Consider the following 54,053-nt stretch of genomic DNA (forward strand, 5'->3'; position numbering starts at 1 on the left):
ATTTTACAGAAACAGCAGTCCTGAGAAGGAAATAAACTGGGCCTCGTGATACCCAGTCCCAGCCCTGGCCTGCCCCTGACTCAAGCAGCAAGAATGGGCAGGGTCCTCATCTTTGGTGAATGTGGCCATCAGTGCAGAACAGATCAGCTCTGGCACCGAGGGTCTCCCAGTCTGGTAGAGGCCACAGGCATTTAAAGGGGGTGGTCAGTGGGAAAGGCAGGAAGCGGAGGCACCTAACAAGAGATGTGGAGCTAGGGATGCTTTTCTAGAGTCGAGTGATGCCATCAATGACTTGAAAGGCCAAGAAGACTTGGGCAGAAAATGTATCTTAGGCAGAGCGGGCAGCTTGTGCAAGGTGCTGGGGAAGCAAGGTAACCCCAAAAAGACGTCCATCCTGGCTGAAGGGGAGGGGGCTGGCAGAGAAGACAGGAAGCAGTGAGGAGCGTGGACAGCCAAGGCCCTGGGAATCCAGAGGGCACGTGCAGGAAGTTTCCTGCAGGGGATTGATGAGGCCAAATGTCACCGGAATGCTGTTTCTGGTTGTGTCGTGGAAGGAGGACCTGGGATGGCTTAGGACAAGTTGGATAAAGGGAAGATAGGGGCTAGTGGAGGATTTTCAGGGCAAACAGTGGCAGTGGGAGTGTCATGTGAGTAGAAGAGAGGACTATGTTCCCACTAAACATGTGACTGCTGGAACTCGAAGCAAATAACAGTATGATTTTTTTGTATTAGCAGTCTACAAATAAGAATGGAATTCTCCAGTTATGTTATTACATGTATGTGTGTGACAGAGATGATATGTGCATACATGTACACACAAGCATGTGAGTGGATATCAAAGAACGTCTTTCAGGAGTTTGTTCTCGTTTCACTGTGGGTTCAGAGGCTCAAACTCGGCTCATCGAGCCTGCACTGCAAGCTCTTCTACCTGCTGAGCCATCTCATCAGCCCTGGAGTTCTCCGTTAAAGAATGACATTTCGTTTAACTTGGGCTCAAAGTCCAATTTCCTGTCATCAGACTGACTGCAAGTATGCAAGCACTCATCAATAATTCCCTTTAGCTCACAGTCATTCCAGAGCAAGTTGTAGTTTACCAGCCCTGCTCTAGACTCACGGGAGCTTGGGGACATGAGTCTCCAAACAGAGGCTCTTCCTTCCCCTCATCAGCCTTGACACCGCCTTGCCTGCGCTTCTGTCATTGCTACCATTACTAAGCATTACTCAGTTCCTGGGTGGCACTGAGCTCCGATAGTGAAAGACACTGGACATATGAACATCCTGTAACTGTGACCTCTCAGGGCAAGATAAATTTCTTGAATTGCTTCATATGTGATGATGTGGACAATGCTGTCCTTGAGATCACACTGAAAGCTGCGGACAGAGCTAAGATCTGAAGCCAGGCACAGTGGATCACACCTTTAATCCCAGCACTCTGAGAGGCAGGGGTAGGTAGATTGCTGTGAGTTTGAGGCCAGGTTGATCTACAAAGCCAGTCTAGGACAGTTACACAAAGAAACCCTGTCTTGAAAAAACAAAACCAAAAGAAAAAAAATATTTGAATCCGGCACTCAGAACTCTGTTCCCAGTTCCTTGATCAACTACCATGGATCTCACTTTTGTGTAGCGGTGGAGTATGCCAAGGGAAGTGCCAGGTCTCATTGTCCAAGTCAGTGTGTTCTCAGGTCCCCATCTTCTCCTTTAACTTCCCAGTGGCTGGTCAATTTGTCTAATTTGAGTATCTAGCTTCCTGATGAGGAGTCTAAGGCTCATACAGAATGAATAATTTGCTTGGTATCTTAGGAAGCTAAAACACGATACCCCAAAATGTCTGTCCCAAACCCTGCAACTTGTGAATGCTTATTCTATGTACCAAGAAAGAAAAGTTTGCAGATATGATTCTGTTAAGGACTTGGAGACGAGATTATCCTGAATTTTGTGGATGGACTCCCAATGCTATCGTTTGTGTCCTTACAAAGAGATTTTTCTAGCTGAGCTGCATTGGTGGCGCATGACTTTAATCCCAGTACTCAGGAGGCAGAGGCAGGCAAATCTCTGAGTTCAAGGCCAGCCTGGCCTACAGACTGCGTTCCAGGATAGCCAGAGCAACCCTCTCTCTCAAAACATAAAAGCAAACAAAATAGAAACAGGAGGCAAGAAGTGACACACTAACAAACTAACAGAGGTGGAGAGAGCTGAAGACATTGCTGCTTTGGAAGATGGGGAAAGGCCAGGCCATGGAATATAGCTTTAAAGATGACGAAGGAAAAATTGTCAATCCCCTAAGGCCTCTGAGAGAAGGTAGCTTTGCTGACATCTTGTACAAGTGACACTACTGCCACCAACTTCAGACTTCCAGCCCACAGACCTGCTTTGTTTTGTCATGCGATGGTGCTGGGAATTGAACGCAGAGCCTTTCGAGTGCGAGACAAGTGCTCTAACAGACGGTAGGTTTGGGTTATATTCTACTTGCTTGTTTTGTGTATGTAGAGCTGTCCTCTGTGCAGATCAGAGGACAGCTCTCTGGAGTTGGTTCCTCCCTTCCACCATGCAGGTCCCGGGAGTCAAACTCAGGTCAGCAAACTTGTCGGCAAGTGCTTTCACCCACTGAGCCATCTCACTAGCTCCACTGTCTGGTGTTCCAAATGACCAAGTTTATGGTAACTCACTGCAACATCCCCAGAAAACAAATAGAGCATCCTATAACAACTTTTAAGAACATAAGCAGATTAATAGTTTTAGAATAGTTTTAGATTTACAGAAAAGTAGCAAATACTGAACAGAAGATATCTTAATTTGTCCCTGATATGGTCGCTAGATCTTTCCACGTGGCTCCTGTGTAAGATGACTGTCATTGTGTGGGGGGGGGGGGGTGTTGGGGGAGGGGTTACCTTGTTATTTGTGTGTATGTATGTTTGTGTGAGCTGGTCTTGATTTTTCTGGCACTCCAAGATTCCTCAGGCTTCTGTATATTTCTCCACTCAGCCCTGAAATCTGCCATTTTTCCAAGTACCTCAAGAATCTCCTTTTTAGCTAATTAGTTTATTCATTTATCGATGTGCACATGCGTTTGAGAACCCATATTCGAGAATACACACGTGGAGGGAAGGAGGAAACTTGTGGGAATGGGTTTTCTCCTTTCCTCGCGTGGGGCTCAGGTCTTCAGGCTTGACAGCAAGCACTTTCCCCCACTGTGCCATCACACCGGCCTAGGAAAGCCCTTCCTTAGAGAACAGTATCAGGAACTGAAATCTGGGCTCAGGGCATGCTAGGCGACGTCGTTGCTTCTAGGCGACCTCAGAAGCCAGAGCTAGGCAGCCCACACGTGTGTACCAGCCTGCGCACACACCGGTAGTTTATTATGATTTCTGTAGCTATCCGCCGTCTCTGTGAAATACACATTGACTTGACCCCGCGTGGGTCGTTCTAGTCTCCCTTCTCCAGCACTGAGAAAACTGGCTCCCAGTGAGCACTTAGATGTTTGTTCTCATCTAGAGGTGAAGCTGGTTCAGATCTGGGAACTTCCATCTCTGGAAGCATCCCCAGACACGGCGGATGCCTGTGTCTTCCCCACTCTGACACTGGTCCTGCAGCTTCTCCTCGGTGTCCTATGTTCTGGAGTTACCTAAGTCTGTCCACTATCTTCCCACTCTGTTTGGTGGCACTTTTACCTCCTTTTCTAAAGCAACTCTGTTATCACAGTCTACACTACCTCTTGGGACCCCCAAGTTTAAAGTATATTTTTGTTTGATTGCTTTTAAGACACTGCCTCTTGTCCCGGGCTGGCCTTGGACTCATGATAGCTGAAAACGACACCGAATTTCTGATCCTCCTGCCTCTACTTCCCAACTGCAGGAATTACAGACTCAAGCCACTAGCCTGACTTTAGTTGCTATGATAAACACTGTGACCAAAAGCCAGTTGGGGAGGAAAGGCTTTCTTTCACGGGGTGCACTCACCATCAATCACTGAGGGAAGTCAGGGCAAGACCACAAGCAGGAGCAGGGTCAGGAACCGTGGAGGAATGCCAATGCCCGGCTTGCTCTCCACGGCTTACTCAGCCCCATTTCTTTTACAAGTCAGGACCACCTGCTTGGGGATGCCATTGTCCATAGTAGGCTAGTCCCTCCCACATCAATCATTAATCAAAAGACTGGCCACAGACTTGTTCACAGGACAACCTAATGGAGGCAGGTAGTCAGCTGGGATTCCCTCTTCCCAGATGACTCTGTTTTTTTTTTTTTTTAAAGCTGACGAAAAAAAGAAAACCAAACAAACCGCAACAATTTAAACTGTTACATTTTCATTTATGTTTGTCCTGTGTGTATCCATGTTTGTGCATTCATGTGTATGCCCATGTTTGCATGTGCCTCTGCGTGTGAAGACCATAGGTTAATGTTAGGTATCTTCCTTCATCGCTCTCCACCTTAGCTTTAGCCAGGGTGTCTCACAGAACCTGGAGGTCAGCATGACTGACCAGTGAGCCCCAAGTTTCTATCTGCCCCCTCCTAGTTCTGGGATTCCAGGTAGTTATTATCCCAGCTTTTATAAGGATGCTAGGGATTCAAGCTCTAGTTCTCACGTTTCCCTGTCTATCCGAATTGTATTTCTTTTTTCAATTTAAGATTTAAATTCAGACATCAGTGGTGAACATCTTTAATCCTGGCACTTAGGAGGAAGAGGCAGGCAGATCTCTGAGTTCGAGACCAGCCTGGTTTACAAAGCGAGTTCCAGGACAACCAGGGCTACACAAAGAAACGCTGTCTTGAAAAATCAAAATACATACATAAGCAAAAATAAAAATAAATAAAAATTTAAATTCCACATACCAAATGTTACTTTGTGGGTTTTTAAGCAACACAAAGTTGTCTTGCAGACACTACTATGATACCATATGAATTTTTTTCTGTACTCTAAAAATGTCCCTGTGCTTCCCAAAAGACTGCGTAGATCCCTGGCAACTGCCAGTCTGCTTTTCATCTTTGTATTTTCTCCTTTCCTGGAACTCAAAGTGAATGGATTCCTACAGTGTGTAGCCTGTGCGGGCTGGCTTCCTTCACTTAGCAAAAGCCACCAAGCTGCTGTGTGAGTGAGGAGCTTGCTTCTCTGTGACTGTGGCGTATTCCTCTGTGTGAGTGCACACTTGAGCTTGGGTAACAGCTGCCTACTCTCGGTCTGCTGATGAACTAAGAGCCTCGTGCAGGTTTATGTGAGGCTTGTTTTCTGTTCTGTTGGGGAGTGACTGGGTGACTTTTGGTAAGCTGGTCATTAGCTTTATGAGAAACTGCCAAACTGTCTTCCAAAGTGGCTGTGCCATTTTCAGTTACTTAACCTCAATTCAACCTCTCTGATGTTTGTTTTCTAAGTCAGGATATCATATATCACATGGTCAAAGAGCATAGGCCCTGTCCCATCTATGTTGAAATAGTGTAAAAAGTACTTGTGCTTTATGTCAGCTTCACACAACCTACAGTCACCTGAGGGGGAGGGGACCTCAACTGAGAAAATGACTAATAAGATCAGACTGTAGGCAAGCCTGTAGGGCATTGCATTTTCTTTCTTTCTTTCTTTCTTTCTTTCTTTCTTTCTTTCTTTCTTTCTTTCTTCCTTCCTTCCTTCCTTCCTTCCTTCCTTCCTTCCTTCCTTCCTCTCTTTTTTTTTTTCAGAGACAGGGTTTCTCTGATCAAGGACACCGCAAGAACACAGCCCACAGAATCAACTGGCGGGAGCTCAAGTGGGCTCGCAGAGATCAGGGAGTCTACATGTCTCTGACCTAGGTCCCCTGCATACATGATATGGTTCTAGTTTGGTGTTCTGGTAGGATTTTTAACAGTGGGGAAGGGGTTGTCTCTGACTCTTTTGCCTGCCTTTGGGACCCTTTTCCTCTTGCTGGGTTGCCTCTTCCAGCCTTGATGCAAGCATATGTATCTGTCTTATTGTAGCTTGATATACGGTGTTTGGTTCATGTCCCTGGAAGGCTTGCTCTTTTCTGAGGGGAGCTGAAGGGGAGGGGTGTATCCTCAGAAAGGGGAGGTAGAAGGGAGAGATTTGGGGGAAGGGGGGAGGATAAACTGTAGTCAGGATGTAATATACGAGAGAAGAATAAATAAAAAGGAGAAAGAAACATAAATAAAAGCTACAGGGATCCCATCTCACCCCTTTGAGAATGGCAACTAAGAAGAAAACAAGTAACAGCAAAGAGTAGAGAAAATAAGGGCAAAAGGGAACCATTATACACAGCTGACAGGGATGGAAACAAGTGCAGCCACTGTGGTAGTCAGGATGGTGATTCCTCAAAGAGCCAAATTAGAAGTATCATGTGGCCCAGCTGTACCCTTCCCTGAATATTTGTCCAAGAAATGTCAAGTCAGTATGTTCCAGAGACACTTGAACATCAGCACTTTCCACAGTACCATACAAAATAGCCAAGATGCCCATCAACAGAGGAGAGGATAAAGGAAGTGTGCCATGTGCACAGTGGAACTTCTTCAATCATGAAGAATGGCGCTATGTCATTGCAGAAAATTTGATGTAACTAGAGATCATCATATTAAGAGAATTATATAAGTCTTATATAATTATATAAGTCTTATAAAGAAAAAAAGTTTCTTTAGAAGACTGGCATGCCTACAGCATTCTAGAGATGGGGACAGGAGATCAGAAATTCAAAGTCATTCTTTTTTCATTGTTTTGTTTTTCAAGACAGGGTTTCTCTGTGTAGCCTGGCTGTCCTGGACTCACTTTGTAGACCAGGCTGGTCTCAAACTCACAGAGAGCCACCTGCCTCTGCCTCCTGAGTGCTGACATTAAAGGTGTGCACCACCATGCCCAGCTCAAAGTCATTCTTGACAACATAGTATCTTTGAATCTAGCCTGGCCTACAAGAGAGCCTACATCAAAACAAAACAGAAACAAAAAACAATAAAAACATAACCAACCCCCTTGAAGAAAGTTTCCCTAGCTAGCCATGGAGGCATGGCCTGTGATCTCAGCACTCCAGAAGCTAAAGTAGAAGGATCAAGAGTTTGAGGCCAACCAGGGTTACATAAGCAAGCTCCTCTATCAGCAAAAGGGGGTGGGAGCTGCCAGCAAGGGGATGCCTTCTATTTCATGGGTTCAAGTCTATTCATTCTCTGCTGAGGATGAGCCTGCATGTACCTGGCACCAGCTCACCCTGAAAAGGAAGCCTTCTAGTGGGCTCTTAGCAGTGAAGGAACGGAAGACACAGAAGCTAAGAAATAACCAGACCTGGTCTGTGAGAAGTACAAACTCACACATCTGTCAAAAGCTCTTCAAGAGGGGTGAGTATTCACTGAATACCCACTATGGACAGCCATGGCAGTTGAAGACAACAAGACTTGAGGGAAATCATTCACAGGGGCACCAGCTAAGCATGAGGAGGATGGCACCTTCAATAAACCTACGTGTGGGGACACACTCCTTTAAATCCCAGCACTCCAGAGGCAGTTGGATTTCTGTGAGTTTAAGGTCAGCCTGATTTACCTAAGTGTGTTCCAAGCCAGCCAGGGCTACATAGTGAGACCCTGTCTTAAAACAATCATTAAAAACAAGAGCAAAACTATAGATGTCCCGTTCTGCCCATTCTATTTGCCCATGCGGCCTGGCCCAGGCCCCACACCAGCTCCAAGGTTTTCCAGGCCATCTTCAGACTTGGGAACGAGATCCTGTCTCCCTGATGTTGGGGTTCTGTAGGACAGTCAGCAAGGAAAAGCCAAGGACTGGTTCTCCTGGGGTCACCGTTCAACTCCAGCCTCTGGTCCATCACAAGGGGTTGATAAAAGTTTGCTGAACACAAGACCTACCCCTTAAAGTCTCACCCTTGTACTCTGATCACATCATCGGCCATTATCTCCACAGTGTCCTCCTGTCTGCCTTTGCTCACTCAGCAGCTTGCCTCATTCTGTGTCCTCAGAAAGCTTAGCTCCCGTGGGAGGTTGAGCCTTGGCCCTTGCCACATGGCCACAGGCTCTACTGTGCTGACTGACCCCTGTCTTATTTGCCACCCCTACTCAAGCCACCATAAAGCAGTATCAGACTGGCTGGGCCTCAGCGAGCCCTTTGTCCCCTTGGGTGATGATGTCTGAGAACTTCCCCCAGATCAAAGGGCAGCCTGATTCTGGAGGAGACTCCCGCCATCCCCATCACTTGAGAACCTCTGAGCTGCTGTATCGCACGGAAAAATCTTGTGTGTATTTGCATGTGTGTTGAGGTGGAGGACATTGCCTTCCCTACATAATGGGGTGTCTCAAAGGAGGCCCTAACAGGGCCAGAGGGTGTGAGACCGTGAACATTAGAGTCTGAGCTTGTTATATGTGTAGAGTTAGGGAACCCAACTGCTGTAGCCATTATTCTCCGTCTTGGGCTGAAAAGCACCCTTTAAGCTGAACACACAAAGCCTTCCCCTGGCTTATGCAGCTGGTGTCTATAACCTGGGGAATCCAAGGTCATGTGAAAGGGGGCGGATCCTTTTCCTCAAGTCTTTCTCCTTCTCCTGTTTTTCCATCCTGGCAGCTTCGGTCTAAAAAGCCACGCTGTCCTCTCTGCCAGCCAGGCCGGCAGTCACAATTATTGCTCCTGCTGCAACCTTTGCCCAGAGCTGCCCTGCCCACTTTCACGCTTTCTCCTTGGTTAGCCGAGTGTCTGTCCTCTAGCGTTTTCTGGGCAGGTTGCTTCACACTACAGCACAGGGGTCAGCAAATCCCAGCTGAGTGTCTGAGGGCCCATTCTATTACAGTGGCAGCTACTGCCACCTCCTTGTCCTCCCTAGAGGGAGTGTGAACTGAACAGAATGACTCACACTTAGCCAACAGACTGAGGAAGAATAGCCTTGTGTGACTCAGAGATCATAAAAGGCAGTTGCCCGCCACCCCCACTCCCACCTACTTGGTTAGGAGAAGCCCTGTCACTGCTGGTGCATGGAGAGGCCCAGGCCCCCAAGGCAAGAGACAGAGGCTCTTGCTTATCAGTCATGTGAGTGAGCGCGGAGGTGAGCCCGGCAGCCCCTGTGCAACCTTGCCAAGGTGTAGCCTAGTCAGCAGCCCAGCCACTCCCTAGCACCCTGAGCCAGAGCCACCAGCTAAGCCACTCCCAAGTGCCCACCTCAGGAACTTGGAGTCAGTAAGTGTTGCTTAAAGCAGGTAACTTTTAGAATACTGTGCTACGGGCGGCGATCGCTAACAGTCTTGACCACCTCCAAATAAAAAGACCCAGAATGCCGGATAGGTTAATTTGCCAGTTTCACTTAGAGGATTGCTGAGGTACTCTAGATGGTGTGTGTGTCTGCATTTGTGTGTGTCTGTCTACCTGCCTGTCTGTCTGTCTGTCTCTGTCTGTAGACATTAAGCATAGGTTTTAGCTCTCAGAGGTTCCCAGCCCCCTGAGAGACAGAAAAGTCCCATCATGCCCTCATGTATTTGTGACTATGACCCTTTCAGCTTAAGAACTAAATGTCCACCCTGACTCAGGGAAGAGGGCAGGCTAGAGTAGACTGAGGTTATGATACAAGGGGTCACTTGGGTAAGTGACACTGAATGGGTCAAAGAGAAGGAGTATTCTGCAGGGAGAGAAGGTGCCTAAGCTGGAGCAAGCACAAGAATGGTGCAGGGCAGGATGCAGAGGCTGAGGGGAGGCTAGGTGGCCTAAGGGCAGATGGAGAGGGGCCTTGAAGGTCAGAAGGAAGCAAGATGTCACCCCAGGCACTGACCAGAACCTCAGAAGCTCTGGGTTTTATTTGAGAGTGGATCAGATCCTGTCCGTGGTACCTAGTGGTACCTAGTGGTACCTAGTGGCCGAGGAAGAGAAGCCCAGGAAAATCAAAGAACAATTCTCACCCCCAGGCACTGGAAAAGCAACCTGGGTTGGATGACTCATGCTGGGATAAGGAGGAGGTATTAGGCAACAGGACGGTGGTGGGAGGAAAGCATTCTAGTCTGAGACACAGCTCAGGCAAGATCACAGAGGTGACGGTGAGTGTGGTCATGGTGTCCTTATGACAGAAACTTAGGGCTAAGCTTAACAAGATCCAGAGCAGGACAACAGGGTGTGGTGAGCAGCAAGCTGACCCCGGGCTGCAAGGAAGACACCATCTGTTTTCTACTGATCCCTCTGAGCCCTACCCTCCAGGCTCTGCCTTGCACCCAGGGCTGCAACCCTCCTGCCTGGGTGCAGCCACAGGCCCAGCTTCCTCTAGACTTGGGCACGAGGATTCAGCGGCAGTTAAAGGAAGCAGTTGAAGGAACCATGGAGTGAGAGCACGTTCCTGCTCTTGCCTGACAAGTCTCTCAAAGCTGCCCATGTCCTTGCCAGAGTGTGGGTCCTGGGCATGACTGGCTAGGCTGGGGAACGTGATGCCTCCGTCTGTTCTACTGGGCTTCTGGGTGGTGACAGTGTCCGGTGCGACAGCTGTGGCTTACAGCACTCCTCTCTGTGGTTTCCAACACCTGTGGACCTCGAGAACTTGCTTCTTTTAGTTTGTTTGTTGTTTGTTTTTACAATACGGGGTTTCTCTGTCTAGCCTTGGCTGCCCTGACTTGATTTGTATACAGACCATGCTGGCCTCGAACTCAACAGATATCCACCTGCCTCTGTCTCTGCTGGGATTAAAGGCACGTGCCACCACGCCCAGCTTGGAAAGTTGTTCCTTTAGCACAATTAAAGATCCTCTGGTTCCCACTGAGACCAAGACTGGCATGGACCCTAGCCTGGCACCATTGAGGGCCATGGAAAGATTTTGAGCAGGAAGAGTGGTGTCAGATGGAGGGGGAGGGGGAGACAGGCCAGAGATGCCAGGCTGACTGGGCCTCTTGGGATGCAATGTCTTTATTATGGCCATGAGATGCAGAGTATGGGGGTGGAGGTGGGGGATTCTGCCATAGGCTTTTACTTTTCACTTTTGGTAGACGGTTTGCAAAGATGGCCACCAGCACTGTCCGGCACCTTTTGTGATGTGGCGGCCCTCCTCTTCACACTCAGAGGTGGATCTCTTCCTGATTCCTGGCCTTGTGACCGTTTAGAGGCATAGTGTGTGGTTGAATTGACACTGCGTGCTGTGTAGCCTGGGACTCTCATTCCTCTGGACTCTAGTCATCACAGGCTGCTAAAAGGCAGCCAGGATAAAGCTGGGCTCTGTGCCCTGCTGTGACAGCACACACAGCCATGCACATGAGCCACGTGTCCCACTGCAGCTGCGCCAGCTGAAGCAAGGCAGAACTCGGATAAGTAATGGCTCCTAGATGCCCTCAGCCACCTGGTGGCTCTAATCCAGTGACAGCTAGCTGCTACAGCCTCTAATTAGCATCTGCTTTGCCATCTTGCCCTTTCTTTAAGACCCAGCCCATGACCACTTGCTCCAAATCTTCCCTGGGCCAGAAGACAGCACTGCTCTGCCTTCTCCTCCCCATGTGATAGACTATTTGATTTTGGGACAGGATCTCTCTGCAAGGCCCTGGGCTCTCCTGGAACTATGTAGACCGGGGCAGCCTTGAACTCATAGAGATCATCCTGCCTCTGCCTGGGTCTTGTCAAACACCATCCAATCTCAATCCCATGTGCCTGTACAAGGTGCTGAGCACCCATGATACCCAACCCCTAATTCCTGTGTACCCTGCAGTGTTCCACGGAGGGCATGGCGGTGTGACTCCACATGGGAATCACTCAGTACACGAGAGCGCGAAATTGTGATCTTTCTGTCAGACGCTAAAACTGAAGCAGTCACTGAGAACAGGTGGGGGGGGGACTAGGATCCCAGTGCACACTTCTCCAGTGACTGTAGAAACTGCTCCTACGTGGGAGGGATCTGTGCCCCATCAGAGAGCAGGGGCAGTCGGGCACTCTTTCAAGCCAGCCACGCCTTCTGCTCGGACGGCAGGCAGGTGTAGTTTCTCCAACCCTGTCCAACCACAGCTCCTGGCTAGAGTATGGCCCATCCGGAGACACTCAGTCATCTGTGCCTCGTCTCTGGCTTTTAGTGTCATGGTCTGCCCATAGGCATCTTCCCACTCTAAGATGGAAGGTTCTGGATGGCCAGTCAGGAAAAAGAGATTGACACAGCCTTTTTGTTTGTTTGTTTGTTTTTTTCTTCAATAAACGGTTTCTCTGTGTAGCCCTGGCTGTCCTGGAACTTGCTTTGTAGACTAGGCTGGTCTCAAACTCATAGATCCTCCTGCCTCTTCCTCCCAGGTAGTGGGATTAAAGGTGTGTGCCACCACAGCCTGGCTTTCTAAGACCCAGTCTGACCAAGCTTCTGTGGAGGTTGGTCGGAGCCACAGGACAAGGCTCAAGCTGAGGCTTCAGTCAGCCCCACTGGTTGTAAGAAAGAAAGAGAAGGAAGTTAAAACAGAATCCTTTCCTTTATTGAAGTAACATGTACGGAGTTGCCCTTTTGTGTCAAGACAGGGGCTGGAGTTCTCTAAAAAGCATGAGTAAGCGGCTTCCTGATAGAAGTCAGTGAGTGACTGAGCGCTCTGTCCTTAACTGCCTTCTGGGCTCCTTTGGTATCTATGTCACAGCTCAGAGGTTACAGAATCTAGAAAAACCACGGGGCGCTAGGGCATACTTAGCTGCCCCTCTCCAGCTCAGAAGGGAATAAGGGCATCCAGGGAGCAGGTGGGGGGGCTCATACAGTGGGAGTCTGGGGTGCTGGCTTCTCTTGTACTGTCCCTCCAGGGTAGGCGTTGAACAATTTTGTTCCTTTCCCCTGGTTGTCCTGTGGTCATGTTTGAGTGACATACCAACCATGACAAGAGGCTCAGAAATTATTCTCTGCCTGCTTCTCCCTCCCTCCCCCAATTCTACAGTTGAACAGACAGGCCCAGGACAGGGAGACAAGGACGGCAGGGCTCTGGCTGCAGATGCAAATCCAGGGCAAGGAGCTGCCTCGTCCCTCTTGCCAGCTGGGGCTGGGTTTGTAGACGCCCAGTCCCCTCTAATGGCGGCACTGCTGCCTGCTCTCAGATGCAGCTGTCCTCTAAGTGTCTGCTAAGAGGCACTTAGCAGAACTCCAGGTGCTGGTCGGCGGGGACATTGAACTTGTGTTTGTGTCCCTCAAAGAGCTTGCACAGCTCCTGGATGTAGAGCTGGTGAAGCCGGTCCACCTCCTCCTCTGAGGGCTGTGGTGTCATCTGCACCTCAATGGGCTTCCCCACTGCAAGGGACAGAGGAGGATGGTCACCCAGTGGGAGCACCATTGCAGCCCTGGGAAGGGCTTCCCCAGAAGGGTCCCACCACCCTCCCCTCCTCCCCTGATTTCAGATACTCCGCACTTTCTCTGTCTCCCACTCCTTCCCCCACCCCCCACCCTTTCCCTCACCCCACGTGTGTGTATGTGTGTGTGTGTGTGTGTATGTGTGTGTGTGTGTGTGTGTGTGTGTGTGTGTGTGTCAGTTCATGTGCGCATATATACATGTGGAGGCCAGGGATTAATGCCTGGTATTGTCCTCAGATGCCATCAGCTATATTTATGGACACACAAGTCTTTTGTTGGGACTGATTAGGCTGGGCTGGCCATCCAGCAAGCCCCAGGGAGCCTTCTGTGGCTACTTCCCCAGCGCTGAGATTCACAGCGTGTGGCACCACAGCCAGCTTTTCTCATAGGTACTTACTTGGCCTTCAAACTAAGGTCCTCTTGCTTGCACTTCGCCAACAGAGCTGTCTCCTCAGCCCTTGGGTACTGAATTTTAAGGTTTCAGAACAACTCACTCCTTTCAATATGCTGGGCAATATGCCTGCACTTAACATGTGTTCTCTCCCTTAATCCCAGGCAAAGACATGATTTATCCAAGTAACCGGGTGGAAGCACCACTCATTCACATGCACCTCCAGGGCACGTGAATCAGAGTTCAGAGTGCCAGAACTGGAGGTGCCCCGCACTTCTAGAAGGAGAGTGGGCGGTGTCATGCCCTCTATGTGCAGTGGCCCCTGGTCATTGGGAGGAATGAGAAAGACTCTTGTAAAGCTTCTAAGTCTGCCTGGCTGGGAAAACGGTGCCCTCTCCTCTTTGGAAATCAGTCTGGAGGTGGCAGCAGCAGCAGTGACATTCAAATCCATGAGGGCATTGCCATACAACCCAGTAAGGCCATGATGCAAGGATTACCCAATCTGTGCTCAACTGACAAATGGGTGGGTGGGTGGGTGGAGTTGAAATGAATGGAGTTCTCTCTACAAATGTCATCGGAATGAGAATCCAAGAAGAAAACAAAAGAGATGTACAGACAGTTGAAAAATTATGTTAAGTGTATACACCGAAGCTCATGCTAATTTCTTATAGAAATCCCCCAGAGTCTACTGACTGTTAGTTGGCACACACATTACACATTTTTCCCCCCTGAGACAGGGTTTCTCTGTTGAGCCTTGACCATCCTGGAACTCACTCTGTAGATCAGGCTGGCTTTGAACCCAGAGATCCGCCTGCCTCTGCCTCCCGAATGCTAGGATTAAAGGCATGTGCCACCACCGCCCGGCCTCGGCACACATTTTTTAAACTTTCCTTTTTGTACATGTATCTATGTGTTTTGTGGATGTGTGAGCATAAGTGAAGCCCAGAAAATGTCTAACATTTTCCTCAATCGTGCTTTATCCTTTTTTTTTTTTTTAAACAAGGCCTCTCACTAATCCTGGAGCTTGTCAACTGGTAGGCTGCTAGCCACCATGCCCGAGAGATCCTGGTATTTCTATGCCCCCATCCTGAGACTAGAGGTGCCCACCACCGTGCCTTGTGTCTGGCTTTTATATGGGCACTGTGGCATCGAACTTACAGTTGGTCAGTAAACTATCGGGCCATCGCCCCAGCCCTGCACTGAATTACAACATCTCTCTTCTCTGCTTTCTCTTCACAGTCCTCCTAGGTCACCTGGATCACAATTAAACTTTCCTTCCCTGGCCTAGGAAAATGTCAGCTGGAGTCCAGTTGCAGCCTCAGCTCTGTTCCTCTAAGGCGACGGGAGCTTTCGGAAGTTGTTTAACTTCTTAGAGCCTCGCTTTACACCAGTGAGATGGAGATGATAATCCCCTCCTCAAAGCTTGCTAGGACAAACCAAGCTTCCAGATGGCAAATGATGAGTGCATGTCTGACCTGTGGCGGGTCCCCTGTCCTGTCTTCTTGAGCATGAGTACTCAGCCGTCAGTACCTCTCTTTGAGGATAAGTATTCCACTAGCAGTACCTTTGTCCCAGCTCTTATCCCAGACTGCTTGCCAGTAGGATTATCTGCGTGTGGGTGTGCATCCCTGTCTAAAATAGGAGCCCACAAGGACGGGAGAATATCTTGCCCATCCCCAAGTGCCCTCGAAGCATCGGGCCCAGCCTTGCTCTCAAAGCCTGCCCTGCCCAGTCTGGGTCGCAGCTCACCGATGGTGGTGATGGGCTGGCGGAAGGGCATGAGGCCGAAGCTGTACTGGAAGACGCCTCGGCCATGGAAGACAGGGAGAGAGACGCCCATGATCTTCTGCAGCCGGTTCTGGACACGGCGCAGCCAGGTGCCAGCGGTGTTCTCAACTTGGTTAAACAGGTTGTTCTCCCCAAAGGAGAAGACCGGCACAAGTGCTGCCCTGGGGGACACAGGAGAGGAAGTATGAAAGAACCCAGGGAGGCACGGATGGAAAAGTCACCTGGCAGGGACTCAGTAGCCAGGAACTGAAGCAGGCCTGCCTTGACCCCTCTCTGACCTTCAGAGGTCCTTTTCAGGCTCCTAAGCTCTCATGCAGCAACCATGACAGCTAGACCAGAATGTTCAAGAGCATCCTCCGGGATGTAAAACATCTTTACTTTTCACCTAGAAACATTTCCTTTTTATGCCAGCTGGCTCAACTTCCTCAAAGATGCCTCTCCCCATGGTGGCGACGCAGCTCTGCAGTAAGTTCTCATCCCATTCTTCCAGAGTCCCGGAGCTCACACCAGCGATAGCAAACACCCCTTCTCACCTATGACCCCGCCCCCCGCCCCCCAGTCTTCTTTCTGGAAACATATCTAGAAACTTGGCTGTGAGACACCAACTTACAATTTTCATCACATGGCCTGAGAGTCTCCTTGCCAAAACAGAAGCTACAATCATCCTTGCTGCCTCCCCAGCAAACACAAACCTCCAGCCCACCCAGAGCGCTGTCCCCAGAGCTCCATACCCATGTATCAGGGCCAGCCTGACGAAGCCCTTGCGATTCCGCAGCAGCAGCCTGTAGGCTCCAGGCCTGGCGTCCAGGGCCTCCTGAGCACCACCAACGATGATGGCTAGCAAGTTCCCGCCGCCCTTCCTGTTCAGAATGTGATCAGCACTCACCTTTTCTGATGTGACCAGCCCTGGGGAGAGAGCAAGGTGGGTCAGACACCGGGTGAAGGGGCGGGACTGTGAAGACGGGCACAACCCAAGACAGAGAGCCAGCTGGGAGTCTCCGAGTCCTCTTCCTTCCTCCCACCCCACCCCAGCACAGTATGTAGGGATTGCTTCTTTGGGTCTAGCATCTGCCGTTACTGAACAAATACTTGGAAGAAATGCAGAACTGTTGACAGTCTCCTCCCAGATCCCCTTACCCACCTAGCAGCCTCATCTTCCTCAGCTACCATGGCTGGGGTGAGGAGACTCACCCCCGGACATGATGTAGTCCCGGAAGAAGGGGGCCCGGAACCACAGAGTCAGCATCATCAAGTAGGGGCGGATGCCTGGGAACAGCGAGGAAAAGCCCGTGCTTTCAGTACACAGGTTGAGAAAGGCTCCCGCTGCCAGGACTCCGTGGGGGTGAACGCCCGCGATGTAGTTCCGGGAAGGGTCCAGCTCAGCTGTCTTGACCAACTGCAAGAGACAGAAAACTGGTGACCAGCAGCAGGGCCTTCATGTCAATCCTGGCTTGTGTCAGTCTGGAATTCTGAGTCTCAGTCTCTTCATAAGCCTGAGCACCCAGGATGTTTCCACAGAGAGAAGCGTGCGTGGGACACAGTCTGTGTGCTGGCTTTGGGTAAATTGTTCACCCAATGCCTATGTACAAAGCTGGAACATTTGGCCCCGTCCCAGGAAGGCCCTGTCCCTTCTGCTGAGAGACGCAGGTGAAAAGCAGGGAATGGGATTTCGGATTACTGGGTAGGCACTGTGATGGTTTGAATGGGAATTGCTCCTGGAGGCCCACATATTTGAATGCACAGTCCCTAGTTGGTGGAACTGTTTGGGAAGGATTGGGAGGTGTGGCCTTGGAGGAGGTGTGTTCCTAGAAGCGGGCACAGCATGACTTTCTCTCTGCCTCCAACCTGTGGATAAGCTCTCGGCTATTGCTCCAGCGCCATGCCTGCCTGCATGCCACTCTGCTTCCCGTCATGACCAGTGAGCAAGCCCCCAGTTAAATGTTTCCCTTTATACGTTGTCATGTGTCTCCTCCCAGCAATAGAGGAGCAGCTAAGACAGAAGTGAAGGGTCTGAGAGCCACCCAGAGGTGTCACTATGCTGGCATCACCCCGCCTTAGCTTCACTCAAAAGACAAGTTGGCCCATCCACTGTAGGAGCCAGTGGTTGGAAGAGAGACCAGGAACAGATCTTGATCTGTTTGAACTGGTTGGTAGAGCACGTGGCCCTGAGACTGGCTCTGGTCCCCTGGAGTGTCTCTGCGGTCCCGAGGCCAGGCCCTAACCCCAACTTTATCTACTCTTTCCTGTGCCAGGGCAGAAACTTACCCTGACTAGTCAAGCTGGGGGGCATAGGGACCCAGAGTAACCACCATAAAGGGAGTGAGAGCCGCGTGACTCTGAGCAAGTTCTAGGTGAAGAGGGGTGAGGGTAGAGGCATGGAGGGAGCTGAGATGGTTCAGTGTGCAAAAGCACTTGCTGTGTAAGCGTGAATGCTTGAGCCTGGGTTCCCAGAACCCACATAAAAGTCAGAGGCATAGCGTGAATGGCTGCTACAGTGAGATGGGACACAAGAGGAGAAGCCCTGGCCGCTGGAGGGCCAGCTAGCCTGGTGTGTAGAGGGCGGAAACAACAGAGATCCTGTCACAGCTTAGGTAGAAGGCGAGGACCAACTCCTTAGGTTGTTCTCTGATCCCCACTGGTGGTCCATGACAGACAGACAGACAGGCAGACAGACACAGACACAGACACACACACACACACTGCTCTGCCTACGTGGTACCCCTGCCTGGTGGTATCCATGTCCTCATTGCTGGAGGCCATGTTATAGGTGGGACCAGTCCCTTCCCACTCTGCTGCCAGGAATCTGCGTTCTGCTTCTCAGTGCCCTGTGCTGTGGGAGCCACAGCTAAGGGGCTAAAGAGCAGCCCATAGCCCCCCTGGCTCGTCCCTGGGCAGGAGACCTAGTGGTAAGGCTGGCAGCAGGGACTTTGTCCCCACTGGGAGAGAGGCAGCCCTTTCCACCGGCTAAGCTTTGCCAGGTGAACGGTCACCCGGTCAGCGAGCTGAAAGTCACAGCAGTGTCTCCCTGAGGATTCTTTTTGCTGCCTTTGGGGCCACAGAGGCCTGGCAGCTGGCTTCAGCAGCCTGGAAGGATAAATAGGACCCTGGGCCTGCAACCAGGGTTGCAGATCTTCTAACCTTCCTGTCCTTGGTCAGTCAAGATTTAGAAGGACTGCAGGAGCTACAGGCAGAGGCTGCTGCCTTCCTAGGCGAAGCCCAGCCCCTTCCCCTAGAGCAGAGGGACCTAGGAGATGAAGAGAACCTCAGTGGGATCAGAGCTCCAGCTTTTCTCACTGGGAAACGTGCTCTCGCAGGGTCCCACCTGTGGTGTCCATTCCTTGCTCCGTATGTGGGAACCTTACTATTTAAGTTCTGCACCTCTATGAAAGCAGTTAGAAATTTATGAAAACAAAACAAAAGAATGAATCTTTCATCCTAATAGCTCCACTTCCAAGGGAAAGCAGGGGCCTCTGCTGAGTGCTACATACAGAGTGAGTTCCAGGATAGCCAGGGCTACACAGAGAAACCCTGTCTCAAAAACCAAACCGAACCAAACCAATCAATGAACCCAAACAAAAAACAAAGGAAGAAAGAGGGAAAGAGAGAAGAGTCACCTCCAGCCCCAATCCTGTGCTGATATGCCACCCATTGCAGCAGAGCCCTAAGCTAGGAATCCAGAAGCTCATTTCAGGGCTGTGCCAGAAGCCAGCTCCTCAGTGCCTCAGTTGCTCTTTTTTCACAGAGGCACTGGTAATACTTCCCTGACAGGCTTGTCACAGGTTCCCAGGAGGCAAGGAAATTCTTTTTCCTTGTAGTTGGTGAAGTACACTGGTCTTTCTTGCTTGGGTGGCCAAGCAAGGTGGTGTCTGGAGAAGTCCTGGCTGGGCCCCCGTACTGGGTAGTGGCGGTTGAGAGGTGGTGTCAGCCAGGTAGCTAGACCCTGCAAGTCCTCATTTTGTATTGTCATATTCTGTACACAGTAAGACCCAGTCTTCGAAAGTGTGTGGCTGAGTGGAGCGCACTTTGAAATGGCCACGCAATCTCTCCACTGATTGCGGAGGACACCCCAGGCTCCAGAAGGAAGCCCACATCCATTACGTCCCTCGTGACTCACTTCTTTCCCTGAAGCCCTGATAAACACCGATCTGTTCTCTGTCTCTCTGGGTTCGCCTGTTCTGCGCATGTAAGTGAAGCCACACACACACGACCTTTGTATCTGGCTTCTTGGCCTTACTGGCATGTGTTCAAGGTTTCTACCAGGCTGTGTCACAGAGTGTACTTTGCTCCATTTTTATGACTAAATAATATTCCATCATATAGACAGACTATTATTTTGTTTGTTTAGCCACTGGTGAGCATTTAAGGAGTTTCTGTTCTTTGGCTGTTTTGAGCAACATGGCCTGATAAGTACCAACATCTTCTCAGTTATCAAGGAAGGTCCCACAATATTACTTTTAATTGCCAGGCCCTCCTCCGTGCCTGCACAGAAGACCCCTACATCACCCAGTGCTCCCTCCCACCATCTCAGCTCCATCTCCCCGCATGTGCCCTGTGCCTTCTCAAACCCTTCTGTGGCTCACATGCTCCAGGGTCCATCGTCCTCTTGGCTCTTTTAGGGCACACAAAGCACCCAGATGGCTAGCTTGTGACACTTACTGGGCCCTAGGGGCTGGCCATGGTGTGATAGCCCCATTGCACAAGTGAGCAAATGGAGTACAGAGGCAATAAGAGAATTGCCCAGAACCACAGAGGTGACTTGGCTCTGAGAACTGCCATCTCCGGCAAAGAGCACAGGAGCCAGAAAGCCTCCGCTTCGGGACGCAGGGCACTCAGGACTTGCTCTGGAACTTTCTGGTCAACCTTGCAAAGTCCAGGGCTCCAGGTTTCATCCCCCAGGCTTCTGCACCTGCAGCCTCTAGTGCTCTGGGGCAAAAGGGATCAATATTTCCACACGAGGAAAGTGGTTCAAAGTCACCTCTTGTGCACCTAGATTACCTGGCAGGAAGACAGGGTTTGATTCAGCAGATGTGGTGCTGGCCTTGGATGTGAATGCCTGTTCCTTGTGTGCGTGAGTGTGCGCAAGTGCGCGTGTCTATGCGTGTGCGTGTGAGTATGTCTGGTTGGGTGGGCACATGTGTGTATGCAGGGCCTGGAGCAACCTCCCTGTATCCTCCATCACAGACAGATGAACGGATGAAGAAAAGGCTGGCTATTCTAACTGCCCCTGCTCGTAATTCCCTGTGTGGCCCCGAGTCTGGGTTTGGCCGCCCCAGATTCTGTTAAATTCTCTGCCCCACCTCCCTGCACCACCATGAGCCTGTTGTTCACTGCCATCTACAGATGTTTCCTCATTTCTAAGCTGTATTCCTCCTCCATCTTAAACGTCTTAAAATCAAGATATATCCCACAATTCTGAATTCACAATATACTGAAGGTATATTTCTTATGGTCCATAAAATACCATAAGTTTTACCACTGAGAATATTCTAGAGTTGGAGACATGTGGCCTGTACGAGGCCATGGGAGCTAAAAAGAGTGCCTGAGTGGATGAACAGTCCCAGCACTGACTTTGTACCAGGGGGATACACGTACCAACCCACTTTGTCCTCCACTGTCACCTCTGAGAGCAGTCTCGGTACCAGTGCCCTGGCGTGCAGAGGAGGAAACAGACTCCTTGTCTTTCTCCGGCTCACACAGTAAAGGAGCAGAGCCTGACCTGAGCCCAGGTGTCCAGCCTCCAAATGCAAAGCCCTCTGCCTGAGAGGTGGTGGGAATTAACAAGGTGGGTGTGCATTCCAGTCAGGCATCCTGCTCTGGTGACATGGCTTATGCCTGAAGAACTGGGGTGGCAAAGGTGAAAAAAGGGGCAGGTAAGAGCTCAGACTACAAGCTGTTGCAAAGGCGGCTCTATCCCAAGGTAGGGTGCACTGTGGAGCAAGCGGAATGCAGGAAAAGAGAGGGTCTTGGCTGGACTTAGGGTACAAGGAAGGAGGGATGGGTCAGAGGTGGGAGTTTAGGACCCAGAACACAGGTTCTGGAGCAGTGGCCCTTACTAGAGGGAAGTTCTCCATCTCCCACCCCAGTCTGTCTATGGCTGTCTCAGTGGAAGACCCTGGGACTGGTCCACAGTAGGCAGTTGTCAGGGGTGACAGCAGTCATACCCAAGGACTTATCTAGTGCCACTTGTCAACAGGGATTGAGAAAGCCTCCTAGAAGCTTCTTGCTGGGAGGACAGGAGTAGGATGAGCGGCGTCTGCACCATCCCAGGCTGGCTCAGATAATGACCCATGGGATGTGCACAGCACTTCCTGACCCCAGGTCAGGGACCTGGCCACAGAACTTGCTCTCTACCAAGGTCTCGACCTGTGTAGACAGTGTTTATCTGGGTGATGAAATCTCCACAGGAACACCCAGCTCCTGGGCCCATCTTTCACATGTGGTAGGGACAGCTCCCCCGAAACAAACGGCCTGACCCCTCACTATTCTTAGAGAAGCAGTAAAGATGACTTCAGGAAACTCTGCAGTACAGGCACATTGTCCTAATTTTTGTTTGATATTTCCACCCGTAGAAGCTAGTTTGTAAAATCATAACAACAAATAAACAAAACTGGAAAGCCAACAGAGACCACCACATTTGGCTTGGGGGTGGGGTGGGCAGCAGATCTGGGAAAGAAGAGTTCCCAGAAAGGAGGGAGAGAATATCCAGCCGGGTCAGTGGAAAAGGAGCCTGCAGGTTACAGCCCACTCCCGCTCACTCCCATCCTAGGCCAGGCGCCTCCTAAGAGATCGGCATCTCTCCCTCTGCTGGCCGCTCCCTGGCATCGCCTGCCGTTGGCAGGCGCTTCTGCGAGGAGCTGGGGGTAGGAAGTGAACAACACTTAATTTCTACAAATCAGGCGGAGAGCCTCCTGGCTGCGGAAGGATGAGGAAGACAGTGAACCTCCCCATTATCACTTTTGTCAGCCCTGCTGCCAGAAACCCAAGCGTCCTCCAGAGCCCTGGGCTACCCAGAGCTGGAAAATGCCAGTTCTGGTCAGTGGCCTCTAGGGGGCTCTACTGACCCGAGCCACCTCTCCAGCCTCGGCTCTGGCTAGCTTCTGCTTTGGTGACACTGCTCAGGAGGCCTCGGGATGACCTCCTGGCCTCTGCCTGCAAGGATCCCCCTGCAGAAAGGCTTTCTTCTAGTGGGCTCAGGACCTAGCTCACAAAAGGAATGCGAAGCCAGAGCAAAATCTGTAAAACTCAGCAGAGCCTAGAACTGCCCAGGCTTCCTCTGGCTCTGTATTTGATGCCACTTACACCTCCCCAGGGTACAGGTCACACACCCTCCTGGAGAACTCTGACCTCTCCAACACAGGAGCTGGAGAGAGGTGAGGCCGGGAAGGGAGCTCAGAGGTCCTGGGGTGGGGACAGAGGACTGTGCTCAGAACGTGTCCATGTTCGCTCTTGGGTCCCAACAAGCTGTGCTGTGCTGAGGAGATCCTGGGAGGAGGTCCCTGCAGAATAAACTAATCCGAGGGGTGGAGGTGACTGTCACTCATCTGCTAGCCCAGGGCCCCTCATCTCTGACACTACAATGTTCAACGCCCTTGCTTGACAGCCCTGGAAAGCTCACTGGAAAGTTAGGAGCTCCTGCATGCCATTGTCACCCAATCCGGTCCTGGCCACAGAACTTGCTCCCTACCAAGGTCTCAACCTGTGTAGACAGTGTTTATCTGGGTGATGAAATCTGTACGGGAACACCCAGCTCCTGGGCCCATCTTTCCCATGTGGTAGGGACAGCTCCCCCGAAACAAACTCCTCACTATTCTTAGAGAAGCAGTAAAGATGACTTCAGGAATAGAAAGCTCACTGGAAAGTTAGGAGCTTCTGCATACCATTGTCACCCAAGCTTTTACAAGCCTTGTGGGGTCCAAGGACCCTGGGGTAGGGTCTTTGACTGGAGACCCCACTATGGAAGCTAGTTGCTTAACTTCTGTGACCCTGGTCCTTCCACCCCTCCCCCTTTGCAAGCTGAGGCCTTGAGTCCCGGACTGAAGAAAGGAGTGGGACTCAGCACAGTGTTCGGGTTCCAAGCAGTGTCCCACTGACTCAGTGACATGGTGTGAGACCAGCTGTTACCAAGATTCTCCGAGGGTTTCGTCTGCACAATTTGTTTAAATTCACACTGTCCAGAATGGTACACAGCATCAGCTCCAGTTTTTCTCTTTAAAAATGATTTCTTTATTTTTATTTTAGGTGCACTGGTGTTTTTGTCTGCATGTATGTCTGTGTGAGGGTGTTGGATTCCCTGGAACTGGAGTTACAGACAGTCGTGAGCGGCCATGTCAGTGCTAGGAATTGAACCTGGGTCCTCTAGAAGAAAAGTCAGCGCTCTTATCTGCTGAGCCATTTCTCCAGTCTCTGTTTGTTTTTGGAAACATGGTCTCTCTTCATAGATCTGGCTGTCCTGGAACTCACTGAGTCCAGACTGGCCTTGAACTCACAGAGCTCCTCCTGCCTCTGCCTTCCAAGTGCGGGAATTAAAGGTGTGTGCCACCATGCTCAGCCGTATGTATCTTACATATGACCAAAACAGAAACAGAGAGACTGGGTGACCCACCTCAGGTCACACTGCTGCCACATGGCAGGTCTGTATTAGGATCTAGTCTATCCAGCTCCATAAGCCATGCTCTACCTGCCCAGGCCTGCCCTTGCCTCCCCACTATCTCCTCATCCCACCAGTAGGCCAGCACTGCCTGGGCTCTTCAGGGTTAATCTGTCTTTATCCCACTGAAGCCACAGAGTCTGCTCAATCAAGATCAGGAATCTGCTCCACTCAGGACCAACCTTCAAGTACAAGGCCACGTAGTCACAGGTGCCACGAATCAAAGATGCCAGGATTCGAGGACACCCAAGGTAGGAGCTGTCACGGTACTTGTTGACACGGTACTTGTTGATCCTTAGGGACACTGAGGCCAGCATGGGCCAAGCCTTGCCAAGAACTCACAGCCTGCCAGTGGTGAAGCACTGGACTCTGAGGTGGTCCTATGCCAGTGCAGGAACATTAAATCTGTCATAGAGTTGGCTGTGTGACTCGGGTCACACCCGAGTCCCCTATCTGCTCAGTGTAATGTGGGGTCGGACGATCTCTTAAGATTTACTGTTTGTCACACATCCCCTTCAAGCTACATTTATTCATCAGTAACCATATTGGCCCCAGGTCCCACAGCCAGAGAGAAGCTATGCTCTTCCATGGCCTCACCCAGGCTTCTGCCTCCCAGCCAGCCTTCTGCTCCACAGACCTCCTGTCCCCACAGAGATGAGTGGCCCCGGGGAGACCTTTCTTTCCCAAAGCCTGGTACTCACGGAGACAGGGAAGTAATCCTTCATGTACTTCCAGATGGCCAAGCGTCTGAAGAACTGGATGGGCCGTCCTCCCTGCCGTGGCTTGTCCCAGTCCAGGTACCACCAGGTGGCATATAAGACAGACAAGAGCCAGAACCTTGTGAAGAGCAGGCCTATGAAGATGGCGATACAGAGCTGGGCTGGAAGAGACGCAGGGGAGTGAGAGCTGCAAGGAAGGCCGGTAAAAACCCTAACCCTTCCACGACTGCGGCCCCACGCCAGCAGCACTGCCCTGCCAGGCACACACCGCTGGGAGGAGACCAGCTTCCATGCCTCAGACAGCAGGACGTGCCACGCTGGCCCAGGGCCCTGTTTAGAGTCATTTCCCCACTCCACGGAGCAGATGTCTCAAACCACTGTGCCCGCCCCCAGGAAGGCCATATGCACTCACCACGTGCTCAATAAATGGAGTTATGGGTTAAATTAACTTCTGCCTTCTGAGCACCTTTGGGAATCCCAGAGAAAAAACAGCCAACCCCAGTCAAAGCTAAGCCCAGACTCCTTCCTAAGACCCTGTCATGGCTTCCGATAGCTGCAAGGCCCAGCCCAGCAGCTGAGCCCGGCATCAACCCTGTGAGTTGGTGCCATCTCCTCCCGTTCTTGTCCCACTTCACCCACTTACACTTCCATCGCTCCGACCACCCGAGATTTCTGTGTTCCCAAACCCAGCCCACTGTGCTTTGTGTGCTGGGGGGACATCGCCTGGTTACCCCGGGGCACAGCAAGGCTAGGGCCAGGATGAATATGGAAGTCTGGCTTATCTGTGGTTCTGTAACTCTCGCTGCAGGCGAATCCTGTCCATCTCAGGCGGCAGGTTCACGGGGCCACGCCCCATCTGGTGGAACAGCCTTCCCTTAGAACACTACCCCACCTCACCAGCAAAACACTTCTTCCATTCACGGATGTCATCCCCTTCAGTGTCACAAGCAAACCCACAGATCCATACATGCTAGGCAGATGTCTTCCCTACTGAGCCACACCCAACCCCTCACTCCTTTTCGTTTACTTGTTTTTGTTGCAAAGCGGGGTCTCAGGTATCCCAGGCTGGCCTCAATCTCCCTGTGTAGCTAAGGATGACTCTGAGCTTCCAAAACTTCTGCCTCTGCCTCCCAAGTACTGGGATTATAGGTGTCCACCAAGCGTGGTTTATGCAGGGGTAAGGGACCAATCCTGGGCCTCGTACATGCTAGGCGGGCAAGCACTACCAACTGAGCTACATCCCAGTCCTCAGATTCTTTCTCCCTCTCTCTGTGTAGCCTTGGCTATGCTGAACTTGCTTTGTAGACCAGACTGGCCTCGAACTCAAGAGACTGCTTCTGCCTCCTAGGACTGCTGGGATTAGAAACAGCCCCACCATGCCTGGCTCTCACTAGGATTCTAACTACTCTAGGCACACCATGATGTGGGGTCATAGGAATTTACCCCTTTTCTATTAATGTCCCAGTGTGTGTATTTAACCCATTTTGCTTCTCCATTAGCAGATACTTAGATCGAATCCATGTTAGTCCTTTGTTTTCAAATGCCATGAAATTATTTACAAGTGCCAAAACAGGATTCATACACAAACCCAGACAAATAGTGTCTTTGGAAAAACTGGAAGAAATGACAGCTACAGGCCAGCCTGCCCCTCCAGCCTTCCTTACTGGACCCCACTAAGGCACAGGGAGACAAAACCAGCGTTGGCTTTTGGCTTGGTTACTGTTTGTCTTAAACATTTTCAGGGACAGTTGTGAGGGCTTGGAATCCAGTGTCCGCGTGAATGAGAGCAGAAGCCCACATAAATGTGGAAGCACCCCGAGGGGACAGAAAGATCCTCTCAGCAGGAGACAAGAAAGCAGGAAGGCTGGCTTAAACTTTACCGATTAGCTGCCATCATGTGCACCTGTAATCAAGGCCCTTGGAGGCTGAGGCAGAGAGACTGCAAATTCAGGTCAAGCCTCAGCTACAAGGAGAAACCCTTATTTCAAAAAAAAAAAAAAAATTCTCTCCCTCCCTCTTGCCTGCCCTCCATCTCCCCCTCTCTGTGTGCATGTGTATGTGTATATGCATGCTTGTGTGGTATGCCGTTCCCATGTAAGCGTGTACATGTTGAGCCTGAGGTCAGCTGTCTTCCTGTCACCCTCCACCTTTTCTCCTCTGGAGCGGAGGACCTAACCCAGGGCCTTGTATTTGCTGGGCAGGTGCTCTACCACTGCTCTGAGTCCCTTAGTTTTTCAAGAGTGTCTCACTGACCCTGGAGCGCAGCGAGTCAGCTAGGATGATTGTCAGGAATGCCCCTGGACCCTCCTGCTTCTGTCCTCCCAGGGCTGACTTACAGATGTATGCAGCCACATCCACGCGTGGGCACCGGGAATCATACTTCCTCGCATGGCAAGCATGTGACCAGCTGGGCCATCTCCACAGCCCAACCCCAAATTTCAAACATAAACAAAACAATGAAACAACTACAGCCCTTTCCCTTTGGGTCAACCCCAAACTCTCTGCAGTGGCTCCCATTTAATAAGACCCTCTCACCAGAAGAAAAACTCACCGTTAACACTGGCTTCCTGAAGGGGAGGATTATGGAAAGTCTTTTACTTAAAGATTCGAATGTTGTTTGATTGAGTTACTTTTGCAGACAGAAAAAGAGAGAGAGAAAAAGAGAGAGAGAGAGAACGTTTAGAAAAAAACAGAGGGCCTTTTCCCCTTGACCAGAAAGATCCTGCTTGGCCATTCTGACTTCCAGCCTTATCCCTCTGCCCTGTTAACTGCAAGCAGCAGCCCAGGCGGATCTGCTTGGTAATTTAGGAAGTTAACTCCTCTTTCCTTTACCCAATCTTTGCAAGCCTGAAGTCTCTTTTGTTGTGGTTGTTTTGGTTTGTGTTGGGTTTTTTGTTTGTTTGTTTGTTTTTGAAAACAGGGTCTTACTATGTAGCTCTGGTTGTTCTGGATCTATGTACACTGGGCTGGCCTTGAACTCACAGAGATCCCAAACGCTGGGATCAAAGGTATGTGCCATTATGCCCAGCTAAGCCTGAGGTTTCTTAAACCGCTACATTGTTTTGTTTTTCAAAACAGGACTTCTTTATGTAGTCCTGGCTGTCTTGGAACTCACTCTGTAGACCAGGCTGGTCTCAGAGATCTGCCTGCCTCTGCCTCCGGAGTGCTAGGATTAAAGGTGTGCACCATCACTGCCCGGCTTAAACCTCTACTTTTTAGATACTCAGAGAGGATATGCACACTAGCTAAGGTCATATAGCAAGCTAGCAGGGAAATACCTGGGACTCAGTGCTTGGCTCATGCCATTCATTCATTCATTCATTCATTCATTCATTCAACAAATATAAAAGAAAAACAGCTAGGAATAGGAGCAGCATGGGCCAACACTGAGGAACCTTATTCTCCCATGAGAGAGGAAAAGGACCAGAAGCAGCTGAGTAGCCCATCTGGAAAGCATTTGGCTTGGGGCCTGAGCCTTTGGTGCCTGGTCCTAATCGACGGTCCCAGCTACTTCCATGGCATTTTGCAAAATACATCCCATATGTCCAGCTTGAACTGGCTGTTCAGATCACACGCTGCCTCGTCTTCCTCCTTTGTGCTTCCCTGCCTGGGAAGCAATTGGCAGACTGTAGACTCACATTGCATTTTTCTCGGTATGCACGTAATTTTTACGCATGCATGTATGTTCATATGTGGGCACACACGTGTGTGCAGGTGCTCGTGTGGAGGCATAAGGTTGCTGTGGGTGTCTTTCTCCACCACTCTCTCTCTCTCTCTCTCTGACGCTAGTATTGAGGCAGGGTCTCTCTAAGAGTCCACGGCTCACTGAATTGACTACTCTAGCTAGCCAGCTTGTCTCTGCTTCCTTTGTGTTGGTATGGGCAGGCACTGAGCCTACCCGGTGTTTATGTGGGTGCTGGGGATCTGTGGTAGTCTGAGTGAAAATGGCCCCCATAAGCACATGGGGAGTGGCACTGTTAGGAGGTGTGGCCTTGGAGTAGTGTAGCCTTGTTGGAGAGGGGGAGGGGCTTGAGGGCCTAGATCCTCAAGCCAGCCCCCGTGGCTCACTCCCCTCTCTTCCCGCTGCCTGCTCCAGCTACAGAACTCCAGCCCCATGTCTGCCTGCAAGCCACCATGCTTCTCACCAGGACAATGGATTAAACCAGAACTATAAGCCAGCCCCAATTAAATGTGTTTCTTTATAGGAGTTGCCGTGGTTATGCTGCCGCTTCACAGAAATGAAACCCTAAGACAGGATCCCAGCTCTAATCCTCACATTTGTGCGGCACACTCGTGCCCAGCCCAACCCTCACTGTTCTCTAAAACCTCCCACAAGTAGTGCAGCTGTGGACCACACACCCGCTATACTGCCTCCCTCACCTCTCTGTTGTGTGTGTGTGTGTGTGTGTGTGCATGTGTGTGTGTGTGTTCACCTGTGGCTGGATGTGTGCATTCACATGCCTGCCTGTGTGTGGAGGCCAGAGGGTAACCCTGAGTGTCAACCTCAGGAAGGCTGTTCGCCTCCTTTTGAGACAGTGTCTCTGATTAGCCGGAAGCTCGCCCATTGGGCTAGCTAGCCAGCAAGCTCCAGGGCTCTTCTTGGTTCTGCCTCCCCTGTGCTGAGGTCACAGGTATGTGCCACTATGCCTGACATTTTTACAGAGTTCTGGGACTCAAACTCAGATCCTCATGCTTTCAAAGCACTGAGGCCATTCCTTCAGCACCAAAATCATCATAATCACCATCACCACCATCGTCACCAAAGTGAACAATGAGGCAAGACAGGAAATATTTTAGACATTTCAGAACTTACGACTTAAGATGCAAATTAGAAGGCACTATGGAAGCATTATAAAATTTAATCTTTTAGAAATGACAACCACTCTTGGGTCATAGACTGAAACAAACAAACAAAACAAAATAAACAAACCACTCAGGCTGCTCTTGGCTCTGATTTGGTCATTACTGATGTCGACTTTGATTGCCCTGCCTTTGATCTCCTCTCCCACCTAGCAGAGACCTCAAGTGTAGGCACAGCGATCTTTAACACAAGGCTGGACCTTGTCACCTCCCTGCTGGGTCTATGGCTCTCCTTTGCCCTCAGGATAAGGGGTAAAGGAGAACTTCTAACTCTTGGCATGAAAGAGGCCAGAACCTTTTCCTTGATTCTCTCCCCCAGCTTCAGGAAGCCCTGATGAATGGGCTATACTTCTCTGGCCTTGCTAGGTCTGTGCAAGAGCAGGGCCAGGCAGGTACCACAGGCTGTATGGCTGGGGTGGGCTCCTCCAGTCAGACAAGCTCCCACCCTCAGGGTCACAGAAGCGAGCTGAGCCTGCTGTTCCTTAGCCCCTGTGAGCTTGTGGCAACAGCCTACGGGCCTACGGGCCTACGTGGCTCTGGGTCTCCAGTGCCCTTTGACCCAGGCCATTCTGGGCTTAGGCCTCTTACCCTCCATCTTCTATACCCATCAGCTATTTTCTGTTTCCACACCTCCTCCCAGGGCCCTCGGCCCTTTCTCTTTCTCCAGAAGGGACAGATGGCGGGCTCCTGACTTACAGCCTGGGCCTTTCAAGTATGTCATTCCTCTGCTTGCCTGTGTGACCAGAGCTACTTAACATAGTTACCAACCCTGGGATAAAGGTGCAGACCAACTTAAAATGGGTGCTAGGGGCACGATCCTGGAGAGCCCACTTTGCAGGAATAAGCTTTATAGGTGAAAAATTGTGTAGTGGTCCTAGGGAGCACATACTCACGTGTGTGTGTGTGTGTGTGTGTGTGTGTGTGTGTAGAAAACATGTGTGAGCATGTGAATGCTTTGACAGCCAGGCTCCTTCCCCAGTCTGGTGCCAGCAAAGGAGACAAGGCTCCTCGTGTTCCCTGCCACCCTTTCTTCCCGGTCCACAGCAGGGCTGGGGTGGAGCCACACATCCAGGGGTGTGGTGGGGCAGGGGACAGATCCACACCTCAAGGGTGGGTAGAAGTTCCCACCCTTCTGCATTTCGTCTACAAAGACCCTATAGGCTAGCACTGTCATCTCCATCACGCAGCTGGTAACGCAGAGCCGGGTCCGTTCTTTCCCGGCCTCGGTCCCAGCTCTCCTTTCCTGAAAGGTAAAATGGAGAGCTTCTCTCTCAGAGTAGCTGGAGGAACAGGCACTGGAGGCCTTCACCAGCATTGGATGCTTCCCCACCCATCAGCAGCTTGCAGCAGGAGGCTGGGAGAAGCCTCCCCGAAGTTCAGAAAACTATGGGAGACCCAACATACCCACACAAGGCTCTGGCGAGCCCAGGAATCTCTCTGAACAGAAGCTCTGGGCCCAGCAGAGACCCCTCCCCCCACCCCACCTCCGAATCTCTCCATCAAGTGTCTCGTGCTCCCACCGGGGCTGCCCTGCCGTTCCCTCTTACCCAAAGCCAGGAAGGAGAAGACCCACTGAAGGACCGCGAAGGTCTGTAGCCTGCGTTCCCATGGCACCCACAGGGGTGCGAACTCCACCATGCTGAGCTAGCTCGGGAGGCTCCACACGCTGCTGTGCTCTGGGTTGAAGGAGCCAGCCCAGCCCAGCCCGGCCCAGCCCAGCCCAGCCCAGCCCAGCGCCAGGGCCTCCCAGCCCCGCCCACACCAGATCCTTTTTTTTTTTTTTTCCCCCTAGAAGAAACCTTGGAATCCCTCTTTTCGCACCAGGCTAAAGGAAGGCGGAAGAGAGATCTGTTTCGTCCTTATCAGTCCTCTTAGGCAATGCCTTATCTGCCCAACCACTGTTTCCACCCTCTGAAGCCCTGCTCTAGGTACCTTGCACCTAGGTGAACCCCCAAGAACAGCGGTTCTCAGCATGTGGTTCGAGACAAACAATCCTTTCACAGGGGTCGCATATTTACACGACTATTCATAACAGGAGCAAAGTTACAGCTATGAAGTAGCAACAAACATAATATTATGGCTGGGCACTTGGGGAGGCAGAGGCTGGCGGATCTCTGAGTTCGAGGCCAGCCTGGTTTACAAAGTGAGTCCAGGATAGCCAAGACTACACAGAGAAACCCTGTCTCGAAAAACCATAATAATAATAATAATAAAACAGTTTTACGGTTGGGGCCACCACAGCATGAGGAACTGTAGTAAAGGGTCTCAGCATTAGGAAGGTTGAGAACCACCACCCAAGGGGAATGTAGCGTCAGCCCCTCACGGCCTGCTCAGCAGTTTCCTTTTATCCCCCAGTCCACGGGCCTCCCTGCACAAAGCTGCCACAGTCCCCATGGGAAAGTCCTCTGCCCACATTCCTCCATCTGCCATCCTGCCTATCTAACCAGGAGAACTAGAAGGGCTTCCTTCAGGGTCTTCCCACCCCCCACGGCGTGTAGGAGCCCTCGGCTCCACACTTCCTCGGCTCCACACTTCCTCGGCTCCGCACTTCACACACCAACATTCCGCAAGACTGCAGCCACAGGCTGCTGGTTACAGCTGACCTCCACCCTGCTGAGTGTGAGATCTTGATCCGTCTTGGGAGCATCATCTCTCTTAGCCCCTCTCCCTGGTTTTGCCTTCCAGCGCCCATCCCAAGCTACTCTTTCCTGGGCTCCTTTGTTCTGCCTCTTCCTCTTCTTCCTCCTCCTTCCCCTCCTCTTCCTCTTCCATTTGAGACAAGGTCTCCTGGTTGGCCTGGACCTCCATATCTAGACCAGGCTGGCCTCCCCAGTGCTGAGATTAGAGGAAGGTACCGCTATGCCCAGCCCTGATTCTTTTTGCCCTTGAAGATGGCACCCGGGCTGGTGGCTAGGTTTCTGTCTCCATAGAAAGGACTTCCAGACCTGGAGCCTCCAGCTCTGGCCTCTCCCAAGTCTCAAGAAGACCTAGATGATTACTTGACATCTTCACCAGAATGCCTGACAGGGGCCAACCATCATAGCACAGGTCTCACTGGACTTGACTTCCATTCCCGACCCGGGCCAGCTTTTCCTCCACACTCGTAATAGTACTTCCTTACAATCAGAGTCTCTTTAGATACTTTTTTTCTCCACTACAACCATCCATCACCACGGCTGTTCGTTCTTCAACACAGAGACGGCTCAGCCGCTAAGAGTACTTACTGTCTTTCAGAGGACTCCAATTCTGTCCCTGCACCCACGTGACTAAGGTACCAACCACCTGCAGCTTCGGCTCCAGGGGGATCTGACACCTCTGGCCTCTGTGGGCTCCACCACTCATGTACACACACACACACACACACACACACACACACCTAAAAAAAAAAAGAATCTCTATGTCTGTGAAGGTAGAAACTGATTTAAAATGTGTCACCTGTGTTGGTCTATCTTCTGTCTGTCAACACAATACCTGAGATGGGCTGTGATCTAAGGATCTCCCACTAACCCTCACCTGCTGAGGCTTACACCGCTCCAAGAGATGCACGCCATTAGCTGGAGGCCTCGGGATGCTGAGTATAGTACCCAGCCACACCGCCATTTATCAGAGAAGAACCCAGGTGTGTACATGGGTATATTTCCACAAAATAGGATCAGTCCCGATACCCTACTCCACAGTGGTCAATAAGCAGAGAGTGACCAGCGCCCCTCCCATCCTTGCCCAACGAGGCTTCTCCCCTCCCACAGGTGGCCACCATCCTCATCTCTGCCCCCACCCCCGATTTATTCATTTTTATGTGTGGCCTGAATGTATGTAAATGTACCACATGTGTGACTAGTGCCCTCAGAGGTCAAAAGAGGTCATCAGATGCGCTGGGTCTGGAGTTGTGGATGATGGTAAGCTACCGTGTGGGTGCTGGGAATCAAACCCTGGACCTCCGCAGAAGCAACAGATGCTCCTAACTCAGCCTCTCTCCGGCACCCACCCACACACACATTTTTTCTAAAGACTAATTGTCCTGTAGCCCAGGCTAGCTGCAAACCTACTATCTAGCCAAGGATGACCTTGAGATTCTAATCCTCCCGCCTCTAATCCTGGGTGCTGGGATCACAGGCATGTATAACCACACTTGGTTCTTGTATGTTTCAGATGGAACCCTAGGCTTCATGTTCTCCCCCTAGCCATCACTGAGGCTGTTTGTGTGTGTGTGTCTGTTTGTTCATTTGTTTTTCTCTGTGTAGCCCTGGCTGTCCTGGAAGTCACTCTGTAGACCAGGCTGAACTCAAACTCAGGCATCTGCCTGCCTCTGCCTCCAGAGTGCTGGGATGAAAGGTGTGCACCACCACCCAACTTACCTTTAAAAAAAAAAATCCCACACAATACATTCAGATCAAAATTTTCTCTTTCCCAAATTCCACCCAGATTCTCCTCGCCTCCCTACCCACCAAACTGCATACCTTATCTTTCTCTTCCTAAAAAAAAAAAAAAAAAAAAAAAAAAAAAAAAAGCCAGGTATAGTGGCACACACCTGTATTCCTAGCAATAAGGAGGCAGAGGCAGGCAGATCTCTGTGAGTTCCAGGCCAGCCTGGTCTACAAAGGGAGTCCAGGACAGCGAAGGCTACCCAGAGAAACTGAAGAGTTTAAGTTAGCCTGAATATAACTCCATTTTGAAATAAAGATCTTGACTGGGAACTGAATTCAGGTACCAGGAAATATCACAGAATGTACACCTGGCAGAAAACAAAGTTAACTCTCCTAGCAAGAGCCTCCAGGAAATATAACAGAATAAATGTTTCATAGAAAATAGAGACAAACTCCCTGGCAATAATCAATGGGAATCAGTTGGAAATTGGGTGGGAAAATTCTCCCCAGTGTTTCAGATGTGGTTTAGAAAAATAGCCATTGTGATTATATGCCTTAGCCATTGTGATTGTGTGCCTCAGAAAAGGTCACCCCGCCCTGCTAAACTTCACCCAATTCTGTAATGCCAAGGCTTGTGCTTGCTGCCATGGAAACCCCCTGATCACAGACTTTCCCTTTAAAAATCCTGTTCACTCAGAGCTTGGGGTCCCACTTCTCTACTGCTGTATCAGAGAGACTTGGGTCCCAGGTTCTATCGCTCTCGTAATAAAGCTCTCTTGCTTTGCATTGAATGGTCTCCTGGTGGTCTCTGAGGGTCCCATGAACCTGGCATTACAAAACTCTGTCTCAAAAACAAAACAAAACCAACCAAACAAAAAAAAAAAAAAAAACAAGAACCACACAGAAACTCTGAAATGCAAATAAACAAGCAAAAGAAAAATAAACAAAAAATTCCCAAACAAAACAATATGAGACAAAAATCCCATGAAGTTCATTTTGTATTTATTGGTCATGGTTCCTGAGCAAGGGGCCTAACCGGAAGCCTCACTATATCCAGTGAGACTCCATTGGAAAAGACTAATTTTTTCATTGTAATTGGGTACCAATTGCAGATAGGCTCTTGGTTGGGGTAGGAGCCACCTCCTGTCTTGCCGGAGCCCGTGGCAGAGATGAACAGTACCTGAGTGGGGAGTGAGGTTTGAAATAACACAAGGGATCAGCTAAGACTGCAGTAAGGGCTGTTAGTAAGCCTGCAGCTTCGAGCTTATTCCACAATTCCTTTTTAAAGGCAAAACAAACCAAGTCACATCAATACAAAAGAGAAGTTCATGGAACTGCCAAACTGTTTTCTTCAGGCACTTCGCTGTAGCAGACATCGTCCATGGTACAGATACAAGTTTGAAGAACTTGGCAAAACATCCTGCTTATCTCTGTTTTTTATCTCATGTTTTCCCCTGAATACTCAATAACAAAGAAGCTTGACAAACAAACAGCTCTCCACACACTGTCTCAATCCTGGGACCCCAACGTCACTGTTTTTACATTTAGTTTTGTACCCCTCCCCCTTTTCAAGACAGAGTTTGTGTAACAGCCCTGGCTGTCCTGGTACTCGCTTTGTAGATCAGACTGGCCTTGAACTCACAGAGATACTCTTGCCTCCGCCTCCTGAGTGTTGAGATAAAAGGTGTGCACCACCACAATTGGCCCTTTATTTAGACAGTAGCTCATGAGCCCGGGTGAACCTAATCACACAGGCAAGGATGACTTTGAACTCCTGATCTTCCTGCCTCGACCTCCTAAGTACCAGGACTATAGGTGCGAACCTCTCAGCCTTATCTAGGTTTTTGAACTTCATAAAAGAGGAATTATACAGCATGTGCTCTTTGGAGATTGATTACCTGGCTCAAGATTGCATGTTTGAATCATGCAAATTTTATGTTGGAAGGTTCTTCTTGCTGTATGGTGTCTCACAGTGTGAGTACCCTGGTTTATTTGCCTGATGACAGGTTTCTGGCTACTGCTACTATGAGTTCTGTTACTGTAAACAGTTTTTCATACTCTTTCTGTAAAGCAGGCAGAGAGCTGTCTGCCTCTACTTGAACATCATTAAAATTAATTTTTATTACATTACTTTTTTTTTATTTTGTGAGTGTGTTGCTCGTGGCAGTTCATGCGTGCTATAGCACGTGTGTGGAGGTCAGAGGACAATTCTTTAGAGGAAGTCCTCTCCTTCTACCTTTACCTGGGTTCTGGGCTGAAATTCAGGCCCAGGCTCAGCAGCGAGACCCTCTATCTGCTGAGCCATCTTGTGGCCCCTCGTACATCCTGTAGTTCGCTTTCTTGTTCCCTTCTATGTGGTGTATGCCTGGAGTTAGTGGATCATGGTATAGCCATGGGGTCATGAGTTTCTGAAGTGACGACACGTGCATTGTACATACGGATTAAGGTTGCTATTGGTCTTCCTCAGTGGCGTGGCTCTTTTATTTGTGGTGCTGGGTTTGAACCTAGGACCTTGCCTATACCAGGCAGGTACTCTACCCCTGTGCTACATCCTCAATGCACTATAACCCTGTCGATGAATGTTCTCCGTGCTTACAGTAATATTCCCCTGACAACTATTAAGGTTTAGCATGCTGCAGTTGCTTTCTGGCCATTGGGATTATTTTTCTGGGGATCTCTTGTTCTAGCCATTTCTCAATAGAAATGATCCAAACATGTAAAAGCTGTTTTCTGCACAGCTAGCTTCTACAGAAGATGGCGCCTACTTTCTGGTGATTTCAACCCTCGTTTTCCATCCCCTTTCCACAGTCTCAAAACTATGACTGAATCTAAGAGGCTGTGAATATCCAAGTTGAGAGGCAAGGCAAAATTGTTTTCCCAAATGGGCACACATTGGAGAGGCCCCCTGATCCTCTCCCTCCTTGGCACTGGGTGTGACTGGCCAGGCTTTTTGGTGGTGTGTGTGTGTGTGTGTGTGTGTAAAATGCTCTCATTTTGCATTTCCTCATCACTGAAGTTGAATATCTTTCTTTATAGGTGTTCCTCTTCTGTGAAAAGCTTGGTCTTACTTTTCTCCATTTCTTTACAGCGTTACAGAGCTTTCAAAAAAATCTGTATTTGAAGACCCTGTTGCTGTTTGTTTGACAGGATGTTGTTATGTAGCCCTGGCTGGCCAAGACTCACTAAATAGGCCAGGCTGGTCTTAAACTCATGACAGTCCTTCTACCTCGGCTTCCAGAACACTAGGATTACAGGTGTGTGCTTGGGTGTGCTGGAGAGTGTTTTCACGTGTATGTGCAGGTTCAGGTGTGTATAATATGGAGGTCGATCTCAGGTGCCTTCCTCAACTGCTGTCCATCTTAGATTTTGAGATGAACATCGAGTTACCAACTGAGCCAGACCGGATGGACAGCAAGGCCCAGGCCCCCGTGCCTGCCTTCCTAGCACCCGAGGTATGGCACTCTGTGCTTGGCTTCTTAAGTGGTGCTGGGAATCTGAACTCAGAGCCTCATTTTTTTTGCAATTCCTGAAGACTTTAAAAATGCAGGTATGGTGACATGGACTGTAAATCTCTCCATATCAGACTCATCTTTTTGATATTATTTGACGAAGAAATACATAAAGTTTCAATGTATTCACATGAACCATCTTTTATTAGACAGATATCTTTTCCTACTTATGTTTTCCATTAAGAATGAAAATTCTCAGGGCATGATGATATAGGTCTTTCATCCTAGCACTTGAGAGGCAGAGATTTGATCATGAATAGATACTGGGTTTTGCTGAATGTGTTTTAATCATATCATGCCCAAAACCTCTTTCTTTGGCCTTTTGATATAGTGGATTTTTTTTGTTTTTGAGGCAGGGTTTTATGTGGCCTCAAGCTAGGAATTACCAGCTCTCTTTCTTCATTTCCACAGATGTGCTGAACTACCTTTATTTTTTGAGACAGGGTCTATTGTTGTGGGCATTTTGGTTTATGATATGTAAACATGTTTTTGTTATCATCCCAAGTGGGGGGATTTTAGTTTGTCCATTGTTTTAGTTTGTTAATTGTCTCGTGGGGAGCGTGGTCTTTCCCAGCTGGAATTAGTTGAATGAATGCTGAGGACTTTGAGGGGTATAAATATGACAGCCCAGAGGAAGAGGGCGTGGCTGCTTGGAGGAGTCTGAGGATGACTGCTGGCTTGCTTGCTTGCTTGCTGGCTTGCTGGCTTGCTGGCTTGCTTGCTGGTTTGCTGGCTTGCTGGACTTCTGGATAGCCTGAGGACGAACATTGGCATTGCCCCCAAAAGAATCCTATGACCTTACCCAGCAGGAAGAAATAAAGAGAGCAACATTCTCTTTCCCTTACAACCTTCTTTTCTGATATCTGAGGTTGGGGGGGGGGGTGAAAAGGGAGATATAAGTTTTAAGGAACCCCCAAATAAAGTAGCATTTGAAAGACTAGAGGTGACAGCCTATAGCCCTGGTTGTTCTGGAATTTGGTATGTAGACCAGGCTGGCCCTGAGCTCACAAGAGCAACCTGCCTCTGCCTCCAAAGTCCTGGGATTAAAGGCACATGCCATCATACCCTGCTGAACCGATATTTTTATTGTTGTGGGGTGTCATTGTTCTCCGTTTGGTGGGGACCTGGATCTCAGCTGGGGTCCTGAAACATTTTCCAGATGGAAAACGGTGGTTCTGTTTCTCTCGGAGGCAGCTAGAGCACTGTAGGGAGAGACCCGAGTGCACCAAGCTGGGTATGGAAAAGGTTTTCCAGAGTGTTACAGTTTGGTGCTTTTAGCATGAGGTCACCAGTGGCCATGGAAGCCCGGGTGTTCCAAAGCCTATGGTGATACCAAAGCTTGGTCAAGCTGCTGTGCTAAGCATGGCAGAGATGCAGGCCAAAGCCCATGCTTGGTCAGCCTGCAGCCGAGACACAGGCTCAGAGAGGCCGAGGCCCAGTGGACCGGAGGGCAGGCCCAGTGAGACGCAGCCCAGGATGAGTAACGAATCTCAGACAGTCTTGAAGTGAGAAAGCACAAATCTGCCAACCTTTATTCGTGTGAAATCAAGGGCAATCTAAACCCTGGGCAGAGGGAGGGATTTTGAGGGTGAACATGTTTGAGTTACTGGGGTCAGAGAAGGGACACTTACATGGTCCTATCACATTATGGTACTTAATTATCCTATGGGGTTGGGATTTCCAGGTGCAATTGAAGGTCACTGTTGGACTAAGATCCATAGCAAGTGGGGCATTTCTAGGAATTCCTAGTTTCCTCATCAGGGGAAGGGTCTGGCCTGTAATCTGCTCTGAGGGCTATGTGACCTCCTTACAAGACCTGGAATTACCCAGATCAGGGGAGATGTTTTAGTATCCCGCTAAGAAAAAGGAGTCTGTCATCATAGACCAAGAGCAAATGACTGTCTCTCCGGAGACTTCAACCTTACCCACAGCAGAGTCCCACAGTCAGGGTTTTTTGTTTTGTTTTTTGAAACAGGGTTTTTCTGTGTAGCCCTGGTTGTCCCAGAACTTGTCTGGAAGCAAGCTGGCCTCAGACTCACAGGTATCTTCCTGCCTCTGCCTGCCTCTTCCTCCTGAGTGCTGGGATTAAAGGTGTGTACCAGAACCACTGGATTCTGCATTGATTTTTTAAAATATTTTTCTTTTATGTGCATTGGTGTTTTGCCTGAATATATGCCTGTGTGAGGGTGTCAGATCTCCTGGAACTGGAGTATTCGGACAGTTATGAGCTGCCATGTGAGTGCTGGGAATTGATCCTAGGTCCTCTTGGAGAGCAGCCAGTCCCATAACCATCGACCCGACCTATCATCTCTCCAGGCCCCTGGAATGATTTTTAAATGCAGAATTAAGGTTCCGTTTGAGTTCTTATTATCCATTAAAATTCAGCATCTTCATCACAGTTAACATTCCCTGACTAGGAAAGTTTTTTGTTTGTTTATCCCACTGAACATTCCATGAAATCCCCAGGCTCGGAAAGAAGGGGAAGGGAGCTTGGAGAGGGGAGGTTGAAAGACGGTTCAGCCTTCGTCAGTGAGAGTTACTCCCTCTGGTGGTCATTCTGAGAAGTTGCAGGCAGAAGGACTTCTCAAGGCAAGGCTGGGGATGGCTCAGAAAAATGAGCTGGGTTGGATGTGAGCTGAGCACAGATCCCACATTGCTGGGTTTAGCTAGAAATGAACTGTCTGTTCTCCAGGCACTGTCAGGATGGAGGATTCTGAGCCTCGGTCCTGAGGGTCAGGTACTATGAGGATGAGACTACCTCATCTTCAGAGAAAGAGCAAATTCGGCTTACCCCAGTAATGACACCCTGCTTTGGCTTTTGTTTGTTGTAATGGGATCATTGTGAACCCACCTAAGTCTTGGCGTTTCCTCTTTTTATCACACAGGTGGCCTTTTTCCTGATAGGTTGATGACTCCAAGTTCAAGGTTCTAGATGGCTGCTGAGTTCTTTACTAGAGGCATTTCAAACCAGTTTGGCCAAGGTGAACTCTGCCACCTCTCTCGAGGATCTCCCAGAACCTCTGTGCACCTCTCATTGGGCTCACTGGATGAGGAAATGTGGAGCTGGAGCTTTCTCCCCCACTTCAAACTTTCTGAGAGCTGAAGGAACCCACGCTCCTGAGGTTCCTTTCTGCAGGCAGCACGGTGAGCAAAGCAGGCTGGCCTGTGCAGCCGTGTCCACACTGCATTGTGGAATGCTGTTGCCTCAGTAAGGCTCTGGGATGAATTAAGTTAAAGCTGGGGTGCATGGCAGCACCATGGGGGCTTTGAGAAGTTGAGCTGTAAAGAGCCTTCAGTGCTATCCAAGCTTGCTGTCTCCAACCTTGTTTGACTAACTGTTAGAACATAACCAGTGTACCCAAGCATTGCAGGAGACACTGGAGCCTGGGTGGTGTCAGGGCTGAATACAGTTCCTCCTGCCCTCATAATGCTGTATGTGCTGGACATATACGGAAGGATGAACATCCCCACCCAACCCGAGACATCTAGGTCTTAACCAAATGTAAACAATGCTTTATATATGGCAAGAGGAATATGGCAGGTATGACTAAAGGAGTCTGAAATCACACGTGACCTACAGTTTGTTCCCCGAGGTAATCACAGCGATCCTTGTAGGAGGGCAAGGAAGGGGCAGAGGCACAGAAGACCGCTAAACATGGAGATGGAAGAGAGACACTTGGAAAGATGCTCTTTGAACAAGGCAAGATAACGGGCCTTCTCACAGAGCAGCCAGCAGAGGCCACCTTGCTGGCACATTTAAGCTCGGTGTGACGCTGTTGTATTTTCTCCTTGCTGTGATAGAATGCCCAAATTAAAGCAAGTTCAATATGGAAGTGTTTTTGTTGACTCAGGGTTAGGGATGTAGTCCACCGTGGAGGAGAAGGCATAGCCTGGGAACACGAGACAGGTGGCCACATGTGTCACCATTAGGAAGTGGAGACATATGTATAGGTGTCTGCTCAGCGACCTTTCTCCTTTGTCCTTCTGTGGCCTACAATCTCGGCACCGTTTTCATTCTGGGTGAGTCTTCTTTCTCAGAGAACCCTCTCTGGAAATGCTTCATGCAGACACACCCAGAGGTGTCGTTCCTAACTGGTTCTAAACCCAGTCAAGTTCACAGTCAAGATTAACCCTCTCAGACACTGTCTTCCATTTGTGGCCTCCGAAGTATCAATCTCAGTTATCTGAGAGTACGTTGATACAGCAGCCCAGGACGTGACCATGGCCTTCCTCAGGCTCCACCATGGCACTGTTCCCTGGCTTTTTTTCTCCTCCTTTCCCATAGCAACATCTTTAGTGACCAGAGTTCCTTGGATCAACCCATTTGTTTTTTGTTTGGTTGTTTGGTTAGGGGTTTGTTGTGTTTTTTTGAGATGGTGTCTCACTGTGCTGCCCTGGCTGGCCAGGAACTCGCTATATAGATCTCGCTGGCCTTAAACTCAGAGATCTGTGTCTGCCTCTTGCGTGCTGGGGACATGGCCTGGCTGTCCTAGCCTATCTTCGAGAGGCAAACATCACTTCCTTCTGGATCCTGCTACACGGCCGGTGGGAGGGGAAAGGCATGACTCCTGAAGTGGGGAGCTACTCCCACCTCCACGGACCTGCCTCAATGCCAATAGACCATAGCCACCCACAGAATTTGGGTGGGTGGAATAGGTGCGACAGGGTATGTGCCTCGTAGGCCTCCAAGGAAAGAAATCTGCTCTGCTGGACCTGAGGATGCCCTCCTCTGTACCCTGAACCCGGGGCTCATCTTTGATACCAGAAGGTCACTTTGAGTCTCTGGAAAGTCTCCTTGGATGCCTAATAAACCCTCCCAGCCTTCAGGGCCTCAAAACTGACATTGTTTGTCTTCCTACTCCCTGGCTCCGGTCTCACCACCCACCTGTCCCCCAACATAGGACTCTGAGGCAGGCTACCCAAACTCTTCCTCCTTCCTTACATCCTAATCCATTCTCTTTCAGGGGTCGTACATGCTCATTCGTGTGCGCGCGCACCATTAGGGAGACCAGAGGTTGTCTCTGTCTCGACAGCACTGAAGTCTCAGGTACACAGCGCTGTACCCAGCTTTGTGCGTGAGTGCCGGGGACCCGAAACTTGGGTAATCATGCTTGCACCGCAAACATTTCACTCAGCGAGGCATCTCCTCAGCCCCCCCCCCCAATCCTTTAGAAGCGCAGTTATTTCTTCAGGGATAGCTCTCAGATCTGCCTCCGTCAGCCTGACCACCCCTCTGCTGGCCTCGGGCCCATCCCTCCCCTCCTCAATGGAGCGGAATCCCGGGAGGTTCCAGAACCTCTTTCTAACTGCATTGCTCACTTGCTCAGACAGACAAGGGCACAAACAAGGTTTGTTCCTGTGTGTAGCCCCCTCAGCCTTGGATGTCATCAGTGTTTTCTGCAGCCACAACCACTGATGGCCGTGGCCCGAGAGTCACCTCACCTGCTCAGCTGGGACGCTGTTCCATTTCCCTCTCTAGCCACTGCTGTGACCTGAAGGGACCTTGCTATGCCAGGCCAGTAGAGTTCTCGTAAGGCCTTTTGGGACCTGAGGCCCGCCCTCCTCATAATGAGCACTATAAATGGCTCCTGCATTAAATACTATTTACTGCAGTAGATGTTTTAAAAGGATTTTTATTAACTCCACTTTGAAGAAGAGTACATTATTCATTCTGAAACTTGAACTTGCATTGAGTTGAAGTTGACCTGGGCCCCTCTTGACTAGCTGGCATGAAGCTACACTTGTTAAGGCTGGACCACTGAATGGCTCAAAGCTTTATAGTGCTTGCTGTTCTTGCAGAGGACTTGGGTTAAGTTTTTGGCATCCCATGAGATGGATTACAGCTGTCTGTACCTCCAAACCAGGGTCCAGGGCTCCCTTCTGGCCTCTTAGGGCATTGAGCACTCGCATGACAAATATATATACACACTCAGGCACTCACATATACATGACATAAAAATAAATTAGTATCTTTTCAAATAATTCACTTATTTTTATTTTATGTGCATTGGTGTTTTGCCTGCATGTATGTTTGTGTGAAGGTATTGGATCCCTTGAAACTGGAGTTACAGACTGTTGTGAGCTGCCATGGACCTGCTGAGAATTGAACCCAGATTCTCTGGAAGAACAGAGTGCTCTTAATTGCTGAATCATATCTTCAGCCCTGTGGTGTACACCTTTAATCCCAGCACTCAGGAGGCAGAGGCAGGCAGATCTCTGTCAGATTGAGGATAGCCTGGTCTACAGAGTGAATTCCAGGACAACCAAGGTTATACAGAGAAACCCTGTCTCAAAACAAACAAACAAACAAAAACATAAATAAATAAAATAAACCCTGCACTTGTATTTATTTTAATACAAGGACACTTATTTAAATATTAAATTTTTGGTGTCTGTATATACTGCATATGTTTACGTGTTTGTATCTGTGTATACCAGAGGTTATTTTTGTTGTATTTTTTAAATAGATTTCTGATTCATTTGGCCCGTGTCTTCCTCCCCATCACTGAGATTGCTGCTGTGCCTGGCTTTTTATATGAGTGCAGGGGTCCAGACTCGTAGCCCCACGCTTGCACGGTCAGCACTTACTGACCGAGCCAATGCCACACTCTAGGTGTGTCTTTGTTTTAATGCTGCTCTTTTCCTATCACATTTTAGAGCCAATACATTCTTCTGAAGGCTTAAATAATTTGTATAAGTCTTTTTGTTTTGTTTCTCTTAAGATAGGTTTTCTCTTTGTAGCCCCTACCACCCTGGAACTCTCTTAAAGTTTGGCTCCTCCATGAACTCAGGGTCCCAAGCTACAAGGAGAGAGGCCAGAGGACATGTGCTTTGGCCTCATTTCCAGTACCCCACACTCACAGGGCTGTGGGATGCTGTGCGTGCAGCCGTGCAGTCAGAAGGCGTGGGCTCATGTGATAGGCAATGGTTTCCTCCCCTCCACCTATTTTTGGTTCACAATCTGCTCAGTCACTAAGATACTGAGTTTGGCCAGCTTCCTTCTCCATTTCAGTGGTTCTTGGCATGAGGACACCAGGGTGTCTGATCCTATGTGAGGAAGATCCAGGGTCTGTTTTCTTCACTGCTGATGGGTTTTGAGGCCTCCATAGAGCTGGTGTTCTCACTTGGTCTGCTGGCAAAGGTGTTTTCCCAACAGCCCCTGCTCTCCCTTCACCACCCCAGTGTCTAGATTCCTGTGTTTCTGCAGAGGTGCAGAAGGCTAGATGAATGTACATTCTCTAGGCTCGGTTCAAGGCTGTGCTCTCTTACAGTCATCAAATGCAAACCAACTACTGAAAAAAACCCTTTCCCCTGACCCTTGCACTTGACATTATTATTTATGCCCAATACTTAATTTGAACACTCATCATGAAACAGTCTATGTCAGCATCCCAGTTTGATGGATTGTCATTGACGTATTTTCCTTACAGGAAGTGGATGGCTGGGGTCCAGTTTCTGTTTCAACTGTAGTCATTCTACAAAAGACGGCAGCACAAACTTGGCCCCGGCTCTGTCCACCAGTTCTGTGCTGCTCAAATAACCATAGACAATGCTTCCCTGTGTGACGAGAAGAGCGGGATCTCTAAAGAATGTTCCAGATAACATCCCCATGAGCAGTGTTGCCACCATCACATCACCCTCTCCCATCACCACCATCAGCAGCATCACTGATACCCTCATCCCTACCACCACTATCATCACTACCACCATCATCATCACCACCATCACCATTGCTACCACCAAAATTATCACCATTACCACCATCTCTATCCCTGCCGCCGTCATCACCAACGCCATCACCACAGCCACCACCACTCCATCTCTATAATACCACCATCACCAGCCCAGCCCAGCCCCACCATTATTAACACTCTCTAGAGCAGGTGAATAAAGACACATTAATCAAAGTGTAAGGGTAACTCTCAAATCTACATGGCCAGTCCTCTCCATTTTCCCCCATCCTGTCTCCAAAGACCTACTGGGACTTCTCCCCTGGTCTCTTTCCTGTTCTTAAGTGTGTTCAGGTCTGACCTCTGACCTTGTTGATTCCCTCTTGTCTCTCTCTGACAAGAGTCCCGGTTTTCTTTCAGAGTGTCCCCTTTACTGGCCCTCTGATTAACTCATTCGATGAATTTTTTTTTTTCTGCCTGCCTTGTGAGAAATATAAGTGTGGGATGAAAATGAGATAAATGAGACAGGCAACATCTCAGGACTCAAAGAGTTCAGCAGCCAGCAGTGGGGCGGTAGAGAGGGCATTACGCAACAATTTTGGTTTGGATTCAGTTTCTTTTTTGTTGTTGTTTGTTTGTTTGTTTTTGAGACAGGGTTTCTCTGTGTAGCCCTGGCTGTCCTGGACTTGATTTTGTAGACCAGACTAGCCTCAAAACTCAGAGATCTAGCTGCCTCTGCCTCCCTGAATACTGAGATTACAGGCATTCACCACCAGGCCTGGCTTGAATTCCGTTTCTTTTTTCTTTCTTTCTTTCTTTCTTTCTTTCTTTCTTTCTTTCTTTCTTTCTTTCTTTTTCTTTCTTTTTTTTTGAGACGGGGTTTCTCTGAGTAGTATCGGCTGTCCTGGAACTCACTCTGTAGACCAGACTGGCCTCAAACTCAGAGATCCACCTGCCTCTGAGTATTGGGATTACAGGTGTGCACCACCAGCGGCTAACAAATTGTTTGTTTGTTTGTTTGTTTGTTTGTTTTAAGTGAGACGGGTGAATAACCTAGACCCTGCTCAGATGGAGCCCATGGCAGCTCAGTGTCCAAATGGATTCCCTAGTAAGGGGAACAGGGACTGGCTCTTTGACCATCCCTTCTCCCCCTGAGGGAGGAGCAGCCTTGCCAAAACACAGAGGAGGACATTGCAGCCAGTCCTGATGAGACCTGATAAGCTAGGGTCAGATGGAAGGGGAGGAGGATCTCCCCTATCAGTAGACTTGGACAGGGGCATGGGAGGAGATGAGAAAGGGAGGGTGGGATTGGGAGGGAATGAAAGAGGGGGCTACAGCTGGGATGCAAAGCAAATAAAATGTAATCAATGTAAAAAAATTAAAATTTAATTTAAAAAATAAAAATAAAATAAAAAGTAAGGCCGGTAATTCTAGAGTACAATGAGCTCCACACTAAGGAGGCAGAGTGATAGAAAGGACTGAGGGACCTCACGTTAGGTTTCAATGCTGGGTAGCATTGGAAAGAGCCTAGTGTGTTTCAGCAATGGACAGGCACAGGCAACAACAGGGTCTAAGCGAGAGTGGGGTGCTCCCACATCTGTGCAAGCTCATGCAGGGTACTGAGAGCCATGGCTGGGAGTCTAGATTTTACTCCAGGGGCAGTGTGGCCCCAGAATGGGCTCCTCAAGGGGGGAGTGACATGATCCCTGTGACAGATACACAGGGACCCCCGGGGTGCAAGGGAGCAGGTGAGTCATGTCAGGTCACCAGGAAAGGTGCAGATCTAATTCCGCTTGCTCTGTCACAAAGCATGGGAGAGGAAGGCACTGTCACGCTTCTCAGAAGGCCACACCCGGCAGCCGCCCTGCCGAAAAGCAGAGCAAGAGAAAAGTGATAGATCAAGCTCACTCATGAATATTAATACGATAATCCTTAACAGTGCAGTAGAAGAATTCTGAAGCACATTTAAAGGAAAGATACGTCAACCACTGACTGGAGTTCTAGCAAAAAAGCAGGCATGGCTGCTGAGCGGGAATGAGTGTTATTACAATTAGATGTGTTGACAAACCAAAGCGGGGAAGATGTGATGGTCCATGAGGAAACTGGAAAAGCATTTTTATAGCCTTCAGTTCATTTTTTTACAAGGTTTTTTGAGTCAAATAGAAGTTGATGGATAGTTTCTAAATGTTTTATGTAAAAATTCACCATTATGCTTAATGGAGAGTTACTGGAACATTCTTATTAAAGTCATGAACAATAATTCTGGAGATATAGTAAGGGTGATTGGATAAGAGGAAGACATGAGAGGTGTAAAAATGAGAAAAGGAAAATTATCACATATGCAAAAACAATAAATTCAAGGCAATTTACAGCTTATGAACAGTGGGGAGTTTTAAATGGTTTCTGAGAAGAGAAGTGTACGTAAAAAATATTTGACAATCGCATTGCTTACTGTATTAGTTACTTTTATCATTGCTGTGACAAAATGTCCCATAACAAGCAACTTAAGGAAAAAGAAGGTTGGGCTAAGACATGGCTCAGTAGTTGAGAGCCTGTCCTGGGTTTGGCTCCCAGTACTCCCATCAGCAGCTCACAACTGTCTATAACTCTAGATCCAGGGGGATCTGACTCCTATAGTCACCTGCATTCACATGCATGCACTCATAGACACACACACACACACACACACACCCATGTGTGTAGGCGCTATTTTTTTTTAACTATTTTATTTGGGATTCTTTCTCTTCCAACTCACCCCCACCAGGTAGGAGAGAAAGGAGGTTAGAAGGGATAGGCAATGTAGACCTCTGCAGACGTTTTTCCTTGGGGCAATTCCAATCTTCATAGTCAGGATATGCAGCAGTTCAGCTAACCAGCAAATGCAGTGGCTCTCTTCCTTCTCTGACCCTTCCTCAAAGCCTCCTTTTTCTCGCTCTGCTCTGGTATTTATATCCTCTTTGAGTCCTCAGAGTTAAACGATCTCCAGCTGGCAAAGACCACGCCCCACTTTGACGCTGTTCTCCGCTGCGGATAAACTAAGAGCAGATCCACACCCCACGCTTGGTGTTAAAACAAAATCCCTGTTGATAGAACATAACTGCATTTTTAAAGAAACCAGAACTTCCACTACTCATGTATATGATTACAAATAGAAATACATCTGTTGTGGAAAAGAAGAAAGAGTTTATTTTGGCTCATGGTTTGAGGGGGTACTCCATGATGGTGGGGAAGGCACAGCTCATCACATCATGCCCATAGCCAGATGTAGAGAGAAATGAATGCTGGTGCACAGCTCAATTTATTTTCCCCTTTTTAACTTAAAAAAAAAAAAAAAGAAAAGTTTATATCGTTTTTATGTATGCATATACCACGTGTTCAGGTGCCTTTGGGGGCAGAGGAGGGTTTTGGGTTCCATGGGGCTGGAGTCACAGGTGGCAGTGAGCTGCCCGGTGTGGGTGCCGGGAACAGAGCTCAGGTCTCCTGGAAGAGCAGCAAGTACTCTCAACCAGTGATCCATCTCTCCAGCCTCCTCGTCTTTTTTGAGATAGGGTCTGGTCTGGAGCTCACTGTATAGACTGAGCCAACCTTGAACGCACAGAGATCGACTAGCCTGTGCCTCCTGAATGATGGGATGAAAGGCCTGGACCAACAGACCCAACTCCTGTCTTTCTTCTTCCGTTCCCATGGAGATGGTGATGCTCACGTTTGGAGTGTGTCTTCCCTCCGCAGTGAAGTCCCTGGGTAGCTCTGAAGCTGGCAATGACAAGTGCCTACAGATTACAGATCACATGGTGCTGTATGTTTAAAGCACATTCTTTCAGGAAGCCAGGGGAAGATGTTCCACGTTGCAAACTACAGGGAAATGCACAGTACAGCCTGCAATGTGCTGTAGTTTGACTCTTACATGGCTTAAAAAAACCAACAAACCAACATGTGTTAGACACTCTGATACCCAGTTAAGGCTCTATCAGGAGCTGTTGGAACCTCTGAGTCATGAGGCTTTCTGTAAAGAAGTTAGGCTATTGGGAATATACCCTGGGGTTGTTGGAACCTCCTTGTCCTCTGTCTTTACCTACCAGCTGCCCCACGGTGAGCAATCTTCTGCCACGAGCTCCCTATCATACTGCCTCACAGCAGTAAGGTGGTTTAAATAAGAATGCCCCCATAAACCAGGCACGCAAATACCTGGTTCCATTTGGTGACTGTTTGGGGAGATTTAGCAGGTGTAGTCTTGCTGGAGGAAGTAGGCCACAGGTGTGTGGGGGACTTTGAAACATCAAACGACTTGCCTTTGAGTTGGTTCTCTCTGCTTCCTGTTTTCAGGTGGCTGTTCCTGCTGCCAGACCTGGTGCTTGCTGCCATGGTTCCCTGCTTTGATGGCAATGGACTCTTGTCCCTCTGGAACTGTAAGTCTCAAATAAACCCTTCCTTCTCTAAATCCCCCTAGTCATGGTGTTTGTCACAACAATGTAAGAGAAATTAAGAGAGCAAAGGTACCAAATGCCTGTAACACTATGAGCCAAAACAAACTTTCCTCCTTATAACCTCAGGTATTCATTTGTATGTCCATTGGAATGGCCAAAATAAAAATCACTGGAGTTTTTCAAGGGTGTTGAGAAAATTAGATCTGTCCTTCATTGCTGGTGGGAGTGTAAAATAGTAGAGCCACTTTAGAAAACAGTCTGGCTGTTTCTTTAAAAAAAGTTAGACATGCAAACTATAGAACCCAGCAATTATGCTCCTGAGAAACAAATAGAGAAATTTAATAGAATACTTGTACATAAACATTCATAAAAACACAATGTTTTAGTATTCCCAAACTAGAAACAGCTCAAATGTTCTTCCAGAAAACAAAAACACAACCCACCTAGACAATGGAATCCATGAAACATTTCATGAAAGTTTTTTTTTCTATTAAAATTCCCAAGAATTGTTCTGACTCAAAAATTAGTATGCAACAATGAAGGGCAACTTACATCGCAAAGAACCACACATGGGGGGCATGGGTTCGCTTGTTTCCTTCAGTGTGTGTCTTACAGTGGAATGAGAACTGGTACTTGGTAAGAACTCAGAAATATGTGAAAAGATAAATAACAACATAGAAAACAAGGAGGAGAAGCAGGAGGGGAAGGAAGAGGAAGAGAAGAGGAGGAGGGATTTGACACCCATAATACTTTGTATCATTTGTCCAGGAAAAAGTAAATAGACCAACAAAACAGAATGTTCTGTTTTAGACAGATCCTCATGAGTACGAAGTTTACTGTGTGCTAGAGGAGGCATTTTTCTGTCTGTCTGTCTCTTTCTCTCTCTCTGTCCCTCTCCCTCCCTCCCTTGCTCTCACTTTCTCCCTCTCTTTCCCTCTCTCTCCCTCTCTCTGAGACAGGGTCTCACTAGGTAGCTGGCCTTGAACTCACAGACATCTGCCTGCCTCTGGTTCTGAGTACTGGGATTAAAGACCTGTACTACTATACCAGATTTCAAGGAACATTCTTTGTTTTTGTTGTTGTTGTTTTCAAGGAACATTCTTAAAGAAATGTGGAAAACTCAAAACCAGGGCTGTCCCCAATAGGGTTTGTACTCTGCAACAAGCCACAAGAAGCTGACCTACCAAAAATGCGTTTATTTTTCTCATATAAAAATTTTAAAGCTGAACCAAAGAAGTAAATCCCAGAGACTAAAGGCAAGCAGAATCTCAGGAGGCGAATCTATCTCCCCACGGGGCCACTGGCAGGCCTAGGTTCTTGCTGTCTGCACCTCCACAATCCACAGATGGTGATTTCTCTTCTCAAGTGTGTTGCCTCAAACAGACAAACAGGGATCTGTCTCTAGCTCATGTCCAGTTTTCACTACTGAAAGTAGCAGGGGAAGGAAGGGAAAGCACCTACATCAGAAAAGCCAATATTTCCTCAGAAACCCCTAAGGGTCTTCTGTTTATCCTTCATTGAAAAAACCCATGTCACATGACTATCTTTGGCTGTAAGGAAGTCTAGAAAGGAAAGAACACAAACCAAACTAGAAATTTCCAGGAGCAGGGCCTCTAGGCAAGGTAGGAGTTCTACTATATGACTTCACATCATAGGCAAAACAAAATTCTGAAATAAATCACTTAAGAGAGAGGCTGGAGGGAAGCCTCAGAGCTAAAAGTACACACTGCCTTTGCAGTGAGCCCCAGTGGTTCCCCAGGCAGCTCACAAGCATCTCTAACTCCAGCTCCAGGAGACATGGTGCCCTCATCTGGCCTCTCAGGGCTCCTGCACCCATGTGTGCACATACACATTTCTTCTTCTTCTTCTTCTTCTTCTTCTTCTTCTTCTTCTTCTTCTTCTTCTTCTTCTTCCTCTTCTTCCCTTTCTTCCCCTTCTTCCTCTTCTTCTTTTCCTCCTCCTCCTCCTCCTCCTCCTCCTCCTTCTTCTTCTTCGCCTTTAATCTCAGCATTTAGGTGGCCAGCCTGGTCTACATAGTGAGTTCCAGGATAGCCAAGGCTACATGGAGAAACTCTGTCTCAAACAAACAAACAAACAAACAAATCAAAACAAATATATAAAACTTAAGAGAACATCAGTGGAGAGAGACAGTTCTTTAAAGAGCTCTTGTTTGAATTCAAGAGATGGTTCATTGGCTAGTTACCTATATGGTGGCTTACAACTATTGGTAACTCCAATTTCAGGGGAGCCAATGATATATGTACATATATGCAGGCAAGAGGCTCATACTTGTGAAATAAAATAAGTAACTCTTAATTTTTTTTTTTTTAGTTCACCTGTGTCCACTCACAGTGCTAGGCTAACAGACACACGCAACCATGCCCAACCTTTATGTGAGTTCTGGGGGCCTGAATTTAGGTCTTCGTACTGGTCCAGCAAGTCCTTTCCCGCCGAGCCATCTCCTCAGCCTTGAGAAAACTTCCTAAGGGGTGATATCATTCAGAAGAAAATACTGGATATACATTTACTGTATATTTGTGTATGTTTCAGAAATGCACACAAACATGCATTTATACCTTCGCTGGAGGAAGGCAGGCAAGGAGTATGTTTAGGACGGAATTTAAAATATATCTGGGCCATTTGGTTTAAGGGCATTCCAGATCCATCACCAAAGATTCCCACTTGGAAAAACTGGACAACATGAGCCTTAAAATAAAAAGTGAAATAATGGATTAGGCCACAGGAAAAAAATATTCATGAATCAGTAGTGGTATAAACAATGATGCCAGCTCATACACGTTGAAGGAATAACTGAGCCAGAAGACTCACTTGACAAACTTATCATAGTAAGTGTGCTAGGCAACAGGCACCAATAGTTGTTGAAATTAACAGATGAAAATTCCATGAGTAACAAAGCAGTTGCAGGGTGCCAGTGATCTTGTTTAGTGTAATCTGATAATGCATGACAGAACTCTTAGAAATCTGAGGACTTCATAGTTGTTTTAAAACATGTCTTCAAAATGCTCCCATGCGGTCTAAAGGAACTTCCTCTTTTAACTCAATAAGAAGAAGACATTTACTGCGTATCTTAGCCTGTTAGTGTTCTGTAACACACTATAGACCCTGAAACAACATGTGTTCCTTTCCCACAGTTCCAGGGCCTGGGAAATACAAGATCAAAGCTCTGACAGAGGTGGTGTCTGGTGAGGGCCCGTTTCCTGCTGCCAACATGGGACTCCAACATCTTCCTCCTCTCATAAGAACATTAGTCTGACGGGGCAGTGTCCATCTTCAGGACCTCATCTATATTTCCCACACTTTCCATATTTCCCTTAGGGTTAGGGTTTTAACATGGGCATTTGGGTGGACACGTACATTTAATCTATGATCGCCTAAAGCAACAACTGGTAAAGGTATGAGTGTGCCTGTGTGTGTGTGTGTGTGTGTGTGCATGTGTGTGTGTGCATGTGTGCATGTATGTGAGTCTGTGATTTCTAGCTTCTAATATTTAATCTAATACTCTAATATTCATTTATTTTGTGATTATGGAACTCTGACATTTCATTATTTTGAGCTTCTAGGACTTTTATGATTCTAAAATACTATCATGCTTTTATTCTGATTTCAGAATTCAAAGATTCCATTATCCTGCTTTCCTTCATTTCTACTTCTGATCTCACAGCAGAAGGCCCATGAGTCCTCCCAGGCCAACAAAGCTTCACCACTGAAGCCTGTGACTGCTCATGGTCCTCTAATGGAATCTACCTCTATCTGGCAAAAGCTCAGCATTTCATGATAAAGCATGAAGCAGAGAAGGCACCTTTGATATATTAGGGAAGGTCTAACTTCTAGGATATCTTAAGAACTGATTATTGGGTGTTAACTATGATCACACTTTTGAGATGACTTATGCTCTCTCACTTTAATCTGCTGTGTGTGGAATTATGTCTGCAATTTCTGGCTAGTAAACCAGCGCTCACTCCTAAGATAAACACTGCTAGGCATTAGATTTTTGCATGTATTTACTTATTTACTTTGAATGTGTATGTGTGGGTGTGCACAGCACACACGTGGAGGTTGGAGGACAAGCCCTTGAACAGATGCCTCACCAAAGAAGTTGTACCTGGGCAAACTGGCAAAAGAAGAAATGTTCAGTATAGTATGTTGCTAGAGACTTGCCAACTCAAGAGACAACAAATCCGAAACACAGACAGTAAAGGGTGGAGGTGGGACCTCTCATCTGTTAGTTCTGAAAACTCAAAACCGATACAACCACTGTGGAAAACAGTTTGCTGCTTTGTTAAAAAAAACTAACCATCTTTTGGTCATGTGATTACAATTCTCCTTGGTAATTACCCAAAGGAGCTCAAAGCTTATGTCAGTACAAAAACTCATACACTGTTTGGGCAGCTTCATTTATAATTTCCCAAACACTGAAGCAACCAGCATGCCATTCAGTAGC

At 48.7% G+C, this 54,053-nt stretch overlaps 1 protein-coding gene across 1 annotated transcript; it reads right to left on the reverse strand.

Annotated features, from left to right (window-relative positions):
- Nucleotides 1-12,346: 12,346 nt before the first annotated feature.
- On the reverse strand, nt 12,347-31,318 carry Mogat2 (monoacylglycerol O-acyltransferase 2). Its single transcript, XM_060367626.1, has 6 exons — nt 31,172-31,318; nt 24,747-24,925; nt 16,590-16,794; nt 16,130-16,304; nt 15,360-15,559; nt 12,347-13,159 (listed from the first exon to the last, which is right to left on the reverse strand). Exons 1-6 carry the CDS (start codon nt 31,260-31,262, stop codon nt 13,005-13,007), a joined length of 1,005 nt encoding a protein of 334 aa, XP_060223609.1. The 5' UTR covers nt 31,263-31,318; the 3' UTR covers nt 12,347-13,004.
- Between the last annotated feature and the right edge of the window lie 22,735 nt (nt 31,319-54,053).

Source organism: Meriones unguiculatus, chromosome 14 (genome assembly GCF_030254825.1).
Source record: "Meriones unguiculatus strain TT.TT164.6M chromosome 14, Bangor_MerUng_6.1, whole genome shotgun sequence".
Taxonomy (NCBI): domain Eukaryota; kingdom Metazoa; phylum Chordata; class Mammalia; order Rodentia; family Muridae; genus Meriones; species Meriones unguiculatus.

Excerpts from the sequence above, each read along its gene's own strand:
- Mogat2 (XM_060367626.1), bottom strand. The coding sequence starts at position 31,262 with ATGGTGGAGTTCGCACCCCTGTGGGTGCCATGGGAACGCAGGCTACAG. Across the intron at positions 15,560-16,129 it reads AGGCTGGCCCTGATACATGG|GGCAGCACTTGTGCCGGTCT; the intron begins GTATGGAGCTCT and ends TGTGTCCCCCAG. Across the intron at positions 13,160-15,359 it reads CCAGCCCATCACCACCATCG|TGGGGAAGCCCATTGAGGTG; the intron begins GTGAGCTGCGAC and ends TGTCCCTTGCAG.